The sequence below is a fragment of the Lactuca saligna genome, chromosome 6 (genome assembly GCF_052625555.1).
Source record: "Lactuca saligna cultivar CGN05327 chromosome 6, ASM5262555v1, whole genome shotgun sequence".
Taxonomy (NCBI): Eukaryota; Viridiplantae; Streptophyta; class Magnoliopsida; order Asterales; family Asteraceae; genus Lactuca; species Lactuca saligna.
The window spans coordinates 41,410,545-41,482,633 of NC_136422.1; the positions used below are offsets into that span (position 1 = coordinate 41,410,545).

At 35.4% G+C, this 72,089-nt stretch overlaps 6 protein-coding genes across 15 annotated transcripts; 1 reads left to right on the forward strand and 5 right to left on the reverse strand.

Annotated features, from left to right (window-relative positions):
• Positions 1–13,018: 13,018 nt before the first annotated feature.
• Positions 13,019–16,120, forward strand: LOC145002479 (uncharacterized). The gene is made up of 6 exons (XM_078961741.1): positions 13,019–13,039; positions 13,136–13,333; positions 13,415–13,538; positions 13,775–14,461; positions 14,679–14,732; positions 14,853–16,120. Exons 1-6 carry the CDS (start codon positions 13,019–13,021, stop codon positions 16,118–16,120), a joined length of 2,352 nt encoding a protein of 783 aa, XP_078817867.1.
• Positions 16,121–17,392: 1,272 nt separating this feature from the next.
• On the reverse strand, positions 17,393–21,370 carry LOC145000511 (apyrase 2-like). The gene is made up of 9 exons (XM_078959750.1): positions 20,615–21,370; positions 20,007–20,135; positions 19,864–19,920; positions 19,678–19,770; positions 19,372–19,577; positions 19,203–19,294; positions 18,806–19,023; positions 17,820–18,009; positions 17,393–17,754 (listed from the first exon to the last, which is right to left on the reverse strand). The coding sequence occupies exons 1-9, from the start codon at positions 20,942–20,944 to the stop codon at positions 17,639–17,641; spliced, it is 1,431 nt and encodes a 476-aa protein (XP_078815876.1). The 5' UTR covers positions 20,945–21,370; the 3' UTR covers positions 17,393–17,638.
• Positions 21,371–25,623: 4,253 nt separating this feature from the next.
• Positions 25,624–26,954, reverse strand: LOC144999595 (aquaporin SIP1-1-like). The gene is made up of 3 exons (XM_078958724.1): positions 26,535–26,954; positions 26,153–26,425; positions 25,624–25,902 (listed from the first exon to the last, which is right to left on the reverse strand). Exons 1-3 carry the CDS (start codon positions 26,823–26,825, stop codon positions 25,756–25,758), a joined length of 711 nt encoding a protein of 236 aa, XP_078814850.1. The 5' UTR covers positions 26,826–26,954; the 3' UTR covers positions 25,624–25,755.
• Positions 26,955–28,578: 1,624 nt separating this feature from the next.
• Positions 28,579–32,508, reverse strand: OTLD1 (OTU-like cysteine protease family protein). 10 transcript variants are annotated; one of them, XM_078959273.1, is made up of 10 exons: positions 32,162–32,507; positions 32,011–32,047; positions 31,089–31,932; positions 30,794–30,955; positions 30,600–30,677; positions 30,438–30,516; positions 30,213–30,358; positions 30,060–30,125; positions 29,806–29,986; positions 28,579–28,968 (listed from the first exon to the last, which is right to left on the reverse strand). In XM_078959273.1, the coding sequence occupies exons 3-10, from the start codon at positions 31,728–31,730 to the stop codon at positions 28,775–28,777; spliced, it is 1,548 nt and encodes a 515-aa protein (XP_078815399.1). In that variant the 5' UTR covers positions 31,731–31,932; positions 32,011–32,047; positions 32,162–32,507; the 3' UTR covers positions 28,579–28,774. The 10 variants fall into 10 exon arrangements, with proteins under 10 accessions (XP_078815399.1, XP_078815397.1, XP_078815398.1 ...); XM_078959271.1 differs by having other exon boundaries at positions 31,089–32,047; XM_078959272.1 differs by having other exon boundaries at positions 32,011–32,507.
• Positions 32,509–64,795: 32,287 nt separating this feature from the next.
• Positions 64,796–65,804, reverse strand: LOC145001353 (casparian strip membrane protein 1-like). The gene is made up of 3 exons (XM_078960726.1): positions 65,479–65,804; positions 65,272–65,395; positions 64,796–65,149 (listed from the first exon to the last, which is right to left on the reverse strand). Exons 1-3 carry the CDS (start codon positions 65,793–65,795, stop codon positions 64,934–64,936), a joined length of 657 nt encoding a protein of 218 aa, XP_078816852.1. The 5' UTR covers positions 65,796–65,804; the 3' UTR covers positions 64,796–64,933.
• Positions 65,805–66,396: 592 nt separating this feature from the next.
• LOC145000993 (capsanthin/capsorubin synthase, chromoplastic-like) lies at positions 66,397–68,087 on the reverse strand. The gene has a single exon (XM_078960306.1). It carries the CDS (start codon positions 67,948–67,950, stop codon positions 66,463–66,465), a length of 1,488 nt encoding a protein of 495 aa, XP_078816432.1. The 5' UTR covers positions 67,951–68,087; the 3' UTR covers positions 66,397–66,462.
• Positions 68,088–72,089: the final 4,002 nt, after the last annotated feature.

The window sequence follows — 72,089 nt, forward strand, 5'->3', positions numbered from 1 at the left end:
CGTTAAACCGAGAGTGTGCATAAAAAGAACGTCCAAATCTTTATTCGTATGAGGAAGTTATGATTTTTCTAAGTTTCGACTTAGCAACATGCAGCCCAAAACTCGAAATTTAGATTGAGTGATTTTTAGCCGAAACAATTTAAACGAGAATCGAAGATCGCGTCGATATTAATGCAACGGTAAAAAGACAGACGAAAACGGATGTCAGATGAAGAAGTTATGAATTTTTAACGGACTTTTCCTGTCCCAGCCTGTTAAAAATATAACTTTAAAAATAAAGTCAAAATTAGCCGACAAAGTCTAAATGAAAGTTGGAGAGCATAGTCTCACCTACGCGTGGATATAAAGAACGTCAAAAACGGAGCTCATATGCGAAATATACGAATTTTAGAAGTTTGGAATTTCGGAATACGCCCAGCGTACTCGTGTTCATGGTCTGAGTTGGACCACGTAGCCTACTCCATCGCATGCGACACGTATCATAAGAACTCGAAACGTATCATACGAACTCGACATGTATGATGCCACGCATCAGGGTACGCCCATCGTACTAAGCTGTATGCCCAGTGTAATGGCTAATAGAGTAGTACGACCAACGTACATGAAGATTACACCCAACGTAATTCAGGTTTCAGCCCCTATAAAGAGAAAGCAAGACCTCCGGGTTTTTGTTTACAAAATCTATTCTCTCTCACTCACTACTTCTTCTCTAGCTACTTTTAACCCCCCCCCCCCCCTGAGGTCCCGGTATCATCCCCTAGCACCCGAAGCAATCCTAGAGCCCCGAAGTCTCAAAGAAAAAGAGTTTGTTGAGTCGAAACTCCGCCCGGGTGGAGCCTTTTTTCGAGAAAACGTCCCGGTTTTATCGGAAACAATTGTTTTAAGAGACGAGGTGCTGCCCAATTATCGTCTTAATAGGTGAGTGTGTAGTCACTTTCTTCTTACACATAGATATGAAGTATTTTCTATAAAATACGTGTTATGTGTAATTATATTGCTTGTTTATTTGAGATGGTGTTGAATAGATGTTTTATACAAGCTTTAAATTGTATATATATATATATATATATATATATATATATATATATATATATATATATATATATCTACAAATATGATGGGTAGAACATGTGTAGATGAAATAGATGATGTGTGATAAAATGATGAGAGACCTCGATGTTTACGATGTTTAAGATGATCCAGTCGTCTAGCGGAGTATAGATGATGACCACAGACTTTTCTAGATAGTCCAGTGGAATGCTAGCAGTCTCGTAACTTGTAGGTGTTTTTGAAGATGTACTCCACCCCCTGGTTGCCTTACGGACACATATGGCTGAGGAATCCCCTTCGCAGTAGTGTCCATTCCGATGAATTTCCTTAGGATAGGTCCCTTAGAATAGATGCTTTAGGGACGTAAAGTGAGGATAACAGGAACGGGTAATCGGGTTAGTGATTTGATGAAAATAAATAATGAACTTATTATTGTGGGTTGAAAACCCTATATGCTCACCAGGCTTCCCAGCCTGACCCATTCAGTTTTCTTGTATCACAGGTAGTGGCTAAAGCATAATTGGATGACTTGACGAGAGATTATGGATTTGAGACCAGATAGTGTTTTGTGGCCTAATATGTTTATTTCTTTTTGGTTTATGCTTATAGTCTGTATAGATGATTGACATCCTGAGTTTTTGTAATGTAATGAAAATACATTTCTTTAAGAAATGCTTTGATAAAATTTATATCATATTTTGTTTTGGGAACAAATTTCACAATACTTTTCTTAAGAAGTTACTCTGATTTTTATTAAAAATCATAAATGAAATTGGTCTTTTTTGGCCGTAAAAATGAGGATGTCACAATATAAATCTTCATTCTACCAATTAGCATATAACAGACACTATAGGCGTTCTACAATCCACACAAGCACAACAAAAAGGGAGGAATCGAGATCATTACTAACGTTTCAAATAGTCATATAGTAACAAAGAAAGAAACAATTGACGCATGTTGTTTCGTTAGACAAAGTTGTAGCTAGCATCCACAAAAGAGGAAAAAGACCAACCCACATAAATCATTCCATACGAAATAGATCTACACCAACATTCTGTATTATAAATCTATGACGTGTACATAGACATAGAGTATAAGACTCCTCCTAGATTAACGGTTATAACGCTAGGCTTCGATTATAGAATTTTGATCCTAATAAAAGAAAAACACCCCATCATAAAACTCCCTCTTTCGCCCCTTTCGTAAATCCTCACACAAACACATACACAAGATCTAACCACCAAACACTATGTTAACAATAGCTTAGGAAATGATCCTAGCTCATATGGCTTTTAGAAACAAACATAACTCACATAGAGCGTCCCGTGGGAACCTAACAATACATCTAGGAATCCTAATCCTAAACTCTCCGATATAAGACTTTAGAATACGTATAATTCTTTGGTTTTGAGGAATGATTTTGATATAAGTCTTTTAGTATTTTAGATTCGTAATACTTGACATATTTTCAAATCTTATTTTCTATCATGACGAAATTCGGGCAGCCCGACGGTTGTTTTTATAACATTCTCCAATTTTCAAATAACGTGAAACTCAATGCTTTCTATAATACTCGATAAGTTGCATAATTGATATGATGTATAATTTATTAGGTAATAATCCCTAAAATCCAAGAATCAATTATATTATCATGTATGACAAATTTCGTATCACAACTAAAATGATTTATATTTTTATAATAATTATAAAAATAAAATATATCGTTTACTTAGAAATCGTTTCCACATGATGATCAAGAGTATAATAATAATAATAATAATAATAATAATAATAATTGATTTTTGGTGTATTTTCAATTAATTATTATATATTTGTCAAATCTTTGTTTATAGTCATTTAATACGATGTACATTTCCTTTGTACACAAATATATTGAATAAAATATTCAAGTCCATCATTATCATTATCTTCTTCACCATTGCCCTATTTATCTTCATTCTCTTTTTCATTACTTCTTTTTTCACCTCTAAGTGGTGTCAAATTGATACCTTCAAGTCCAATTTCATTACTTGGAAATTCCAAATTTCCTATGCTTTCAGTTTTATCTTCAACAATTACATTAGTGATCTTTCCTTTCAAAATCATGAAACTTTCCTTTTCTGGAAACTGTGTTATTGCATCATTGAGTTTTGAATTCAAATTTTCTGGAAACTTTGTTATTGCATCATTGAGTTTTGAATTCAACATTCCTTTTCTGGAAACTTTCCTTTTCGAAACTATTAAGCATTTTAGATCATTTTGATTCATATGCCTAAGGAATAAAAAGCAATATAATTAGAAATTATATAATAAATTAGTGTAATCATATATGATTAACATATTCAAAACAATTACCTCAACAAAATCATCTTCATCTTTATCATAATCACTATCTTCCAGATATCTATCTTTTTCAACATGTTCATTAACAAATTCTTCACTTAATTCTCCAAGACCAAAACTACCTATTTCTTGTTCAAATGTTTCTTGATATCTGATCTTCTCTGAACTCCAATAACATATTGTTGGATGTTTTCGTGTTACTGTTAGAGCTTCTGAGTGGATTTTGTCAGCATAGAACAACTGCAAATAAGTTATAGTTAATTCATATTCATAAATGAATTTATACAAAATATAGTATTATTTATTTATATTCATATATGAATAAGTAATGCCAACCATTACAAGTGAACAAGTAATATTATCTTTTACTTATTTATATATGAATATGTGTTATTTAGTTATGAATAATTAATATTATTAAAAAGTGAATATAAAAATTATAATATATTCAGTTATGAATAACTTACCACCAAGAAAGTTGAAGGTCCAACAAAGTAGTTGTTATCAGAGTATGTTATGTGACATCCCCAAAATCTCGGCCAGAAAAGACCGATTTTTCATTTATGCTTTTAAATATTTTCAGAGTAAATCCTTTTGATTTGAAAGAGTTGCGGAATTTGTTCCCAAAAACAAAACATGATAAAACAATGTTTACCAAAGCATTTCATAAAAGAAATGTATTTTCATTATAATCAAAACTCGGGGTGTCATGTTCCGATACAGACCAATAAGCATAAACGAATACATTACAAGTCATATAACAAATATAAACATATGTAGACTTGTAAACAAAACAACTTGATGGTTCATCCATCTTACGCCCTTGCGCCACTTCCTGTAATACAAATAAAACTGAGTGGGTCAGGCTTGGGAGCCTGGTGAGCATATAGGGTTTTCAACCCACAATAAATAATTAAATTAATTATTATCAACCAACAATAACCCAGTTACCCATTCCCGTTATTCTCACTTTACGTCCCTAAAATAACTAACACAAGGGACCTAATCTAAGAATATTTTCATCGGGGTGACAACACATGCTGCGGGGTTTCCTCAGCAATATAAGTAAAATAAGGCAACCATGAGGGGGATGGAATACAGCGAATGAACACCCAAGTTCATTAACACCTACAGGTTATGAGCCTGCTAGTGTTCCACTGGACTGTCTAGAAAAGTCTGTGGTCGTCATCTAAATTCCGCTAGATGATTGGATCAAAACAACAACGAGGCCTCTCATCTGTTTATTACACACCAACTATCTACCCATGTTCTACCCAACATATTAGTAGATAAAAACATACATTTTTATACATATTTTCAAAACCTGTATAGCATGCTTGATCAATACATTTTCCATATAACAGATGAGGCACACACACATAACACGTATTTCATATAGAAATAATCATATCTGTAAGATAGAAGAAAGTGAATATACATTCACACACATAACAACAAAATATATACATAACACGTATCTCGTATAAAATACTTCATAGTTATACGTTAGGAGAAAGTAACAACGCCTTCGCACGTATAAACGACGATAAACTTAATACACTCAAACCATAGTTGTATTATTATTGCGTTTATGAAAGGTAGTATACACTCACTTGATCAGAAGATGATCGGACAGCACTACGACTTGCAGAAGTAGTAATCCACAGCAGATCTGGAAAATCTCCACAAAAATCGAACTTCTCGCGGGTAGAGCTTCGGCTCGGAAACCGCACTTCTCGGGATCTTCGGGATCTCGGGACTCGCTTCGGGACTCGGGAATATTACCGGGGCTTCGGGATGGCTTCGGGGGTAAAACCGCAGAGCTTCGGCACAAAAACGAGAGGAAATTAGCAAATTGGCCGGCTGCCCTCGCATCCTATTTATAGGAGGCTGGGAGCCTCATTTACGCGGGGCGTACAGCAGTACGCAGCGCGTACTGCTTCCGAAATGCGTCACTGCATGCGTCATCCGAAGTGTCGACACTTTGGCTGTACGCGGCGCGTACCTCGGATCAGATCTGTGACTCCCCCTTCGGATAATGCCGGATTTTTGATTTAAAAATAAATACAAATTATTTATCAAACTTCGGAAATTCATATCTTCTTCATACGAACTCCGTTTTCGACGTTCTTTATCTCCACGAAAAGGTGAGACTACGCTCTACAACTTTCGTTTAGACTCCGTCGGCTAGTTTTGATTTATTTTTATTATTTATTTTTAATAGGCCGGGACAGAAACATTCGTTATAAATTCATAACTTCTTCGTTTGACGTCCGTTCTCGCCTAACTTTTTATCGCTTTGATACTAACAACGAGATCTTCGATTCTCGTTTAGATCACTAAGGCTAAATATCGTTTTAACGTAAATCTCACTTTTTACGTTATCCAGCGTTGTCGGTTCTGTCGTGAAACTTCGACAGGTCATAACTTCCTCGTTATAACTCGGATTTCGGCATTCTTTATATCTCCGGAAACCTTGTTTCAACTACTACAACATTATCTAAAGATATCAAGTTTAATTTACACTTAAATTTTGACGCTTATTTTTATTCTTAATTAATCAAACCACATAATTAAGCAATTAAGCACAAAACACATAATACTCAAATAATACAATCTTATTATTTCAAAACGGGTTACAAAGGTTAACCTAGACCATTACATTGCTAAAAATGGCAAGCCCAGAAACACAAGCGTTACATGTTATGTATGAGTTCTTTGTTCTAACAAGACAATCCACAACATAGTTTCACCAATCTATTTTGTTGATATCTTTTATTCTTGTAATATAACTAAAAGGTAATAGGTTGCATCTCCTCGTTGATGTTGACTCACAAAATGTGTTGACAAAAAGAAATATGAAGTTCAATTTGAAATTAAAAAACAACTTCTATGGTACGAACAATAACTTTTTTTATTGCATTCAGTATGATGATTGCTCCTTCTTGAAACTATTGCTTCCATTTATCATAACATGAATCATCATTAGGCCATTGATCTAGTTGTGTAAGTATGGTTCCACTAATTGGGATCCCCAACATGTCATGAACAGATTGTGTTGTTACTTTCAGTTCCTTTCCTTCAACATCTATGACCATTCTTTCATAATCAAATTTTTGAAGAATATAAAATCCCAGCTTTAGTAGTATATTGGTCATTTTCATTCTTAACAGACTTCCAAAACCCATAGATCTTACACATTCTTTTTGTTGTTTGCTTAACCCAAGGATTATAGATAGTAATGACTCTGGTGAACATCTATTTTTCATTGAACAAATTCCTTTACCACAAGTTGTTTCTTTTCTTTCTTAATTGGAGACTACTTTTTCTTTGGCTGTTTTGATGGACAACTACATTCAAAATCTGAATTTGAATCATGTAGTTGTCGCTTTTCAGGAGTTTTTGTTTTGCAGTACTTTTTTGCTTTGATGCTTTGTTTTCTTTGATGTTTTTGTTTCTTTTTTTCTGATAAATGAAAACATACAATACTTGAATAAGGTGCAAGTATTCATATATAAATATGATATACATATATATATATATATATATATATATATATATATATATATATATATATATAGTTATTCATATATAAATATAGGTATTCAATAGTTTTTATTAATATAATTATATCCAGATTGAAATATTCATATGTGAATAGAACAAAAATATAGTAGAGATATACAAGTTATTCATATATGAATATAACAGATATGATAGAAATTTTATACCTTTGACATTTGTCCGCTTCAAAGGTGTTTCTCTCATTGTGGTTGGCTCTTTATCATAAATGTAAATCTTTTTACCTTTATTCATTAGTGAGTAGAAGATAAATGAATTTGATATACATTTTACAAAGAACCTATTTTATATTCATAAATGAATAATTGTATATTAAACTTATATTTATGGTATATTCACACTAAATTATGTTACATTAATATGTGAATAGAACATATATAACTCAGTTTTGTTCTATTCATATGTGAATTTAACATATATAAGTTAGTTTTGTTTGTGTTCACTAGTAAACAAAACATATCAAAATTTATTCATATACGAATGGAAATGTTTATTCATACATTTATCTTGTTTTGCCTTGGGAAGTTTATCTTTTGAAATTGTTGATGGATCTTTAGTATCTTCATTTTCTGTTATTCATATATGATATATATATATATATATATATATATATATATATATATACGCACATACAAACACACACACACACATACATATATATATAAGCTATATATAGTTATTCATATATGAATATAGGCATTCAATAGTTTTTGTTAGTATAAAACATATCCAGATTGAAGTATTAGTATGTGAATATAACAAAAAGATAGCAGGGATATACAACTTATTCATAAATAAATATAACAACTATGATAGTAATTTTGTACCTTTGACATTTTTCTGCTTCGAATGTGTCTCTCGTTGTGGTTTGCTCTTTATCAAGAACATCAATCTTCTTACCTTTATTCATTAATGAGTAGCACTACTAGAAAAATACCATTTAATGACACGCATTGCGTGTCGGAAAAGGGTCAGATGACACACAAATGTGTGTCAATGAAGGCCATGTCATAACGGAAGACAACACGCATTTGTGTGTCATAACCTTATGACGGGCATTTACGACATGCATTTATGACACACAATGTGTATCATTAAAGCCCCTACCATAAAGAAAGACGACAACCATTTTTGTGTGTCATAATTTTAAATGTTTTAAGAAATATATTTACTTATTTTCAAATTAAAAAACACATTTTAGGTTTTGTAATACAATATAAAATATCATACACAAGAAATATAATTCATTGCAAAAAGTATAATACGTCAAATACAAATAATCATTCAAATGGTAAATAAATATAATAAATTGCTATTATTTATTATAGAAAAACAAAACAAAACATTAAAAGGAACACGTGAGTAAGTTCTCGTTGATAGTATTCATGGTCTCTTTATGCCTTACAATTTCACCACTTGAAGATGCATCAACTCAACCAATGTTGACTCTTTTCTACAAGTTTCATGCACTTAGGGACATAAAATGACTTTTGTAGTAAAATAGTAAATTATGTTTTTTTTTCAAGTCAAATCAATTAAAGTATGAGAAAACATAGTAGAGTAAGGGAAAAAAGAAGAACGGGAAATAGGTTCCCTAATGGTGTGGTAGATGAGCTTGATCATGTCAGGTTCAAGTTTTGGGGCTCCATAGAAAGCGGACATTCCCATAAAACCCAAACCTTGAGTTGATACCTATAAACTCTATGAACCCAGTTTGACTCTTCGAACTGCCGCCAATTTTGAGCTTTGTTCTTATTCTATTGATCAATGAAAACAAAGGTTGACTGATTTCTTCATACAGGAATCCATGTTGGCAGTAGGGTTATCCAAAGCCGATGATGGTGTAGCGACGAGGGTTGTTGGTTTGGCGAATAAATCCATCAGAAGAAGAATCGATAAGTTGATAGAGATTGAGGACGAGGGAAGAGGACAACACCAAGAGGAAAACATGGGAGATGGAAGCGAAAACTAACCCTAAATCACCCAAGGCGGGTTTTCTAATTTTTGGGATTTCTTTTCCCCCAACTGGTTACTAAGGATGAGACGCACGTTTTCCTAAAATAAATATAAAACAACAAGTAATTTTAAGGAACGAAAAAATACATGTCCTAAATCCTTCAAATTTTATAAGGGATGACATTTTTTTTACGATACCCACATTTGTGTATCTTAAATCAGTGCGTGTCATTAAAAGCCTATTTTCTAATAGGGTAGAAGATAAATGAATTTGATATATATTTACAAAGAAACTATTTTATATTCTAAATGAATAATTGTATATTAAACTTATATTTACGGTAAATTCACACTAAATTATGTCATATTCATATGTGAATAAAACATATATAACTCATTTCTGTTCTATTCATATGTGAATAATGTATATTACACAAAATTGTTTTCTATTCATATGTGAATATAACATATATAACTTAGTTTTGTTTGTGTTCAAAAGTGAACAAAACAAATCAAAATAAATTCATCTTTAGTATCTTCATTTTCTGTTGTATTTTTAAGTAAATTTGCATCCTTATGTTGTCAATCACATATGAATAAAGTTAACCATATCTAAACTGAATACCAATTTTATTTACCTATTTCCTTCGTTTTTATTATTTGTTTATATATATATGTTTGACTATTGGTGTTGTTTCTGTAAAGATAAGTAGTTAATATTAGTAGAAAGTCTGTAAAACCTCAGTAAATTAGGACAACATAAGCGAAATGTGAAGCAACGTTTCTATTTTAACAGAAAAGTCGTGAATAAGTATGAAAAATAAAGAGAAAATATAAAATCATTTCTAAATCAACTAATAATGGACGATTATTACAAAAACCCTAAGTAAATAAACTAATAATGAACTAGGGAAAACTGAATATTCTTTATATATATATATATATATATATATATATATATATATATATATATATATATATATATATATATATATATATATATATATATATATATATATATATATATATATATATATATATGATGGTAGAAATCATCTCTAACTTATGAATCATAGCTCCTTTATGGATGTGTAAGCATTGACATCCTCTAGGAATTATGGATTCTTTCATTCTTAAGGCTAATCAACTTCTTGGGTTCAATTGCTTCAATTAGATCTTTGATTTTGATTAAGAATATGTGTTGTGGGCTTCCCCAGCCTCCATATCATCTATGAGGAATCTTGGCATATCATGCTTCATGATTGCTATAACCAATTTGGGATGAATGATAAGCTTCATGTTGAATCCTAATGATAAACACACAAATGTTCATTGTGTTGAATTGCCTTGGTTAACCAATTCTCACCAATATTTAAGTATCTCATGATCTTGCTTAATGACAAGCTTTTTAGTTATTCAAGTCTTTTTAATATTCAAACAATCACAACACCCCTTTTTAGTTTAATTGTAGTTAGTTTATTTACACTAGTTCTATTACACTGCATTGGTGATTGAATACAACCATTTCCCCGAAGATCGATACTCCTTTTTACCATTATATTACGTTTTATTTGCAAACAAATGATGTAATTTGGTTGGTGGACTTGACATCACGCCAGTGGTTTATATATGTAGCATGAAATTAGGATATTACATTAGTCATCAGTGAGTAATGAAAACGATTAATATATCAATGTATCAATTAGCAGAACTAGCTCAACATAATTTTTTTTGTTTTTGAAACCTTTGAATAAGTAATTTAACTTTAATAATTTATTTAAAAGCAAAGAGTAAAATTAAAACATATGGATGAATTACATTCAAAATAACTTACAATACGTAAGACATAACGATGGAATCTTTAACTTTAATTCACACGGAAGAGATCGAACAATCGTTATATAATCTGAAAAGAATAAATAAAAACAATTTATCATAAACTAGTTGGACTAGATAAACCGGATTCGAGTTCATAATCACACTTTGAGTTGATAATCACATGATATATAAACCAAAAACTCCATATTTCAAAAAAATACAGTTAGTTCTGTTTCAATAAGTTTTGTTTAGTTTTTTCCAACATCTCAAGATCGTATATTCATAGGGACAACCTAAAAAATATCATTTTTTATATTTATAAATAATCAAAAACCCCTTTTAGAAAAACAAAAATCACTTTAAAAATACCCAACTAACCCTTTAAAATAATAAATAATAATAATAAATCAACTAACGAGTAACGAGAGCTAGTGAAAAAAGATTGAAAGAAGGGATTGATGAAATAAAGGAAGGCAAGTAGAAAATGAAGAAGGTTTCCATTATGGGTGCTCCTATATACGCGAATAAAATCGTGTAGTTTGATTTTGAAATCGTGTAGTTTGATTTTGAAACGTCTCATCATCTTCTGTCACTTTTGAATGAAGATTTTCAATTTTCTTTATATTTTTTTATTTTACTCCCTTCAACTTAGATGTAAGTTCAAAAATATACCTTTTTTTTTCTAATTTTTTTATTACATTCAAATTTTCTAATTTTTGTATTACACTCTAATAATTAATTTTTTTTTTTATCTTCTGTCACTTTTTGAATGAGGATTTTCATCTTCTGTCACTATTGATAAATATTTTTAAATATTAATAAAAAATTTTAATTTGTTAAATAAAAAATATAAATATGAAACATTAACAAAAATAGAAGGGATAAAAGTGAAAATTTGGTTTCAAATTCTTACGATTGATATGTGTACCGATAAAATGTATTGATATGTGTGCCGATAAAATGTATTAATATGTGTGCCGATAAAATGTATTAATATATGTGCCGATAAAATAATCATTTTATCGATAAAATATAATATTACAATTTTATACCTTCGGTTTACATTGTAGTTTTAGAAAAAACCCTAGATTTTATCAATTTAAATCTTAAACCCTTAAAACTTTATTAATTTTGAAAACTAACAAGTAGAAACATATTAATTATTCATAAAAGTTGTTTAATTAAAATGATCTCATGAATACATTTAAAAAAAAAAGTAATAATGAATATTATTAAATATTAATAGAAAAAAAATAATTTGTTAAATAAGAAATATAAATATGAAACATTAACAAAAATAGAAGGGATAAAAATGAAAATTTGGTTTCAGATTCTTACGATTGATATGTGTGCCGATAAAATGTATTGATATGTGCCGATAAAATGTATTAATATATGTACCGATAAAATAATCATTTTATCGATAAAATATAATATTACAATTTTATACCTTTGGTTTACATTGTAGTTTTAGAAAAGACCCTATATTTTATCAATTTAAATCTTAAACCCTTAAAACTTTATTAATTTTGAAAACTAACAAGTAGAAACATATTAATTATTCATAAAAGTTGTTTAATTAAAATGATCTCATGAATACATTTACAAAAAAAGTAATAATGAATATTATTAAATATTAATAGAAAAATATTAATTTGTTAAATAAGAAATATAAATATGAAACATTAACAAAAATAGAAGGGATAAAAATGAAAATTTGGTTTCAGATTCTTACGATTGATATGTGTGCCGATAAAATGTATTGATATGTGTGCCGATAAAATGTATTAATATGTGTGCCGATAAAATAATCATTTTATCGATAAAATATAATATTACAATTTTATACTTTCGGTTTATATTGTAGTTTTAGAAAAGACCCTAGATTTTATCAATTTAAATCTTAAACCCTTAAAACTTTATTAATCTTGAAAACTAACAAGTAGAAACATATTAATTATTCATAAAAGTTATTTAATTAAAATGATCTCATGAATACATTTACAAAAAAAAGTAATAATGAATATTATTAAATATTAATAGAAAAAAAATTAATTTGTTAAATAAGAAATATAAACTATGAAACATTAACAAAAATAGAAGGGATAAAAATGAAAATTTGGTTACAATTTCTTTCTATATATAGAGGATTGGTATTTCTTATATGGTACATTGAAAGCGACTTACTGAAAGTAATTTTCCTTAAAAGCAAACATATTATATTTGTTAAAAATATAGATTTTATTAAATCACAAGTTGGAAAGAATGGATGGGTGACATATATTATGAGGTATTTGTACTTAACCTTTCTTATTATTATTATTATTATTATTATTATTATTATTATTATTATTATTATATATGTTTTTCTCTTTGTTATGTTTAGAGAGATGATATTCATCCAATGGAGACAAATGAAGTAGATGAAAATAATAGCTTCAATGAAAGTAATTATTTTTTCGACGACACATCACCATTCGAAACGGATATTCATCCAATGGACACAAATGAAACAGATGAAAATGAAAGTTTGAACGAAAGTCGTTATTTCTTCGATGACACATCACCCTTCAAAACAAATAAGGTATAAATTCATTAGTATGTTGTTACTGTAATGTAAGCATCAAGTGGATTTGTCTGCTATTGATAATAATACAATTGTCAGGTATTCAATTCTCGTCAAGAATTGATGGATTGGGTGCAAAATATGGTAAATACTTTAGGTTATGTCATCGTCATAAAAAATTCTAAACGTAACTTTAATGTTGTATTTCAATGTGACCGTGGAGGTACATACAAAAGTACACAAATCTCCAAAAAAAAAAAAAAAAAAAAAAAAAAAAAAAAAAAAAACAGGGGCAAAAAAAAATTAATTGTCCATTTAGCCTACAGGGTAAATATTCGTCAGTAGATAATAATTCTTGGAAGATAAAAATGATATGTGAATTTCATAACCATGAGTCGTCATTATATTTAGAAGGTCATCCTTATCCACGACGACTAACTGAATATGAATGTTGAATAGTGGAAGATTTGTTGAAAAAAAATGTCAAACCAAAAGATATATTATCTGCACTAAAAAACCTAAATCCAAAAAATGTATCTACTCTCAAAACTATCTACAATGCAGACGAAAAACTTCAACGTAGGGAGAGAGAAGGTAAAACTCAAATGCAAGGTGTTATGGAATTTATAGATCAAAATGGATATGTTTATTATAGTCGTGCAAATGTTTTGACAAATAAGTTAGAAGATTTATTCTTTGCTCATCCAAGATCATTAGAAATATGGCGTGCATTTCCAATGGATGCAACATATAAGACAAACAAGTACGGGATGCTTCTATTGGAGATTGTTGGTGTAACTCCAACAAATATGACATTTTTCATTGCATTTGTGTACATGCATGAAGAAAAACAGTCCAACTATGTTTGGGCTTTAGACTGTCTAAAATCGGTAATGGAAGGATGTATGTTGCCACGTGTTATTGTGACTGATAGAGAAATGGCTCTCATGAATGCATACACTATTATATTTCCAGATGCTAAAGGATTACTTTGCAGATGGCATATAAATAACAATATCATGAAGAAATGCAAATCATGTTGGGATGTTCTTTATACGTCATGGACGAGGTTGATTAACTCTGAAACAAAGGAAGCACACAACAAGAATTTGGCACAAGTTGAAAAAACTACGAACAATTATCCAGGTATTTTTAAATATACATTATAATATGTTATAAATCATTACATCAACTGAAATTTTTTATGCATTTTCTTATCTAAACAAAACATGGTTGACACCACACAAAAAAAAGTTTGTGTCTGCATGGACCGATAAGTTTCTTAACTTTGGCAATCACACAACTAACAGAGCTGAAAGTCAACATGCCAAGTTAAAAAGATATGTCGAAACATCACGATCAGATATCGCCAAATCATTGAAGCGTATTGCTGATGTTGTTGAGTCACAATACACAGGTATAAAAGCGAGTCTTGCGCATAACAAAATTTTCATTGTACATCGGTACTACGAAATACCACATCTAAAACCATTGTGTCGTTTCGTTTCAATTTATGCACTTGATATCATTTTCAAAGAATATGAGTGGTCCAAAGAATTTGGATTTGTTTATGAAAATTGTGGATGTCAAGTACGTACAAGTTATGGGCTGCCATGTGCGCATGAACAAGCTATATTTGTTAAAAAAGGTCATTGTGTACCGCTTCATTCAGTAGATAAGTTTTGGAAGAAACTTGATTTATTAGAATGCAAATCGTTAGAAGATGATAATTTGGGTTGTGCAGTTGAGATAAATATGTTTAATGCTCATTACGAAAAGCAATCAAGACCTGTTAAGGTAAGTTTAGCAAGGAAGTTACTAAACTTAATCACGCCGTCAACAACTTCAGTTTCTGAACCTGCTACTCACAAAAATACTCGTGGGCGCCCCTCCTTAAAGAAGAAACTTTTCAAGAAAACCCATATCGATTTAAACCACGACCCACCAACTCAACATCCACCACCTCAAGATCAACCGACTCAAGCGCCACCAACTCAATATCCGTCTCGACGTAGCATTTCTACTTATACGCCTGATTATATGCGGTCTAATTTGTTTGATCTAAACCAGGAGCCGGATAGGCACAGTACGTACTCGTTCCGAGAACCTCCAATGTTCAACTCAACTTTTAATCAGAAACAATCGATGCATAGCTCGTACTTCAACCAAGAACAAGTAATGTATAATTCAGATCCACTTATGAATGAAATTCCGTATGAATTTCATTCATATGTCACAAACATACAAAACGTGAGGGGAGATGGAAATTGTGGATTTCGTGCAATAGCTGCGTGTCTCGGTTATAGTGAAGATAATTGGCATCAAATCCGCTTAGATTTACAGAATGAGTTGTTAGCAGACCCAGTTGAGTACGCACAGATTTTTTATTACAATTTAAACACCATACATCACTCATTGAATTTCAATGGATCACATTTCGCACCAACAGATCGTTGGTTGATTATGTCGGTCACTAGCTTTCTCATTGCTAACAAGTATAATGTAATAGTTATTTTTCTAAGCAAAGATAGTCCATCAACATGTTTTCCACTATGGCTTGGTCCCCAAGACATCTCAACTCATAGAGTTGTTGTTATTGCTCTTGGTAGAGGTGATCATTATGTGAAGGTTGATTTACATGGAGCATATCCAATGCCTACTATTTTACCACTTTGGCGTCACAACAGATCATCACGGTCTGCTAGATGGGAAACTGTTTATGCTGCTCGCTTGAATTCCTACATTTCTCCATTTGCAACACACAATAATTGTAATAATTCTACAGTTATAATATCTGATAATTAATAAAATCAAATTTATGTTATGTTATTTATAGTTATAACATTTCTCCATTTGCACTGACGCATTCCCATCAAATTCTATATTTTACATTTTTGACAATTAATATCTTCAAATGGTTAAATTTAGTAACGGACATATATCAGTCAATCAATCATTCATGTATTTAGAAATTGATTCGTGTATTTAGAAATACCCTATTTTTATTCAACACCCCACAACTTATAATAATAATCTATATTAATCATAGGGGATGATCATACTTTATCATCATTTTTTTATTTTAATACATACATACATATATATATATATATATATATATATATATATATATATATATATATATATATATATAACATTTTTTATTTGGTGTTGAACCCTTTAAAATTCTCAATCATTAAAAAGAGAATGTTGAAAATAATAATAATAATTACCATGTGTTTTATTATATATATATATATATATATATATATATATATATATATATATATATATATATATATATATATATATATATATATATATATAATAAGTTTAGTTAATAAAACAAATTAATAAACAAAACAGTAAAATAAAAACTATAAAGTGGAAAGTAGATTTTGTTACTTTAATAGAAAATAAGAGGTATTAAATGAAAAGTGATAAAATATATTAAAAACGAAATTGGACATCAATGATCTCCTGACAAATGAAGTGACGTTCGTGTATATAGAGTTTTTTTCGTGCATTTAGAATAACCCTTCTATTATAAAGAAGACGACCCTCTCTTTCATTTGTAATTTGCACAATGTGGGATCAAGAAACACTTTTCTTTGCAATTTTTTTGTCCGGGGGATGGAGGAAGTTAAGTATTCCACTTACCATGTTTGTCATAAAGATTTTGATGAATCTGACAAGTGGGGCGATCAATGGGAATGAAGAATAAGTGATTACATTGAGAGAGAAGATGGAGATTGAGAAGCCAAAGTCGAGACAGAAGAAGGAGAATAATGTCAAGAATAGAGCTCTTGGTATTTGATGGAGAGATAGGTGTTTGTAATGATGGTATTAAGCTGAGTAGAACAAAGAATGGGATTTGATTTGAAGGCACCTGAGAAAATTTCTTCTCAGGTGAGCTTGAAGCATATGGGAAGATTGTCGATGATTTGAAGGCCAATGAGAAAAGAGAATGTAAGCACATGTTCACACAATGAATCCCTAAATCATCCATTAGACATAATATTTTTTATTTTTATTTTTTTTTCAAAACCTGTTATCTTAAAACTCATGAAATAGGCATATTACAAATGAATAATACATATGTATTCCACCAAATACAACAATTTTATGTCTGTTTGAAATCTGATTGAGCGCTTACTTAAACTTAAGCAAAAAAAAAAAAACACATATTCATAATTTGATTTCCGAAGTCAAATAATAAAATGACTAGTGATAACTAAAAGAATATTTTGTAGGAAGGAGCCTCGGGTTGATGAATCCACATATACAACCAAAACCAATAATGTAATTTCCAATTTCCAGTTATCAAACAACTGCCGACACTGCTTCAATTGCACTCCCCAAAGGCCAAGCAGCTTCCACCAATGAATTTTGGTACTCGACCTTTTTCACCAGTGTTATCTCTTGCCATGGATCCAAATCTGTCCAACAATTAGATTGAATTTCATTCGTTAATTTACATTTATAAAAAGAGTGACTTACTTACCAAAACCATTCACAAGTAGGGTATACTGATACACAAGATCCATGCATAAATAGGGTAAATTAGATGGTTCCACATGAGGATATGTGGATTTCCCATCCTCGAATGTTGTTTCACATGCCCTCTTAGCCGCCTCCTCAAAGTCGGCTGGTCTTACTTTCGCAACCGGTTTACTTGCGTCCACAAAACCAGCCTACATTTTAACAGATCATTTAGTAAATTACATTTTTGTTCCTTGAATTTAGCTTATTTTTGTAATTTTCGTCCCAAAAATTTTTTGCTTGCAATTTTGGGATCCTATTTCAGGTTCTGTTAACATATTTACTCTCTGTTCCAAAAAAAGTAACAATTTTTGGTCCATGAAATTATAAGCTCATTTTTGCAATTTTGATCCCAAAAAGTTTTTGCTTGCAATTTCAGTCCTTATTTTAGGTTATTGTAACATATTTGGTCTCTGTTCCAAATAAATGACTATTTTGGGTCCCTACGTATAACTAGCTCTTGTAATTTTGGTCTCAAAAAGTTAGTCTACAGTTCTGGTCCTTATTTGAGGCTCTTGTAAGATATTTGATCTCTGTTCCAAACATATTTAATATTTTTGGTCCCTGAGTATAGCTGAGTTTTGCAATTTTTATCCTTACTTCAGATTCGTATGACAAACTTGGTCCTTGTTCCATAAAAAATTACTATTTTTGGTCCTTGAGTATAGCTGATTTTTTAAATCTTGGTCCTTATTTGAGGTTCTTGTAACATATTCGATCCTTGTTCCATATAAAATAACAATTTTGGTCCTTGAGTATAGCTAATTTTTGCAAAATTGGTACTTATTTTAGGTTCTTGTAACATATTTTCACAATTTCGGTCCCAAAAACGTTACAAAAACCTCAAATAAGGACCAAAACTGAAAGAGAACTTTTTGGGACAAAAGTGAAAAAAATTAAACTATATTCAGGGACCAGAAATGTAACTTAATCTATGAAATTTAATACCTCAGCAGCACGATCAAAAAAGAAAGAAGCCACAAAAAGGTTTTTTTGACCATCACCACCACCACCATTCCAAACACCATTAAAAGTGCATTTCATGTGAGTGCAAGTTGAATCATTGCTTTTAAGAGCTTTTAATGCTTCTTCCCTGCATTTGTTCATGTTTGAACCAGATGAAGCTGATGAAACCTTGTATTCAGTTCCCGCATATGAGTAAGCCCCTAAAATAACAAAATGAATAAAAGTTATGCATAAAAAAAAAACCAAGGTAAAGCAACTTGTCTGTTTAATATGATGGAATGGAATCACAAAGGAACAGAATGGATCATTCCATTCCATTCCATTCCCTCTTTGATTACTTCATAACAAACAGTAACAAAGGATATTGACATCAACATACCATTATATCCAGCCAATATGCATGGATTTTCAGAATCTTTATTCACTCCAAGAATCTCAGCTCGAGCAGCTAATAATCCATACTTCAAGTAACTGTAGGATGATATAAGAAAATTAAGTAAAAACTATCTCTCTGTGTGTGTTTGTGTGGAAAAAGGGATGAATTAAACCTGTGAACATAAAGGTAATATTTGGTTCCCATGAGAAACATTTCTTTTACATATTTATCCTCTCCATTTGATATTCTTGGAGCCTTTGCAGCATCTTCCTCTGAAATAGCATATGCCATTTGTACTGATCCACCACCAAGATCAACCACCCCAACAGTGTGTGAATATTTCTGACCTAATCTTTTTAATAGATAATTTATAGTCACCTGTAGGTATGATTATGAATGCATGATCAAACATCATTTGGGATTACATTAGTCATCCATTTGAGAGGATGTAAAAAATATAAAAAAGTAAGTAGCTTACCCATTGATAAGCACCTTCTTGAGTTCCATCAAGAACAGTTACCCAATCATCACTGGACTTTAGGTTGCTCTTAACTTTCAGAAAATCCTTCACCTATATGGACATAAATTCTAATAGAGATTAATATGATATAAGAATCATCTGGAATGAGGAAATTTTAAAAGGGGATAGAAGAGTAATATTTACAGATTGTAAAATTCTTTCAGATGCATCAACTCCCAACTGTCTCAGACCTGCAGTTGCCTACATAGAGATGTATGTATTGGGTATATAAGCATATAGATTTTACAAAATACAAAAGTATTCCTAGAGAAATGCAAACCACTAACCCCAACTTTGACTGGTGTATTTTGGCGCTTATTAGCGGGAACAGCAACTTCTGCTTTCTGTAAAAGAGGCAGAAGGGAATCTGCAGCTGCTTTAGGATCGCTTGCAAATGCACTCAGACCTGGTTTCAGCTACATTATGAAAGTATCAATCGAAATCTTAGTACACTTCTTACAGCAGGAGAATGTCAATAACAACTGAAAGCAAACTTTTATCTCTTTCTCAAGGCTATAGAAAATTGGCTTAAAAGAGAGTAAAGCATGTTTCTTTTCAGATTAACAGTACTTTTATTGTAACTAGTACAAGATAGAGACTAAGACACAGGGATTAACAGTACTTTTAAAATAACTTACTCTAACTGCAGGATGCCAAATACTACATGCACTAAAAAAGAAGCAGGTGGAAACAACTACTTTAGATTCTTTACACATTATCTATATTTGCTCATTGGCACAATAGTATCTATTTCAATTTCTAAACGAAACTACAGTATACTTATTGATACTAACTGCATATATCTGTTGATGAATCTATAGCAATTGCGAACCAAAGTAATAGATTATACAATGAGATTATGCATAGAGGTCAAAGAAATTGACCCTTGAAGTACCTGCTCAAAAAGCTCAAGTTCTTTGCCAATGTGTACAAGATCCAAATTCTTATCAAAACAGAAGACATGAACTCTACTCCCCGAACTGCCGGCATCAAAAATCACGGCGTATCTAGTCGATGACGGATCCGTTTGTAGCACGTAATTTGGCGAAAACTTGCGGTTTGCAGGCAAAACACCATCACTGGGAGTGCGCGCAGCAGGCATCAGAAATAAAACGAATGAGATGAGGAGGAGAGGTATCGAAATGACCAAAATGGCCCCGCGGTAGCGATGAACTTTGTCGGAGAGGGACTCATTGTACTGCGGTTGACGGCTGCGTTTTAGCATTTTGTCAAGTTGATCCGCCAACGGTGGCGTGGAAAAGACCTGACCTTCAAGGAGCTCAGCGGCCGAAGGAGATCGATACCGGATCTGGCCGTTTCCGGCTGCGGCTGCTGAAGGAGGCTTCAAAGACTGATGAGAATTCTCCTGTGAGGACTCCAGTTCTTCTCAATTTGAAATATACAAGCTTTTACGATTTAAATTACCGGATCAATCGATCGAATCTCAGATCGACCAATTCACTCAATGAAGTCGCAATCACAAAAGAAAACGAGAGCAAATCGAATTTACAACTACATGAAATCAAAGATTGATCGGAGAAGAACAATGCCGTCGTGCTTCTCTCTCTAGAAAGCTTTTTTCCGATCCCAGATTTGGTCGAGCAGTATTTTGGGCGTGTTAACTATGGAGTATTTTAAGTTCAGCAAAGGCACCGAAGCCTTTACGTAATTAGGACAAAATGCACACTTTGATTAATTATAAAGTTTTAAAATTAAGTTAATTGTATTATTTTATTTTTATTTTAATTATTAGTATTATATAAAATGTAAATGACAATTATTTCATGTCAAGTTTTTTTTTATATATTTTTAGATCTCATAACTGTTTATACTTTGAAACTATATCAAAATGTATTTATTTTGTATTATTGTATGAATATAAAATCAATATGTATTTATATACATACTTTTGGTAAAGCATTCAAACTTCTATCATATGAAAGTTTGGTAAAAATTCATCTTTTTAGCTTACATGTGATTTTGGTACCAAACTAAGGGTTTGACCATGTTAGGAGACTTGAATCCTGATTTAACTCGTTTGGTAACTATTTTATTTTTTTATGTTTTTAAAAAAATTAACAATAATCATAAGATACTATTTAATTTTAGGGGGATTCACTGGGAGAGTAAACCATATGTTTTACCTTAGTTTTAAGTAGAAGACGGGAACAACATGTATCAGTCATTTACAAAAACTATAATGTTAGAACTTTTTTGAATAGTAATTTTTATAATAAGGGCAACATGATTCATGATATGATATGTAAACACAATTACCTTATTGAAAAATGTTCCATTTGTATTTATAAATGATGGTTATTGTAAATCTATTATAATTGTGACGTGTTAAAATATTTTTTACGCCATCTTCATCTCAAGTTTTTTTAATAAATGAAACGGATGGGAAGAAAAGGAAGGTGTTCTAAGGAAAGTGAAGGAATGGAACATCATATCCTTCATGTACAAAGACTATAACGTTAGAACTTTTTTGGAAGGTAATTTTTATAATAGGGGTATCATGATATGATATGTAAACACAATTTCCATACATGTGTATTTACAAATGATGGTTATGGTAAATCTATTATAATTCTGAAATGTTAAGATAACTTTTTTATGCCCTCTTCTTGAGAGTTTTTTAAGGAATAAAATGGAGGGGAAAGAAATGTGGCATGCTCGGCGAACACCAGGCCCTCGGCATGCCGAGCTCGGTTCGGCAACTCAGCATATATCTACCCACGAGATAGAAACACTTTTGAATTGAAAGTTTCAATATTGGTCCCTGAAAATTCTTTTTTGCTACACCTTTTTACCCCAAACTTAAAATGAAAAATACTATATTTATCCTTTAGCTTTATAAAAATTGACATTTAGATTTATTCTCTTTCATTTAATGTTTTTTTATTAATTTGTAACATCCCATAAATCTCAACAAAATTAAAACAAAATTAAACTTTTTAAAAGCAACTCATTTATTAACAAAAGTGGTTACAAAAACATTGTTTTTCAGAACATGATTAAAATCAGAGTCTCTTAATATTCAATCTGTTGTAAAACCAATGATGTGTACGGCCACGTCTTCGCCTTGCCATGAATAATCTGAAGAACCTTAAACCATAAACAAAATTGTAAGCACAAAGCTTAGCGAGTTTTTCCAAAATACCACCACACACAAACAGACAACATATACAACAGGCATGCTCAGATACTCATGTGCGGTCCAATCAACCTCGAGCTGAAATACCAGGCATGTCTACGATGGGCCCAGTCATCCCCAAGATGGAATACCCTTGTATCATAAGTTGTTTGGTCCAATCAACCATCGGGTTGGAATACCAAACATGTTTGGTCCATTCAACCATCGGGTTGGAATACCCAGGCATGTTGACTGACGCACAAAGCAGTCCAGTCTCACCACAATCTGCACTATCATATCGAGTCCAATCAACCATCGGGTTAGAATACCCTAGGCCCAATCAACCCTCAGGTTGGAATGCCAATAGACAATGGTTCCAATCATCCTCGGGATGGAATACCCTCAAGCCCTCAGTACGAGTCAGGCATACATGCCCTTTTTAGCCCTCAGCTCGTATCTGGAATGCTCATGAGCCCTCAGTATGAGTCTGGCATGCACTCCTTGGCCTTCAACTTATATCTTGTATGCTCCATGGTTTGTTGGCTACAATACAGAGCAGTACAACCTCAACCCAACCCACAAAATGTCGACATATAACAGATAAACATATATACAGTCTACAGGAAGACAGGAGGATCTACAAATCACTAGACATAACATCATCCTATAAACCAGGATACCGATTTAACAGATCACTACTGAACAATAGCAAGCATAACAGGATATCGAATCCAAATGGTCGGCCTTGATGCCTTCGACCCGTAAGTATAGTAAGGAAAACTCACCTCTCATTGTCAAATCATATAGACAATCCATGGCTGCTGGCTGACAAATTCCTGAACTGTCAATAGCAAGGCAACACCCCATCAACAGCTGATCCAACGAATAATCTCTAACTGCATATCCGCTAAAATCCACACGCTATCAAATATCACAATGACAATCCATCAACATCTAGTCTCTGACTCACACTATGAGTCCAAAGTAGGATAAAAGACCTTTTTACCCTTCCACAAGCTTGGCCTAAGGCCAAGGCCCAAACTAGATTACAAAGTGCCTAAAATCCAAAATAAACATCTAAGGCCCAAATACAGCCCAATTTTCCAAATTGGACCTAATTCCGTTTGTGGGCCTTCACCCTAGAAAGTCCAACATGACAGAAGCCCAAACCAAAAAAAATCCAAATGTCCCAACATGACCCAAGACAATACGAGCCCAAAACGAAGAGGCCCAATACTGTCGCCTATGTTGGGCGTACTCCGAAGGTAGGCTCATCGTACACGAGGCTGCGCAGAATCCACCATCGGGGTAGTTGGTTGGATACGCGGGGCATACCCTCGCAAATCTTGTTTTCTTCTATCAAATGAACCATAAAGGCATGAACTTTATACCTTTAGATGATGGAGAAAAGAGCCATACTTCCAGATCTAATATTTGCTTCAAGCTTCCAAGCTTCTTAATGCGCCTTTCCTTCCTCTAAAACACCAAGAACTCACTTTAGGGCTCAAAATCACACTCAAGAGGGGTTAGGGTTTTGTAAGAACGACACTAAGGCTTTGGAGGCATAAAAGGCGGGGATAAATGACCATAAGGATGATTAAATACCCCTCAAACCCTAAAACTTAGGGTTTCTTTCAGACATGAGTACGCTTAGCGTACCACTCCTCCCAAAATTACAATCCTGCCACTAGGGCTTCTTGCGACTACTTCTTTCCAAAACAAGGACCAAAATGACATACTTTAAAACCAAGAGATGAATTTGAAAATACTTGAAAACCGGGGTGTGACATAATTTAAATACATCCCTTCTATTTAAGTTTATTATTATTATATCCCAAAAGTATAAATTAATTATTATAATACTCTTTAGTTTTAAAATAACCTATTTAAATTAATTATTTTTAATATAATTAACTTACAAAAAATTAAAAAAAGAAAGAATGACAAGCGTTGCAACCCACGCCTTCTAAATAACAATCGTATCAAGCAGTGTGGTAAGTATGATGTGGTGCTGATGTGGACCGTGACAAGTGTGTCACCACACCCACCACCCTTATAGAATAAGGGTTTCTTTCCCTTTATTTTCTGCATATGTTATTTTTTTTCTTCTCTCTCCTCCTTAAAAAAATCAAGAACATTTATTTCCTCCCATTTTCTTCTTTGAAAACTCGAGAACATGGCGTGTTGCAAAAAAGAAAACAATATTCCCAAATCGAATATTAATAAAAAATTATAACATTAAGTAAATTATGACCATAGTTGAATTCGCAATTTTCAACTTAATTTTTGCAATTTTTGTCGTTATTTGGAATTTATGTAACATTTTTGTTCCCCCTTTTTAAGAAACTGACTATTTTTTGGACCAAAATTAGCTATACTCAATAAAAGTGGTCATTCAAAACACCAAAAATTACACCTAATACAAAGACCAAAATTGTAATCAAAAACATTTTGAGACTAAAATTACAAATATCAGTTATACCATTAAAGGTGTAACTTCATTTTATTTATGTTAAAAGAAGTAAAAGTAAAAAATATGTGTTATCAAACTAGATTTTGATGTATCATACATGGAAGTCATAAATTTTGCGGACATGGATAATTTGACATTTCCGGTGAAATTGCTATCAAAATTTGATTTTTATTTATTTATTTATTTTTATTTATTTGTTTTGTATTTTAAGCACATATTAAAATCTTTATATATGCATCTAAAGCCAAATGTATCATGGTTGTGTTTCTCCAAAAGGGTAACAAACATAAACACATGACAAAAAAAAAGTGTCAACTGTTATATAAATTACATTAAGTAAAGCATTTATCAATTTCACAAGTACGTTTCTTGTTCCATGATATGGTACTAGGGGTACCCATGGTACAAATGCTACTTCAGTCCGACTTCATGCAACTTTTTGCTTTGAAGGTGGTGGAAAGATGTAACGGAAAATCCACCCTGCCGATATTGCCCCTATGAACGGAGAAACCCAATAAACAATAAAATGTTTTCGTGTATTGTAATGGTTGTTTACATATGCCCATCCAAACGCCTGTAGAAACACAACAAATGAAGAAAACTTATGGCTTCACACGTTTACATTAGTTTATAAGTTAACTTGTTTATTTTTTGAGTTTTCCTAAGTTAAATAGATTAAAAATGTTAGTTTTTTTAAATGTCAAAACTATAGCAAAATAAAGAAACAATGTCCCAAATATTCTTTTTGTGATATTGATCGTTTGAAATAAAAATAACCTTTTAAAAAAAAAAAAAAAAGGAAAGAATGAATTTGTGAAACTTACATTGGCAGGATTTAGTGAAGGACCTGTGTAGCTTCTACCAAAAGCAGCGAGTATCACGATAGAAGCAGAAAGCAACCAGTTTTTCAAAAGCCAGCTCTTAGGGCCACGAAGGATAATGTAGAGAACAAGAATGGAGCTCATGAATGTCAACATCCCTTCAACAATGGCGCCTGTATGAATATCAACTTTCAGATAAGGTCCTCCAAGCATGTGTTTGTACTCCAATGGCATGCATCTTACAATCGCCAACGCACCACCAACTCCACCAACAGCCTACCAACAATCGCCAAAACATTTCAAGATCATGCAGATTTGGAAGAAAAAGTTTCAACAATGGTGAATGATCGATGCTGACTGAATACAAGTTCGGTTGATTGATTACCTGAGCAGGAAAACGAACTGCGGCGGAGATAAGAGTGTCACCACCGTGGCCGACGGCGTAAAAGGCGGCAGTACCAGTAGGATTAAAACTAGCGCCACCTAACGCAGTTCCAATTATACCGAAAATAAACAAGAGGATGAAGACGAGTGAGATTGTGATCAACAGTTTAGCTATTCCTTGAACGCCGATAGCTTTGGCAATAATGGAAGTTCCGGCGCTAAGGCAGGAAGCACAGAATACCCACATGAAAGTCAACACACCATCGCCGACAGCCACCTTGACTAACCCCATATCTCCTCCTCCGTTTAACTACAGAGTCCGTTTCCCGATTCACCGGAAAAGTTGCAGAAAGGAGTGGAGTTGGGTTTGGAATTCCATGAGAGAGATGCACTTATATAGTTATATTATTTCCACACTTTGGAAGTGGACAATACGAGGGGTGTGAAATGATATTTATTGTAAATATTGGTGATGATGATGATGAGTGTGATCGAACAACCCAACCATGGATTAATTTGGAAGTTTGGTAGAGTTAAGTTGAGGTAAAAGTTATAGGAGTTGATCATGATGCCAATGATATGAGAATATTATGAGAGAGAAATATTTTTGCTATGATTCAAATTACTGTTTTTGTTAAAATAGAAAAATTACGATAGAATATGCTAAAAGTAAGTTGTGATGCATTGTTGACATTGGAAACGACTTAATTGGATAGCACATTCCGTTTGATGCATGTTTAGTAGTTGATACTTTATGTACAAGTTTTGATTGGATAAACTGTAGTTGTAGCCTTGTAAGTAGCCACATGCTATTAAACAAAGGAGTATCCCCGATCTAGTGGGTGTTGAAAGTGATTTTCAACTTTCTCGAGTAGGATTTCTCGAATTGTTTAATAACCAAGGGCACTATACCTCATAAAATTTTTCATTTTTTATAATTTGTTCTAAGATTTAACTAAAAGTTAACCAAAAGACCGAAATAGTAATCATGTTCATTTTCCGAAATAGTTTGCCATAGCCAGAGAAATGGGCCAAAAGGCTATGAAATGGGCCTATTTAAACCCCCAAAAAAATGAACATTTTCTATCTTTTATTTTCAGTCTCGTTAAAATAGCCAAAGATAATTACAATAGGCCAATAGAAATAAGTTTATTTATGATTTATTCTCATATAATACATACATTAACAATTACTCAACAAATAATAGGAAAACAGATTTTATTTTTTTTCTCTTCATGGCTCCATGTCTCGTCATGTATTAACATATATAATTAAAAGTTATATAAAAATTAAGTAATAGTAGAAAACATATAGTATATCTATATATACAATAATAAGTTATATAAAAAACCGACACATGTACATATTACCTAGTCTCTGGTGTTCAAGCAAGAGAGTTTATTGTATTTTGTGATATCTACACATATGTCATATTTAACTATTTAAATTCGTGATGATTATAACGAGACTTAGGGTTTTGGGGTTTTGTTTCCATCATGCATTGTTTTGGAGTTGCGATGTTTATAACAATGATTTTACATTATTTTTACTACTTTTCCCCCAACTAGATTTTAATGAAGGTTTAAATGAGTTAATTGAGAATATGACATTTGTATTGCAATGTGTTTATTCTTTTTTTTTTTTTTTGTTCAACTCCGATATTTCTCATTAGGCTTGTCATGTCTAACTTTATTTTTACATGAAGCACTTTCTTAGTTACTGTGGACTAATGGACTATGGAGATCGAGAAACATGTGGTATATTTGGAAGACCTTAAGATTGTGTTTGAAATAGAAACTATTACTTTACCTTGTCTATTGTAATAATTGGTATTGTCGGCAGCACCTATTTGTCGTTTCAGAAGTGATTGGCAATGGATTATCGGGATCATAATGAGATTTAATAGACATTTCACCTTTCAGATTTTTCTTCTGGAAAAAATTAATTACATTTTCTAATAGATGTTCGAGTTATATGGTTCGAGTTGAATCAACACCAAATAACTTGGACAAGTATTATTCATACTCCATAGATCAAGAAACTCGTCAAATAAAGTGTTTATTCGATTGGATTTTATCATAAAACGATCAAACACAAATATACAAAGACAAGAGAAGATATTCATAAACATTCAATCCAACATACAAAGAAAGCCATTATTTATTATTTTACCATTTACCACCACTACTACTCCAAATCCAATGATATCCATATCTTTAATCTTTTTTTTTTTTTTTATCTTTATTCAGTTGCTTTCCCTTTACGCCTGCTGCTAGTTTCAAGAAGATAACAAACCATGGAATCCACGTCATCACCAAATATACTATACGCCTCCATCGCCTGCACATAGCTGAACCCCATTGACAGCACCATCTGCATTCCATTACACAGCACTGTTCCTTCGCCTTTGCTCTCACTCCCTGATGGCCCACCTGCTTTTTTTTTTCAAATGAGAATAAATGACCATTTTACCCCTTATGTTCCAACTTTTTTTACAATATGAAAGGAGTTGAAAGAAAGAACAAAAAAAAAAGGAGAAATATGTAGAAAGGTTGGTGTCTTAATACAGAAACAGCCCAAAAGTTCTTTTAAGGGAAAAATGGATGGATGGGTAAAAATGTCGGTCTAAACTTGTCTAAATGACCATTTTACCCTTACATTCCAAAATTTAACAAATTGCATCATACTCATAAATTTTAAGATGAGAAGAAAAAGAAGGGAAAATAGTGTATTAACTAATAGATAATAATGTCTATATAAACCATCTAAATGAGAGACTAAATGACCATTTTACCCCGTCAATTCCAAAATTACATAGTATTCCTCAATTTTAAGATGAGAGGAAAAGGAAGGGTGAATAAAAAAAATGATTAGTGACTTAATTAATAGATAATAATGTCTGTATAAACCATCTAAATGAGAGACTAAATGACCATTTTACCCCTTCAATTCCAAAATTACATAATATTCCTCAATTTTAAGATGAGAGGAAAAGGAAGGGTGAATAAAAAAAATGATTAGTGTCTTAATTAATAGATATAATAATGTCTGAATAAACCGTCTGAATGAGACTAAATGACCATTTTACCCTTGCATTCCAAAAAACAAATTCCATAACATTAATCAATTTTCACACGAGAGGTAAAAGAAGGTCAAATCAAGTTTCATCTGTCTTAACCAATTAAGTCGTTTTTGTCAAGATTCACATCAAGTGCTTAACCCATTAAGCTCATTAAAAAAAAAAAAAAAAAAAAAAGGAATTAGTTACTTACTAATACTACCTCCAGAAGAGGATGGTTGAGCATCAGAAGTTGAAGATTCTGTTTGACCAAGTTGCTGTTTGAACTTATCATTAGCCATGTATTCAGCCCTCGATGCTGCCATCACCATATGCTCGATTTCCTTCTCAGTCAACTCCATATCTGAACAGAAACGTGCCTCTGCCATAAGAGCCTGTTTATATTTTACAAAAATTAGAACATCATGATCTGAAAAACCATCAAAACATGATCAAAGAGTAGCTTACATTATCAATCTGTTGATCTTGTTGAGCTTTGATTGCTGCTTTCACTTGATCTTTATCAACATTCGTCTGAAACAACAACAAAACCCAAAACATATATATTCAACAGCAACAAAACCGAAAAACATATAGAAAAAGGTGAAATGACTTATTTACCCCTTGCAGGCAGCTAAACCCAAGGCCAGCACCTATTGTGAGCCTACGTGGATCAACAAGAGAGTTGTAATGGTTGCCATGATGGTAACTTAACCGGATCGGAGGTGTATCTGTGTTATAGCTTCCATGGAATATATTTATAGGCTCTGTATTTATATAAAAAAATAAGTCAAGTCAACTGCACAAAAGTAGAGAGTAAAGACCCTATTATATATAGTTATATACCAGTGCTATATGAGTAGATATGAATAGGCCGATTGTACATTTCAGATAATGCTTGAATCTCTACATTGTTCCCATAGACCTGGATACACAAATTATAAAAGTTACTGAAAAGATAATTCAAGAAAAGACGTACATAAAGATAGATTCTTGAAATTTACATACTTTATCTCTTCGCTTTCTCTTGCAATAAGAAGTGAAACCCTCTGTTATAAACTGTGAGAAGTGGTCTCTCTCGCGTTCCTGAATCAAGATTCAAGAAAGAAATTGTTATAGTTGTTACTTCCATATTTTTAACATAAATAACACATTTTTTTCAAGTGGGGTTTGGATTGAATGAGATAAAAAGATTAACATACCATGTAATCGATGCACATTTGCCTAGCCAAATCGTATGCTTCAGAATCACCATAAACTTGATCTGCAACAGCACGAAACAGACAATTCCCATCTTCTGACATTCGTTTCACTTCATAACCTTGTGTGCGTCTAATATCAATCTCAAACTGTCGCTCCCTTTCCTGACAGAGAGATAATGTGTCATAATGTGATCGAAATTGAAGTGTAGATGTGTTGGTTTTTGTTTAAGAATGTAGAAATTGAAAACCATAGGGTGGAAAGTTTGTGATTTAATGGTTTACTGAAGGTGTATACCGTATTAGTCTGATTATTATTCAGTTCTTTGAAGTGAGTAAAACGACTAGAACTCACAGCATCATCATATGAGGATCCGAAGCATTGGTTTTGTTCATCGGCGCTGTTGTAGCCATCGTTTTCAGGATGAGACCTCGGAGATCCGGTGGAAACAACCGGCCAAGCGGTGGCTCTTCTAGATGAACCAATTCGTAGAGCAGCAGAATTACCAGGCGTAAATCTCCGGGAATTAGAACCTGTTGAAGATGGTTTTGGAGGTGGAGTAGGCGGAGCAGGTGGTGGAGGTGGATGTGGATGTGGATTTCCGCCGGTTGTTTGCGAAGGATAATCATCGGACTTTTTTACATCGTTCTCTTCTTCCTCTTCGTTTACTCGCAAGCCACCGATTCTTTTCGAAAGATCTTCTGAAACAGTTTCGTCTTCGCTTTTATCAGTAGTGGGTACATCAAGGCCATCGTTTCGATCAATTTCAACAGTTTCTACAGGAAGATCTTCAGAAAGAACGTGTTCTTGGACGTCGTCCCCTGTAACCTGAGCCTGAGGTGGACTCGATGAAGACGAAGAACTCGACCTATTTGTATTATTAGATGATGAAGAAGGCCCAGCGGCAGAAGAACCTCTCTGAACAAAAACACGAGTCATCCTTTCCCTTTTTTCGAGATGATTTCGATGCCCTAAAAACAAACGAATACAAAGTTCTTATTCTTGATGATTATTATAAAACCCTAGCTTTCGATTTGTCACGTGTCCTGGCCTTAGGCGACGTGACTCCAATTCCGCCGGTGAATGATTTTCTTTTATTGCTCCAACCAATATCGTCTTCGTCCACGAGCTGAAACGATCTCTGCATTCCCCTAACAATTCTCATGAGATTGAAGAACAACCAAACCCTAGCCCTTTCGAAAGTAACGCGAATTTTTACCTCCGATCAGTTCACCTCGGCGAACCCTAACAACAACCTGCAATCGCAATCAAATAAGCCCAAGAAAACAACCCAAAACGTACCATACCAAAATTCGAAATTAAAGATTCAAGAAACCCCTTAGATTCGAACAAAAAGGAAACCAATTGACCTAACAAAAGAGTTGATTCGAAATCGGAGCGTGGGGATGAAGTGGGTGTAGTGATCTGAAGAGTGTGTGTGATAGAGATTGAAGGGATTATTGGGAAAGTTGGTAGGGTTTTTGTGGAGCAGAAATCGATAAGGGATAGCTTGGCGACGAAGGAGAATATACATGGGTCTCTCTAAATACGCACGTACATGTTGAGATGAAAATGGGAGGCTGCGATTTAGCGGCGAAGGTTAAACAGGTGGCGAAATTTTGTGAAGCACGTGGGTGTCAGGCTTTGACGGAGGTGAGTTGCGAGACTCGGACACAAGCCCAGGAAGAGGATCTTGCTCTAAGATCTGTATGTACATATACATGACAAAGACAAGGACATAACACCACCAAACCTTGTGTTTAGAATACTTATACAAATATCATTTTATTTAGTTTTTTTTCATATGAATTTAGGTATTTTGGTAAGTGAAATGGAGAAGTAATGAAAAGCATTATTCCATTCTTGTAAAAAAAAAATTGTTGTTTCTTTGTTGAAATGGAAAAGAATGAAGCATTAACGAAGGAATAGCGTTACTTCAAAATTGTTGTTTGTTTTTTATTCTACGAAACACCGTCACTTGAAATTGTTGTTTGTTTGATGAGAAGGAATGTCGTTACTTCAAAATGACTGATTGTGATTCTACAGAACATCGGTTTTTTTATTCTTTGGTACAGAATGACGATACTCATTTTTACCCCTTGTTTTCGATGCATTAAATTCACAACCAGAATTAATTGAATCCATCCATTTAAAACAGGCGTGATAGTTAGTTTCTGCTTGTGAATCGGTTTCGCAACTGAAGATACATGAAAAATCGATGAAATGTGTCGTCGACAATCATTAGCAATTGAAAGTATCGTTTTTACTTATTTCGTTCCCTCTCGAATTCCAGAAGTCTGTTTATGTTCATTTATATAAGCTTCGTTTGTTAGAAGAAGTTATAATTTTATGTGCATGTTAAGTGCTTGATAAAATGTTTAAAAGGAATATATTTTGAAATTAAAGTCACATTTGATTATATTGTTGTAATTTGGTAGAGTATCCTCAATTTTACATTTGTTTATGCAACTTAAGAGATTGAAAGGTATTCTTTATCACTTCCTAACCTGTCTATCTATATTTTATAAATGAGGTCATTCAAATCAATATTATTCAAGATAAATCATTTATCTTGAACCACATTCATTTGAAACTCTTACCTTTTCAACTTATGCTAACTAACTACATGATTAATTGAAATATTTTGCATATATAAGAAGATTATTTCATGTTTAGTTATTTACATTGAAATAAAAGGTTTGAATGACCTAAAACCATAAAGTTTGGCCTAAAGTCAAACTTAGGCAAAAATTCAACAAAGTCAACTTTGGGTTAACCAGGAGCCATGCATTCTATAAGGGCGCCCTGTGCTCACTAGGAGACAAAATAACCAGGATTCCAATCTAAAACATACTCATATTAGAAACCTTTAAAAAACGCAATGCACTTAAGTGGACACGCTGCCTCTAGGCTTATTCCAAAAGGCAATACGAGTTAATCCATTAATTTGATCCCTCAAACTTCTAGATCTAGTCCCAAACCATGTATTAATGGATAAAGTTTCCAACTTTATCCATTCAAACACTTCAAGCCAACAAGATATAAACATTAAACATCTAAATGACCTAAAATGTCAACACCACTAGCATAGCTTAAAGAACATGCACAAGATACCAACTTTCCAAATCTAAATGGTCCAAATAACAACCATAAGTGCTTAAAAGGAGTTAGAGTCACCTCAACTCTAAGCTCACCACCAAAATTGGACCAAAAGTGTATAAAATGGACTATAAGCAAGATCTAGCAAACTTGAAGGAATGCTTGGAGTGTTTTTCTTATAAAGGTCCAGAAAAGGTGTGAAATTTATGGATCTACTCTTCACTTCTACGCTTCAAAGGAAATCTTAATCTTTAATATTAATGCACAAGACAAAGTAGGATAAACTCTCAATGAGGAAAACATGCTTAAAATGAGAGGAGATGGGTTAGGGTTTCTGAAAACACATTCTAGGAGTGATAGAGGTTGTAAATGGTCCAACCCTAGAGGCTTAAGTGTGTATAAATAGCCAAGAAACCCTAAAATCTCGTTAAGCCCATGGGCCAGAAGCACGTCGTGCATTATATGAGCGCACTGTTACCAATGAGCAAAAATAGGCCCCAAACGATATTCAAGGCCAAAATCGACAAAGGACCATCAATATAAATTCTATTTAAGAATACATATTGGAAATGGATATTATAATTATCCCCCACTTGAATCAGATTTCGTCCACGAAATCCACAACAATAAACAACTCGGGATAATACTTCGTCATCTCTTCCCCCGACTCCCACGTCCATTCTGAACCCTTACGACGTTATCATTGCACCTTCACTAGCCCGATCACCTTGTTGCACAAGGTCTTTGTCTTTTTTTCCAAAATACAAACCAACTTCTCAACATAGTTCAGACGCTCTTCGACTTGGATATCTGTAACATCCTAAAATTTACGACCAAAAATCTCGTTTTTAATTTATAAAACAGATTACTGGAAACATCTTCAAGGTCATATCATATCATAAAAACCCATAAGTCATATAACTCAAAACATAGCATAGTAAAATAAGGTCAGAGTATAAAATCCCAAGAATCCCATAATGCGGAAAATCATGTGTGATGCGAGGCAATCATTCCGGCTCCTTTCCCTTTGAAAAAGATGTACCTGAAACCAAAATTGTAAACCGTAAGCACAAAGCTTAGTGAGTTCCCCCATCATACCACATACAATACAATAATATACTGCCTAGCATATCTGGATGTTGGCCTACCCCTTCGGTCTCTTTCAACCGGTAACCGCCTAACATATATGGGTGTTGGCCTACCCTTTCGGTCTCTTTCAACTGGTAATTGCCTAGCATATCTGGGTGCTTGTAAGTCCCCAAATCTTCTTGTGTATCAACCAGATCTAATTGATCGTGCAGAATCCCAATCAATTGGATGATTTCAGATCAAAATAGAATAGAAGGAGAAGAAGAATAACTTGAATATATGATGTATTCAATGTCGGAATGAAGCTCCTTACACATAGATTCATACACACACACACACACACACTCTTCTCTCTAACTTTCTCTCACACCTTACGAACACACACTTAAGCACTTCGAGAAATCTAATCACATCACCCACCTAACACCTATATATACAAGGGCCACAAACTCAAGGCCGTACTGAAAACCCAATGGACGGAAAACCCAATGCTAGACCGAAAACTCATGGGTTTTCGGTCCAAGCTACAATTAATCCCAATATTAGTTTTTAGCCTAAATGATAAAACAATAAATGCTTAGAAAAGCAAAGTATAAACCAATTTTATACCCAAACAATCTCCCCCTAAAAAGTAGTTGGCACTTCTTGATAATCTTCATTGGGAGCTTGGCTTCAACTATTATCTTCAAATTTTTCACAGCATCAGGATGAATATACGAATCTTCTATGAATGACTTCATCTTGAGCAGTTAGGATTTCTGCAGAATTTGACATTGAACGCGCATTGGGTGAGGAGGGTTCTTGTAGAGATTCATGAAAGATGGTGCTTTCAGCTTGAGAATCTTCAGATAGAACGAATCTTCTGGATCACTTTCGCAGGTTTATAGATAGCAACAGATTGATTGAGGAGGCTTCAATGCAATTTGTCACATAATCTTTAAGCGCAGCTTGACCTTGCTTTTGGGGTTGAAGGATTGAATTTTTAAAGAATAATCTTCATTTCTTGCTCCTTCGAATGAAAATTCTTCGATGCTCACGGATGAAGCCGTGGCTCAGAAAATCTTCAATACAATCTCCACGAGTCTCATCTACGCCTGAAATCACTTTTCAAGACAAAACAAAACTAAAAGAAAAATTAGCACACAAAAAAATATATTTGGATTTTTTATATTTAAAAAAAAATAAAACAGAAATAACACTATTTTTTTATTTTTTATTTTCTATTTTTTTGTTTGATTTTTTTAAATTTTTCTGATTTTTGTTTGATTTTTGAATATTTTTTTTAATTCTTCCCCTTAATTTGTGCATAGAGAAAAACTATGAAAAAATTTAAAAAAAAAACAAAAATATTTTGGGATCAAAGTTGTTAGAGAGTCTTAATCCGTTTGTCACTACCTTCCCCTTCATGAATAGATCTGGTCGATCGCCGATATTGTGTTCCACTTAAGCACGAAAAATTGTGACAAATTTTGGACATTATATAAGTGACAAGACAAGTTGATCCTGTGTTCCTAGATAGAACTTCATAAGGACCATTCATCTGACGATAACCAAGGATATTGTTGTCCACCTAAGTTGAGCAGCGAGATCTACAGACAATCTAGAATTGTTCAGTTTTAGATGTACTACAACATGTTTCCCGCTTCCTGATATACCCCAATAATCAAGAACTTCCGAGATACTCCTTACTTTAGGTGAGCAGACTATTATTCATAGAGAGGATAGATTTAGATTATGATTAATTATAGTTTTTAGAGGGATTAAGAAGTAGAAGGTTGCATATGCTGTGTACCAGGTCGGATTGTTAATCACACAAAGGAGACAACATATGGCTAACAGATAGGAAGAATTTCATAGATATAAGATGCAGAGAAATAGATTTGCATATGTTGTAGTCCAGGTCGGATCTCTTCCAATCACGTAGAGGAGGCAACATATGACTAACAGTAAGAAAGAAAGAAAATAATTTTCTACAGACCTACTTTATCGGAATTCCCTAGTCGCTCCATCAATACCGGAATTAAGGACAAAATTTGTACATCGAGGAAAAGTAAAACCGCAGTTCTAGATACGGGTTCTTTAGTGTGACTGGTGGATTCTCATGTATATCTCCCTGCTTAACCTATCCAAGCGTCGTATTGTTAGGCTAAATGGATCTATCTAGGTCAAGATTTGTCAAGTAGTTTGATTTCTTAAGTTCATCTTTGCCTAGTCAAGTCCATTTAAATCCTTTATACCTACCAGCACATCGAACACAGGGCCTACACAATTCAGCTTTGGTACTTAACATAGACTCAGATTGCCTGTTATCACTTGTTGATATCACTTCCCAAACAATACCTACTAAATAAAAACTATAAGAAAATGAAAAATTATCTTTAAAATGAATCAGTGTAAGGTAAACTCAGGAGTATAGAGAAGAAAAAGCAAACCGTAATTCACCGATTGAATTTGCATCAAGAAGGTCTGAGAACAACACATTTAATCTCAGAACAGATCCGAAAATTCTTCACTTCGTTAAGCACAAACCCCATATGATCCTCTCCTTTCTTCCCTTCCCGCAAAGGACACATACTCTCAAACAAAATTTCGAGTGTTGTACAGTTGAGATATGCCTCCTATCATGTGCCTGGAACATCCACTATCAACAAACCGAAGTATGATGATATGCCTCCATAGATGCTCCGACACATAGCGGGATCAGTTGGTCTTTGGAACCCAGTCTATTTTGAAACTGGGTCGACCTTTGCCCTCTTTGCAAGGAACATTCTCCCACGACATGTCCTATTTATCACAAACAGAAGATGTTGAAATATTAGAATCATTAGAAGATTTAGGAGAATGGACCTTCGGAACCCATTTGTAGTTGGGTTTAACCCATTTCTTTTTCGTTCTGATGGGTGGCTCAATACTTTCTTTTGATCTTGATGTCGGCCATTGAGATGACTTTGATTTTGGCTTCACAGGAGCATCTCTTGGACTTGGATTCTTGCCTGACATTCACTTCTTGACCTTGGAATTTTGATTCTTGGCCTTGGGAGTTGAACTCTTTCCCTTCGTGGCATTCCAGTCGCCATTGTCTGAACGTGACCTCGAAGGATTTCTTTTATAGAATCTCCCACTTTACGCGTTTTGCCAACCTTGTGCGTAGTAGGGAACGTATGCGCGATTTGGACAGTTTCGGGCAATGTGTCCAGGTGTTCCACAGTGAAAACATGTCTTTTTCTTCACTGTTGACTTGTTTCTTCCTGCCCCTGTTGGCGTATCCTTGCCTTGTCTCTGGTTGTTCCCACATGCACACTTACAACAAGTCGTTGGCTTTGCTTGTTTTAGAGGCCTGTATTTCTCAATAGCAGGTTGATCAGAAGCAACTGAGTTCGAAGCAACAAATTCAGAGTTCAAGGAGTTATTAGATTGTTCAATAGTTTTCTCCTTGTTCTCATCTTCTGCTACTTTACCTGCACATGTAACAAAATCATTAGAAACGTTCACTTCATCCTTTTTTGGCACAACCGCAATAGGTTTCCCATATTGGAGATGTGCCTCCTTGTCAATTTCATCATGTGTCATAGGGATGGATGTGTAGTTATGATTGAAAGGTGGAGGAACACAATCATACCATAAACCCTTGTTTTGATTATCTTTGAATTTTAGTTGGTTTTCAAATAAGGACTCGACTATCTTACTTGACGCAGTGTAATTTTTGAAACTAATATCTATTTTTCCACACTTAATTTTCAAAGCATCAACTTCTTCAATTACAACAACAAGTTTTTTCTTAATGTAATCATAATTTTCACACTTGTTGCTGTAATCTTCTTGGAGTTTTTAGAAATCCTTGATTTTGGTTTCTAATTGAGCTTTCAGGGGTTTCTGTCATTTCATGAGTTGATATCCTTCGTATTTTAAGTCCTCATTCTCTCTCTTGATTAGATCTATTGATTCTCGTAAAAATTTAATAGTTTTAACAGAAGATGGAGTACATGAAACTTCATTTACCGGAATTGATGTGGAACTCATTTTCTTTTTTTTTTTATTATTTTTTAAATTGCCCTTTGACTTGAAAACAAAACGAGAAAGTCAACCTTAAAATTCAAATTTAAAAAATCAAACTTAAAAGTCAAACTTGAAAAGTCAAACCGAAAAGTTAAATTTGAAAATTTAAAAGTTAAACGAAAAAATCAAAAATTATAGTCAAAGGTCAAATTTGAAAGTCAAAAACAAAATTTTAAGGTCAAAAGTTAAAAATAAAGTCTAAAATTAAAAACTAAAATTTTTAGGATGAAAATGGAATTTAAAAATAAAAGAAATTGATTTTTGGGATTAAAAGTGTCAATTTTCGAAATTAATAACCGAGAAGGGAGTCTTTAAGAATTAAAAAACGGGAGGAGAACAACATCATGGTTGCTAGAGAAGTTGGTAGGGCGCGGGGTTGATGAACTAGAGGTCGCGGGTTTGAACCCCGGCACCCCCCAAATCCGTTTCCCTTTTTTCTTAGATGCGAAGGCGGCTGCTTGCGAAGATAGCTGCGAAGCGAGGACGAAGCCGTGAAGCCGAGAGCGATGCTGCTGAGCCGTGAACCAGAGGCGAGACCGAAAACGTGCCTGAACCGAACACGTGCGAGGCTTCGACCGAAAGCTCGGACTGAATACTCCGATGCAACCGAAAACTCAGACCGAAATCGGATCCGACAAAAAATACCTTGGAAATCGTTGTTTACGATGAAAAACAACGTTTTTGCCCTTTTTTGCTCCAAAACTCGATCAAAAACTCGTTTTTATCAAAACGCGAAGAGCAAACCCCCCTTATTTTGCCAAGATCTATCAAAAAATGCAAAAATCTCTTCAAAATGAGATCAAATAAGCTATAGATCTGAAAAAATTGATTGATACAACCAAGTTCTTATACCAATTGTAAGTCCCCAAATTTGCTTGTGTATCAATCAAATCCAATTGATGGTGCAGAATCCCAACCAATTTGATGATGTCAGATCAAAATAGAAGAGAAGGTGAAGAAGAATAACTTGAATCTATGATGTATTCAATGTTGGAATGAAGCTCCTTACACATAGATTCATACACACACACACACACACTCTTCTATCTAACTTTCTCTCACACTTTACGAACACACACTTAAGTACTTTGAGAAATCTAATCACCTCACCCACCTAACACCTATATATACAAGGGCCACAAACTCAAGGCCGAATCAAAAACCCAATCGACCGAAAACCCAATGCTAGACCGAAAACTCATAGGTTTTCGGTCCAAGCTACAATTAATACTAATATTAGTTTTCATCCCAAATGATAAAACAATAAATGCTTAGAAAAGCAAAGTATAAACAAATTTTAGACCCAACAGTGCTAGCCTACCCCTTTGCTCTTTTTCAACCGGTATCTGGGGACTATTTCACACCCTACCACTACCACATAATATCCTAGCATATATATATATATATATATATATATATATATATATATATATATATATATATATATATATATATATAATTCTCGTACTGCCTAGCATATATGGGTGCTGGCCAACCCCCTCGGTCTCTTTCAACCGGTAACCGCCTAACATATTTGGGTGTTGGCCTACCCCTTCAGTCACTTTCAAACAGTAACCGGGGACTATCCTACCCCTCTTACTACTATCACATAGTATCATAGCATACTAGCACATAAAACATAACAAATAGTGACATACTAGATAAGTATCACAAAGACAATCATCTCAACTATAATCAGCTACTAGTGGGCCGACATTAGTGCCTTCAACCCACTTCTACTGGAAGGTAACTCAGCTCGATAACTGGGAATAACTGCAAAAACTCCTGCTCTGAAATCAACCCCTCTTAGACTCCTACACACCCCTTAAGGGTCAACTTTGGTCAAAGTCAAAGTCAAAGTCAACACTCTGGTAAAATTCAACCTGCCAGGTTAACTCAACTCGCCGAATTCCATAATCCATAAAACCCTAGAAATCACGATCCAACTCGTCGAGTTACTCCCTATGACAGATTCGGGACTTTCCAATACAACTTGTCGAGTTCCTCGTTGGACTCGTCGAGCTCTTCTGTCTTCAAAACCCAAAAACCTTGGCCAACTCGCTGAGTCATCTCTTAGACTCGTCAAGTTTGCTCAGTAAACAGAAAAGGTCGGGGGACCACGATCCAACTCGCCAAGTTGGATGAATAAATCGTCAAGTTCTCTTAGTCTAAATCCATTAAGCCACTTCCAATTGAGTTCAATGCTTCCAAACCATAGATGTGGTCCCCTAGGGTTGATATATCACATAAAGTTCCTATATTTACTTACATGCATGGACTACTTGGCTCAAAAAGCTAAAAGGATGGTCCATAAGTTGCATGGGACTTTCATCGCCATAAAGTTGACACCTTTATGCCATGAAGTCCCCTAAATTCCCTAGATCTGAAGGATTTTCCCACATTGGATGTTCAATTCCCAAAGACTAACATTCTTGGACCAAAACATGGAGAAATCACTCTAAAACTATATATAAACATTGAATAGACAAGATAGGAGCTTTATACCTCAAATGAACCAGAAATGGAGCTCAACTTTCTGGATCTACTATTCTCCTTCACATCGTTGCTCCTTCTTCAAGAATCCTCTTCTTCAAATTCACAAAGAATACATAAAAATGGCTCAAAACACTCAAAAGTGAATTAGGGTTTTGTGGCTAGGGTTTGGGACAATTTAGGTTGAAGGTGGGGCCTGGTTAAGGTGGTTAAGGTGTTTAAATAGGGTGCAAAACCCTGAAAATTAGGGTTTCATTTTGTTGGGCCTACTCGTCGAGTTGAGGCTCTCAACTCACCGAGTAGACTTCACAACCCGCGTCCAAATTCCATCTCTACTCGATGAGTTTGAGGCCTCCAACTCGTCGAGTTTCTATAAAAAAATGAATAAATTTGAATTAAATACATATAAGGAACCGGGCGTTACAATATCATCCAAAGGAACAACAAAAGTCTTGTCTATTATGAATTTCCTCAACTAATAGACATGAAAATAATGTGAATATGACTATGCACCTCAGGAAAATCCAACTGATAAGTGAAAGACCGATACTTTCATATGATTGAGAGAACCACTTACAATAAAGCTTAAAACTACATCATATTACTCCAAGTTACTCCAAATTACTTCAAAACATGCTACATGCATATTTATAAATAATATTTTACATTGATAATTTGGTTACAAAAGACTGGATACAAACTGACTAAGTTTTTATAGATTACAAAACTACCCAGGATATTATAATTTTATATATACACGATCACTAAATAAAAAAGTAATAGTATAAACTCTTCTAAATCTTCCAACTATGACTATACTGGATCCTTATTACCTGAAATAGTTAAACACTAAGAGGAGTAAGTGGTAATGCTTATTGAGTTCAATAATAGTTACAATATAACGTTATGTCATATATATATACTTCAATATGGCAGAAGCAAAGAGGAACAATGAACAACAAATGCATATGTGAATCATGTGACAAGCTTTCCATATCAATCAATGATTTGATTTAAAGATATACAATCAATGATACATAACAATTTCAATACTTGATATACATCAATAAAGCTTCAGCCCAAATGGCACAGAAGACATATAATTTCTAATTAAACATTATGGTAGATTTCGGTCTTTTAGCCCTATCTAACCTCCTGCCAATGCCATAGGGGTAGAAGTCATTCTCTTACGAGGAATTCTCTACACGGCCAGAGGCTACATACCAATATCATCGTGAATATATGTCCTTTCACTGATCACATGGTCAGAGGTACAACTTTTCTACCATAATAGCATGAAATAATAACACGAGAAAATAACATGGAAAAGCACATATCACATATAACACATAACATACAATTGTTCCTATATATTGTACTCATCGTGAATTAACTGGAGGTTAAAATAGTAATTTGGGCAGCACTTCGTTACTATAATTAACTTTCAATCGATGAAAACCGGGAGCTTTATTGAAAACCGGGCCTTGCGAGGATTGAGCTTCAAACCGAAAAGATAAATTTCTCGGGCTCTTCGGGCACTTTGAAACGTATTTCGGGTGTTGGGTATGATCTCGGGGCTTCAGGGGATGCTAAGTAGCTTAAAAGAGGGTGTAAGGGTGAAAAATGTGAGAATTTCTAACCTTAGCCTGGAGATCTCGCACCTCCTTTATATAGGTGTGAGCCTTGGATCCAAAGGAAGGATAAGGCATGTGGCAGCTTCGCAGGCGAGGTGGGGGGCAGGTGGCACGCATCGGACAGAGGGCGAGACACGTGTCTCGGTTCGGAAGCCTCCACCACGAGGACACACATCGGTCTCGGACTGGGCCGTGCATCGGATGAGTCACCTACTCGGACACGGGTCACTTCGCGGGTGAGGTGACGTGGCCGAACCCTGGCCATGCGAAATTCCTCGGATTTTTTGATTTTCTCGAATTTTGTGCCCTGAACTTCAAAAATCCATAACTGTCGCATATGAGCTTTGTTTTTTCAGTTCTTTACATGCACGCATAGGTGAAATTATGCTCTACAACTTTCGTTTAGACTCTGTCGGCTAATTCTGACTTTATTTTTAATATTATTATTTTTAACAGACTGGTACAGGAAAATCAGTTAAAAATTCATAACTTCTTCATCCGATGTCTGTTTTTGTTTGTCTTTTTACCGATGTACTCCTATTGACGAGACTTTCGATTCTCGTTTAGGTTGTGTTGGCTAAAAATCCCTCGATCTTTATTTCGAGTTTTTAGATATCTATTGCTATTCCGAAACTTAGAAAAATCATAACTTCTTCATACGAAGTCAGATTTGGATGTTCTTTTTATGAAAATTCTCAGTTTAACGAATACTATGACTTTCGTTTAGTTCACTAAAGCTAAAAAGTAGTTTATCGAATAATCACTTTTTACGCTAAATAGTGTTTGTTGGTTTTGTCGCGGATCTTCGATTGGTTATAACTTCTTCGTTATAACTTGGACTTCGATGAGGGTTTTGCCTAAATGTTTCTAAAGAGATTCTTTACAAATTTCAATAATAAAATTATACTTATTTCAAATTTTATCTTTTCGTTATATTTCAATATTTAACTTTTGATCGGAATCTCATAAGACCTCCAAAACATTCTGAATGATTTTAAACATCATTTTACTTCAATTCAAGTAAAAACTATCTGTTAGAATTCAATACTCAAATTTAATATGATATTTCATAATATTATTCATTACAAACCACGATAACTAAATGTGCATGTTACAATAAGTAACCCTACTTATGCGAGCAAGTATCCTAAATGGTCTGATGAACCTATGGCCCAACTTTCCCCTCTTCCGAAAGCAAATGATGCATTTCCAAGGTGATACCCTCAACAATACCATGTCCCCAACCTGTAACTCTAACTCATCATGTTTCCTGTCAGCATAACTCTCATGCCGACTCTGTGCTATTAAACGTCTCTATCTAACCTGCTGTATAAGCGTAATAGTCTTGAGCACCACCTTAGTGCTTCCCATGACTCTATATCCGACCTCACCCTAACAGACTAAAATTCTACACTCCTCCCATACAACAGCTCAAAAAGAGGCATAACGATACTAGCATGGAAACTGTTGTAGTTAGAGAACTCTGCCAGTGGTAAATATGTATCCCAACTCCCACCGAAATATTGTGTTTTAAGCACTATAACACTTCTATGGTGCAAATGCAACCCTAGATGCTTTGGATATTTGTTTTCTAGTTATTCACACATTCTCATTTTCCAAAGCATACAACCTAACTAGCATACATGGAGGATATACAACATAAAACTCATAGTTAGATTAATACGTTTTATGTAGTTTGAAGTTCTTGGCCTTAAAAGCTTTAGCACCTCAAGTGTGATGCCTCTAATTTGTCACAAACACCAAATGCAAGAGGAGACTTGAGAGAATAGGCTAGTTAGTATAAATTCAATTATCACTCTCTTAGAATGAATGGGGCAACCGATTTTGGATCTATGGGGTTCCTTTTATAGTGTTACATAGGCTAGGGTTACATCCATACAAACCCTAATGCACCATGACCTTTCATATTACTTAGGATCCATGGGTTAAACCTCCATGGACTATCCATGGACTATCATATTGGTTTACCCCATCCCAATTTAACCATGCATCATTGGCCCACACTATATGAATCATTCATCACAAAATTAATTCAAAATTAACTCTTGATCAATACTAATTAAATAACATGATTTCTCAATTAATATATTATACTTATAATATATTAATAAATCACAAATAGCCTTATTCTTAAAAGTCCATCCTATCAAATTGCACTGGTGAAGGCAACCCAAAAGGACCATGCTACTATCAGGTCAAGTACATCGCAGTTATAGTTATGGGATTAGACACCAAATCCAACAAAAAATCCAAAACATAAGCCCTCAACATGTCTTCCAAGGTTTAAATCGTTCTCTCGCTGTTTTCCTCATTTTATGGATGATACGCAGTACTAAAATGTAACCATGTGTCTAAATCCTTATGAAATCTCTTCCAAGAAAAAGGTTGTATAGGGGCGCGGTAACATCTTAAAAATCAAGGTAAATTTAAAGTTTTCAAAAACAACCCATTAACCATAAAGTTTGTACAAAAACCATTGTTTCAAAAGTATAATCATAATCAGAGTATCCCAAGATCTAATATCAGAAAAAATAGGAAGATGTGCATGATCACGCCTTCGCTTTCCTGCGATCCTCTGAAGTACCTGAAATAATAAACTGAAATTGTAAGCCACCGTTTAGTGAGTTCCCCCAAGGTACCACCACACAACATAACAAACAACAACATGCATACATGAGCCTTCAGTATGACTGGACCACCTAGCAGGCCTACAAACTATGTGGACCACTCTTCGGGCCTTCGGCCTGGTTGAGCCGCCTTGCAGGACTTCATTCTATCTGGGCTGCCCTGGGTGTTTTGGTCTTCAGCACCAGCTGGTCTGCCTCAACCCATAAATCCATAACATGCTAACATATACAATAACAAACAATAATCAACAAACACAGATAGTCATACAGATCTACAAATCTAATCACGTAACCAGTAATCAACAAAGGGTCGGACTCGGTGCCTTCGACCCATAAGTACAGTAAGGGAAAACTCACATCTCAACCAAAACAAATAGTTGAATAGGTCTGCTCTGAATATCATCTCTACCCACCACCTATTCATCAAATAGTAATCAATCTCAAACATAACTCAAAATACCCAAAATACCCTTAGGTCAAACTTTTTCAAATCTTGGTCACAGCCAAAAGTCAAAAAGCCAACTGGGTCAACTCAGCTGAGTATGTTGGGTATACTCAGCCTGTACGCGGGACGTAAAATGGGCATTAACCAAAAATGGGGGTGTGCACGTGCTTGGCTCCTTTTCCATCTCAATAAAAGCTTAATTCTTATGCCCTTATGTCCAAATTACAGATCCAAACCCTAAATATTGTCTTTGACCATAAACTTTTCAACTTTATGGTCTTGCATGGCCATTAAGTGCTAAATACCAAAAACTCTATCCTCTTAACCCATTAAGACATTCAAACTCATGCATGGAAGGGAAATAATGAACAATACCACATTTTTATGCTTCTAAACACTCCAAAGTTTTTGAAAGAACAACTTAAATGGATTGGAGTAGCTCATACTCAAAATACCAAACTAATGGAACCAAAAGAACACAAACTTCATGGACAAACTAGATCTAAGCATAGCTTCATCAAGTTCAAAGCTTTTTTACCTCCAAATGATGTTATTCTCAATCCATAGAATGACACTCCTCCAAGATGATATTATCTTCTTCCTCTCTTCTTCAAGGTTACCAAAACACACACACAAACACTCAAGAATGCTCAAACAATGAATTAGGGTTTGCTTGGGGATGAAGGTCGGTTGGAGGCTAATGAAAGAAGGTAGGTTTGGTACTTAAGGATGCATAAATAGGATCCAAACCCTAAAAATTAGGATTTAAGGTTTTGAAACGTACACCTAGCATACGCTATGTACGCCCAACATACGTGAGCTACTCTCATAATTTACAAAAATTCCACTGTGGGAAAATAACAGATCTATGAGTAGTGTAGTCACTTAATCATAGAGTCGGTTCTACATCCAATAGTACATGAAAATTCTACTTGGAAGGCACACAGTGTATAAGGAAAATAAAATCCGTCAGCATAACGACTCTATGAGTAGTGTAGTCACTTAATCATAGAGTCGGTTCTACATACAATAATACATGAAAATATATATATATATATATATAAATAGAGAGAGAGAGAGAGATACCTATCGATAGGGGTGGTGAAGAGAGCAACTCATAGTCGCGACGTATGGAATCTGGTGGTACTGATGATGATGTGGATGCACCCTGAAGTCTGGCCAAATGATGCTCAGTGGCACGTAGCAGGGCCTCCAACGTTGTCTGTCTCTCCTAGTAGTCCCTAACCACCTCATGAGTCAGTCTCTCTGCTCGCTCAACCGCAACCCTCATCGTAATCATCTGTCGGGTGATCGCATGTGTCTGCTCACCTATATCACGCGTCCTCCTAACCATTACTGGTAGGGCTCGGTCTGCAGGTCCATTGTGACTAAGGTCGTAATAGTCCCAGTTCATGCCGAATGGGGGACGCACCCCCTCTATCGACTCCATCTCCAGATCTCATGTGCCCATTGGGGGCGTAGGGCCGTTGGGAACCTTCCTATACGGGGGCACCCTAACTACGTATGGTGGATTGATGACTTTGGACTCCGCGTCCGAGTCATCTGCATCATCCCCATCCGACTCCTCCTCCTCGAAATCTACCACTGGTTCTACTGGTCCTTCTTCAGGTTCCTAATCTGGTTCCTCTTCTGGTTCCGACTCTAGCTATCCTCCGTTCCCCTGGTTGGGGAAGAAAGGATCTCCGAGGAGATGAAATCCGGCTATAGAGTCTACACAGAGCTATATGAATGCAGAAAATGGATAACATGTAAGAATAGTCCTATAGTATTTTAATTGTTTATGTTTGAGTTTCTTAAAAGGTTTTGGATACGTGGTTGGTAAGTTTGTAGATTCATTTCCTACCATCATCACTCCCAAACACATTTTGGTTGTATTTTGAATAAATATAGTTTATCAGGCTATATTTACCCCCAATATGACAACATAATTGTCCGATTTTAACCATGATGTTAAATTCCTCCAAAGACTTTTATTGTTTCTTATCGTGACAGTACTCTAAAATTCACACATAGGTATGTATTTTATTTTTGTTCAGAGTATTTTAGTCCAATGTATTTATAGTTGCATATCTTGTATGATTAGATATGCCGGTTCACTATAAACATCGCTCTGATACCAATCTATCACACCCCCGAACCAGAACGACGGAAACGTCCGGGGGTTGGGTGACTTCATCTTGTAATATCATCACAGTGGAAATAATTGAATCTAGACAACATCATCATCACAAATACAATAATACAACCATCATTGTTTACATAAGTATGTGTTGGATTACAAATTACATTCCAAATAAGTAAGTGTATGATGATAACAAAATACAACAAAATCCATGTGTTTTTGATGACCAACCCGCTTAACCATTTCCTGAGAATACAAGTTATTTTGAAAACATCAACATATATAATGCTGATGAGTTCATAAGCATGTTTGTATGAAAAGTTTTGTACCACTTTGTAAACACAAGAAAATATGATATTTTCTGTAAAAATGGTTTGAAATTTTTGTACCAAATCTTGTATTAAAGCATGTGTGTTTCTATTTTGAAAATCTATAAAGAGAGTATTCCAGAAAACCCTATATTTTCTATTGCAAGTAGAAGATAATGTATAATGTTTGTTTCATAGAAAACCCGATATTTTTTGTCTGTAAATGAGTTGTAGTCTTTAAACCATAAGACTGAGTGTTGTAGAATCGAATAGCTTTTATGTGTATCAAAAGTATCGTATATGTATTACGTAAATTTGTATAATGTTTGTTAATTTCTATGTGAGTCCTTATAAACATGCTTGATATGACTGATCTGCCTGTCATGACGTTTTTCATGCGTTGACTTGTTTAAGGTAAGACATTTGTCACCCTAGACTGGCCTAGTCTAGCTGTAGCGAACAGGTTAGGCGCAGGGCTGACAACCCCGTATAGATCTATACACAAACTCTCACTCTCCCTCCAAGAGACTCTGGTTATCACTACAGGACTCAAGGTTGTACACTAGGTAGGTACAAATGAAAGAACGTCTCACAAGAACCTTAACTAAATTTACGCAAATAGTGTATCATATTGTTTACCGTTTTAAAATAATGTGCTCGAGTATGCATTTGATCACAAAACACTGATGATGAAAATACCATTTGTTTTTATCAAAGTGTCAAGTATTGTTTGTTATTGGCCTGATTAACATGAAATGTGACGTAAGGCCAAATAAGAAAATCAATGGGCCTATAAGGCCCAAATAACATGAAATGAGAGTATAGGGCCCAATATGCATATAAATGGATCATTAAGGCCCAATAAACATAAAATGTGTATACAAGGCCTAATAAAAGAATGAATAGGCTGTTAGATAAGGTGTCTAAGTCCATAACTATTTCTGGTATGTACTCGACCCGGTTTGGCATGGTTCATTTGGGTTGCATGGCATCATGCACTTGGGTAGACTAAAATGAGAGAAAGGACACTTATGGTTTATTAATATAATATATGTTATGATATATTAATAATATTATTCTATTAGTATTGATCAAGAATAAATTTAGAATTAATTTTGTGATAAAAAGGAGACTAATTAAATGTGTGGGCTAATTGTGTAAGCATCTATTTCTTTAGTAGTAGGCTTGTAGTCCATGATGTATTGAGTTGGGCTAAAACCCATGAGATGCTCCATGGTGGTTTTGAACCCATGGATCCAAGAAATGAAAAGTCATGTCATTTAGGGTTTACATGGTGTAACCCTACTTGTGACACACTATAAATTGGATGTGTTAGCTACCAAAATCGGCCACTAGTGAAGAACAAGAGGGCAGAGCCAATTTCTATGTGTGTTGCATTTCTTTCAAAGTTATTCCAAGTGTACTTGGAGCTGTGTGAAGCATTTGGGGCATCATATTTGGGGTGCTAGGCGCACAAGGTTCTCAAAGGAATTCCAGCAACAAAAGGTATGTATTTCTTACTAGCTTTTATGTTAAAAGTTCCCCATGTATGCTAGATAGGTTATGAACCTTTGAAAATCAAATTTTCATGTATCATAGTTAAACATAGATCCAAGGTTTCTAGGGTTGCATGTACATCATAAGAGTGTTAGAATGCTCAAAATTCATCATGGGTCTATAAGGCCCAAGTAACATGTAATGAGTGAAAATGACTTACTTAGCCCGTTTGATATTATAATACATTGTTTTAGCTCAATTAATATCAAGATGACATAAAAGGCTCATTTTTTATTGAAATTGGCAATCTTGGCCCATTAAGCCGAAAATTTACATTATAAGTCCATTTTTGATAAAAATGACACTTTAGGCCCATTAAGACCGAAAGTTTACATTTAAGGGCCCATTTTGAATAAATGACATTTTCAGTCCACTTTTGTTAGAAATAACATTTTTAGCCAAATTTTGTTAGACATAACATTTTCGGCCCAAAGAAATTGGAAATGACATTTTCGGCCTAAATTTAATAGAAATAACATTTTAAGTCCATTAAGACTAAAAATTACATTTTAGGCCCATGAAACTGTGAATTTCCAAATATGGCCCATTTTATGAAAACTGACCATTTTAGCCCATCAAAACCGTGAAGGCCCAAATAGAAGCCCATTTGTGAAAACTAACACTTTTGGCCCCTTTAAAACCTTGAATATCATAAAGATCCATTTTTATCCAAAAATGACTCTTTTGGTGCTCTCAAAACCATGAGTTAACATAAAGATCTCACTTTTTGTTTATTTGTCAAATATAGCCCCTTATATAGTTTTATTTAGTTTTCAAACATCGTTAGCATGTTTAATCCTTTCAACTTCATAGTAAGTCACATAAGGTGGTTTAGTTTACAAACATCACCAAGTATAGTAGATATTTCGAGTTTGGTGAAGGTTCGACATGTTTTCATAACATAATCACAACATATAATATGAAAACACACACATACATGTATAAACACTTAGATCTAACACAAAAGCAACTTGTATCCTCCCCCAAAAACATAGTAAAACCAAAAACAATGGGATATGAACTCAGTTTGGGAGATGGATTCGATTTTGGAGAGAAGTTTGAAGGAGTTTTTGGCCTAGCAAGCTCCTTTGAGAAGATCTTCGAACTTATGGAGTTCTAAGAAGCATGAATCAAGAATGGAGTGTTTACGAGGAATGATTTATCATAAATGGAATCAATCACTTTGAGTTTAGTTTAATACTTACCAAGTTATGTTCTTTGATGAAGAGTTCTTGATGCACACATACAAACTCACGAAAATTTGAAAGGATGAAGAAAGGAATTTCTTGTGCTAGAAAGGAAGAATGTTTGAAGAGATTTGAAATGAAGAGAGGTGGTGGATACTCCTATGGCTGAGATATAGTACCTGGTTCTTGGTACGTATTCTGTTATTAAATCTTTAATTATTTTGCATTTTTGGTCTTGGACTCGGTGAGTTGAAGGACCAACTCGCCAAGTAGAAGCGGGATGAGGCGCAGAGTTTAAGTCATGGACTCGCCGAGTCGGGTCCTGGACTCAGCGAGTAGCTGCTGTCTGGACTAAACCCCTAATTCAAGGGTTTACACCCTATTTAAACAACTTTATGCATCCTCCATTCCCCCCTTATGCTCCCAAACACTTCTCATCGAAACCCTAGCCGTTTGTGCTTTGTTGAGGCCATTTTTGGTGTTCTTGTGTGATAGTAAAGCCTGTAAGGAAGAAAGGAGCTTGGAAATTGAGTTGGGGACAGTAGATTCAGGGAGTTTACTTCATCTTCAGCAACTTCAAGGTATAATGCCCCTGTCTTGGCTCATCTATGTGGTTATTTATCTTTATCTTGGGATTTCTTTGGATTGCTAAGTCGTATTTCGATATTGGGAGTGTGGGGTGGGTTTTGACTTCAGATCTGGGCCTTAAGAGGGCTTTCATGGCATAAAGGTGCAAACTTTAGGGCCATGAAAGCCCCATGCACATTGTAGGGACACCTTATGTGGATTTTTGAACTAAAAACACCATGCATGTGCATCAAGTTTGGAACTTTACGTATGAAGTAGACATTAGGAGGCCATATCTATGGTTTTGGTGTGTTAGATATCATTTAAATCAACTATATGGAATTGGTCAAGACTAGACTCGGCGAGTGCATTCTCGGACTTGGTGAGTCCAAGGAAATCTCCTTAGAACTCGGCGAGTTGTTCATCAACTCAGCGAGTTGAGGACACATCTGGTTCATCAGATGAAGGCCAAATCGACGAGTTGTTCATCAACTCGGCGAGTCGGATGAGTTTTCATGGGGCGTTCGGATGAGAGAAGAACTCGTCGAGTTGACGACCCAACTCGACGAGTAGGGTCGTAGATGAGGACGAGTAGAGAGTGGGGGACTCGGCGAGTTGTTGTCCCAACTCGGCGAGTCGGGTTAACTGGAAGTTGACTTTGACATTGAATTTGACTTGACTTAGTTGGGGGTAAAATGGTTATTTTACCCTAAGAGTATAGAAATCAGTTTCTAACCGAGTGTTTGTGGGGTTTGTAGCCGAAGGATTTCCGGAGCAGCAGCGGACAGAGGTTTCCCGCACTGATTATCAGCAGCTACCTGTAGAGGTGAGTTACCTTCCAGTAGGGGTCGATCTAAGTCCACAATGTCGGCCCACCAATGAGGAGTATTTAGAAGATGATTGTCTTTTTGATAATTATCTTGGTCTGATATATGCTTGGTTATGAGTTATATCTGTGTGATATGTTACGTGCATGATAGGGATAGTTTCCCTGATAGTGGTCCTTAGGACCAAGGGGTAGATCAGTATCCGGATATGCCTGAGTGTATGCTTATATCTTGTTATTGTATGTTAGTGGTAAGGGGTGGAATAGTCCCCAGTTACCGGTTAAAAGATACTGATGGTATTGTATGGTATGTGGTATGATGGGGGAACTCACTAAGATTTGTGCTTACGGTTTCAGTTTTTGGTTTCAGGTACCTCTTTGTCTAAGGGGAAGGAGTCGGCGGCGTAGCATGACGTCACGCACACATATGATTTTCCGCACGGTGTTTTTTGGGATTGTACTATGATATGATATTTGTTGTGGGTTTCAAACATGATACTTGATTTTATGAGATGACGTGTTTATGCAATATTTTCTAGTGAATGTTTTATGAGTTAATGAATTAAAAATGAAATTTTTGGACTTGAATTTTGGAATGTTTCAAGTTGGTATCAGAGCCCTGGTTTGAGGGATTCGGACACACCCTCTGGGGTGTCTGGACTCAAACTGAGGGGCTAAAAGATTTTTACAATAAAATGGTTTCTAAAAATCAAAACGGAAGGATTTTAAGAAAGACAAGGTGTGTGATGCATGTGACCGGTCGGGCTCAAGTAATTTTTCCCCAAGATACCTATACTTGTTATGTTATGCTATGTAGCTTTGATTCAGAATTGCATGCTAGAATAGGACTAAGGATCTAGGAGGATGCCTTACATGACTGTTGTATGAGTTGTATGCTAGGACTGTTTAGTCAGCAGGAGGATGACCTGTATAGGTTATGCCTGATTTGGTTACTCGATGCACGAATGCTGCTTGCTTTGTACTATGGGGGTTCTGGCTATTCCAACTAACTAAGGAGCGGATATATAACAGTACCTGCAAGTTAGTTAGGGGAAGTAGTACGGGCTCTTGGTGCAATTGATGGCAGAGGGTAGGTCTGAGAGCACCCTAGGGAAGCCTAGGATAAGGTCAGTGGAAAGGGTATTGGTAAAAGGGACTTGGTGAAGCCGAAGCAATCCTTGAGGAAAGTGCAGGTAGATGTGGAAGGTAGTATGAGCCCGTACTACTGAAAGCAGAGGACCCGTACTCAAATCAAGGAGGGCCTAGATGAAACCGGGAACCTTGGAGAGTGTGTTAGATCCCTCGAGTATATATATGATCCTGACATTTATGCATGTATTTTCAGCATGTTGACCACACAATATGGAACAGGAGGTTCCAGATCAGGATCGGGATCAGGCTCGGGTGCGGGATCCGAGCAGGTTGATGACGGGTTGCGTGAGTTCATCGCGTCTGAGATCATGAGAGGCATCCTTGAGTCGACCCCTATCATTTTCGGGTCGATCAAGGAATGGATTGTTGAGCTGATGGAGGATCGCCTCCGAACATTCAGGAGTGATATGGCGTCTAGCCAGGTGGGTACGCACACACTGTCCATGCGGTGAAAGACCCCATTACCGCTAGGAGATGGATCACAGACATTGAGTCTACGCAGCTGACGAGCTTCTGGCCAGAGGGGTCGAAGGTGAGATATGCAGCAGGATGCTTGCGAGATAGGGCTAGAGATTGGTGGGAGTCTATTGGTGACTCATTGGGAGCCTCGACTGTTGAGGCTATGACATGGTCAAACTTTGTGACCAGATTCAAGGCAGAGTTTGAGCCAGCTGTGGAGCTTCAGCGGATGGCCAGGGAGTTCTTGGATATGAGGCAGACTACGGAGACTGTGGCGAAGATCACCGCCAAGTTCCAGGAAAGGGCATTGTTGGTGCCCCAGTATGTGGGAGATGAGGATATGAGGAGGACCCGCTACCACGACATGCTACGAGATGACATTCGGGAGCATGTTAGTTTTTTAGCTTGCCCTACCTTGGATTCCATGATTTCTAGGGCTAGGGAGAGGGAGATTGATCTAGAGCACGTCCAGAAGAGGAAGGCAGTGGAGGGGCTGACGACTGGGGCTTCGGGAAAGAAGCCCAAGGGATCTGATGGTAGGCCGAAAGGCCAGGCAGGACGGGACCGCTGTGGGAAATGTTGTCGGTAACACGAGGGAGCTTGTCGCAGTGGGCCAGGCTCGGGCTGCTATAAGTGTGGCAAGGTGGGGCATTTTGGCAGGGATTGTACTACCCCCGCCCTTGCGGTGCAGATGACAGACCTGATATGCTTCCATTGCAATCAGAGGGGCCATAAGAGGGCCAATTTCCCGAGATTGACAGCAGTGCCAACAGCGGCGCCAGTCTCAGCGACGGTGCAGGTTACAGATGGCCGTAAGGTCAAGGCAGAGGCTCCAGTGGTGCGGAGTTGAGCATTTCAGCTGACAGTCGAGGAGGCACGCACTGCACCTGATGTGGTGACGGGTATGATTCTTTCCCTATGATTTAATTTTTATGATGTTTATGTTGTTGATATGTGTTTTGTTTAGGATCGTTCCATGTGAACGGCATCCCAGTTCAGGTGTTGTTTGATTCGGGCGCTGCCCGATCGTTTTTTTCTCTTGCGCTCAACAAGAGATTTTTTGAGTCTTCGGGCATGTTGGATTGCCCTCTAGAGGTAGAGATTGCAGACGACCGATCGGTGCGAGAATCGACGATATTCCGAGATTATGTGTTGAGATTATTCAAGGAGCGCTAGCTGGTGGATCTGGTTCCCATACCTTTATGAGGGAACAAGGTTATTATTGGTATGGATTGGCTAAGCCCAAATGGGGCAGTAATTGACTACGCGCAGAAGTTGGTGCGAATCAGGACCCCAAGTGGGGGAGAGCTGGTGATTCAGGGCGAGAGGCCGTAGCGAGGACCAGCTTTATGTTCAGCAGCAAGAGCTAGACGTTACCTGCAACAGGGTTGCGCAGGTTATGTTGCGTATGTTATGGATACCCGGGAAATGGGTAGGGCGGCGGTGGGTGATGTTCCAGTAGTACGAGAGTTCGCGGATGTATTCTCCGAGGAGTTGCCTGGGATACCTCCATAGTGATAGGTGGAGTTCAGGATCGACCTAGCCCCCAGTGCGGCTCCGATAGCCAAGGCACCGTATCGGTTGGCTCCTTCCGAGATGCAGGAGTTGTCTACACAGCTGTAGGAGCTGTTAGACAAGGGTTTCATTAGACCGAACATTTCACAAAATTTGATGAACAGTATTCAATATTGTTTGGGCTCAAGTTTGGATTCGTGAACAAAAGCTAAACTAAAATTGAATTGAATCAAATAAAATTTGATGAACAGTAACAACATTATTTGGTTTTAGTCTTGATCTTAACAAAAATTTGTTGAATCACCAATGAGGTAAAAACAGATTAGATTCAACGAAACAAATTGATCAAAATTAAAAAAAATGTAACGCATGATTCAAATATTATGAGAGATCATAGAGAGATACTCACCAAAATTGTTCAAGATGCGACAAATGTTGCCAAACCGAGAATCGTTCTTCAAAAGTCACGTTGATCTTGAAAACCAAGCTCTGATACCAATTATAGAGACATAGAACATGGTTTGACATGCGGAATTAAAGCTTGCACAATTGAACATGGTGATTTGGGTGTTTAAGAGATATATTGAATGTATATGGTGTTTACAAAAAGGATCTAGATCTAGACTACATAATTAACACACACTTACACACTCACTTCTACATCTCTCAAGAACATCTCTACAAGTGGTATGAACCCACTATTTATAGAGGTGTTTACATGTCTCTCTCTCACTCTAACAAACAAATGGGTCTAAAGGCTAAAGCACCACATGCAAGTGGGTTTTACAAAAGTCAAACATTTACAAAGTCATGAATGAATAACTTTGCAACCCCAACAGGGTCGTTAGCCGAACGGGTAGGATAGGGCAACCTCATCCTCTCATTAAAAGTATAATATGAAATACAAAGTAACTACATGTTTTTCAAAATTTTCCCAATCCTAGTTACTTTAGGAAAAGTGAATTGATGCAATCCCATGAAATTACACTTTGCACCTTGCTAAGAAGTTAGTGGAGCGTGTGTGGTTTACCGACACACTAATTGGTTCTAAGCGAAGGTGGCAAAGGTTGATTCATTGTTTATCATAGTTCGATGGAGCATGTGTGGTTTACCGGCACATCGAATAGGTGATTGTTACAATGAAGACACCATGTGAATTTACATGGTAATTCACACCCACTTTGTGATCCTCGGTATCCCAGTCACAAACGAGAGGGGCATATCGAGATTTAAACATGCCATTGAAAGGTTTCAATGAATCTCATCCAAACCTAGGAATTCTCAATGCATTTAGAACTTAAAGTTATGGAGAATTGGTGAATCATCATTCACTTACCTTCAAATTGTTTTCATGTTAGATTACGGCATCCCTTTTCTAATATGTAAATATTGTTGTTGGATCCTAGCCCTAATTTTTCTTATTGGGTGATAATTAGGGATTCATATTCTAATCCATCTTTGTCCTTTCTATTTCTAGATGTCGAACGCTAACAATGCTGCTGCTAGTTCATTCACATTTATGAGACTTTGTCAAAAGGTCACCTTTGATGGGACGAACTTTAGCGAATGGATAATATACATTCGCACGATTGCTCGCTATGAGGATAAGGAGTATGTCCTCGATGAGAAGCTCGAGAAAATCAACCCTGAAATTGCTACTCCGGCTGAAATGACTGCTTTTGAAACTCACGAGCGTGATGCAATGAAGGTACATTGCATCATGATAGCCATTATGAACTCCGAATTCCAAAAGTCCTATGAGGACATGTACCCGTACGAGATGCACCAATACTTGTTGGAGAGATACCACCAAAACACGAGACAAGAGCGTTATGAGATTTTCACTAACATGATTTCCGCTAAGATGGGTCATGGAGAGTCTCTTACCGTGCACCTGCAAAAGATGCAAAGGTATGTCGACCGTCTTCGCAAGTTGAATGTTGACTTTGGGGAAGACTTGGCAATCGACATGGTGCTTCACTCTTTGCCTCCAAGTTATAATCAATTTAGGATGACCTACCACATGAACAAAGAAGAGGTCACCCTAAGCAAGCTCCAAGGTCTCTTGAGGGTCGCTGAAAGCAACTTCAAGGACAAGTCTGTTGCACCAACTCCCAATCCACCCGTTGCTCCTGTTTTGGCTATTGGACAAGGAAAGGGAAAGAAGAGGAAGGCTTTGTCTAAGAACCATCGCAAGGTTAAGCCCCGAGATGGTGCCTCTTCTAGTGGGACCAAAGTTGATCCTGCTAAACCCTGCCCTAACCCAAAGGAGGCAGAGTGCCACCACTGCCACAAGATAGGACATTGGAAGAGAAGCTGCCCAGAGTACCTGTAAGCCATCAAGGAAGGAATGATCAAGCCGTCTTTCACAAGTATATACACAATTAAATCTAACGATTCATCTCATGATATTTCTTGGGTTCTTGATACCGGTTGTGGTTACCACATTTGTTCTAATGTGCAGGGACTAAGAAGAAATAGAGACGTGGAGTCTGGAAGAATAAATCTAATCATGGGGAACAGAAGATCGTCGCCTGTGACCAAGATTGGAGTGTATTCTTTAGTGCTTAGGAATGGTTTATCTTTAGATTTGAACAATTGTTGCTATTCGCCAGAAATGGCTAGAAACATCATTTCATTTCATGGTTTGTTTAGACAAGGTTTTAGATTTTCTTTTAATAATGAGAATGGTTTTATTTTGGCTTATCTAAATGGTGTCTTTTATTTTGAAGCTATACCATGTAATGGAATTTATGAAACCGTTATGATTGTAGATAACTTAGGAAATGATGTTTTATGCATGGATTCTTCCAATAGTATGGATAAGGCATCCTTGTGGCATTGCCGTTTTGGACATGTTAACAAGAAATGTATAGCCCAACTCCAAAAGGATGGAGTGCTGGAGTCATTCGACCTTAGGGAAGATGACACATGCGAGTCTTGTTTACTTGGAAAAATGACCAAGTCACCCTTCGCTGGTACTTGCGAAAGGGGTGAGGGTCTATTGGACCTCATACATACCGATGTGTGTGGACCGTTTAGATCTACCACGAAGGATGGAAACCGCTTCTACGTGACTTTTACCGATGACTATAATAGATATGGGTATATCTACTTAATCAAGCAAAAGTCAGAAACTTTTGAAAAGTTCAAAGAATTCAAGAATGAAGTGGAGAATCAATTGGGCAGGAAAATCAAGATGCTTCGATTCGATCGAGGAGGAGAGTACCTAAGTCTTGAATTCCACGATTATCTCAAGGAGTGTGGAATAGTTTCACAATTGATGCCACCTAGGACACTGCAGTTGAATGGTGTGGCAGAAAGGCATAATCGAACCGTGTTGGACATGGTTCACTCTATGATGAGTCGTGCTTCGCTATCTATCTCTTTTTGGGGGTATGCCTTAGAGACTGCCGCCCATATCCTTAACCGAGTCCCTACTAAGAAGGTTGCCAAAACACCTCACGAGATGTGGACGGGGAAAGCTCCTTCGTTAGCACATATCAAGGTTTGGGGTTGTGAGGCTTTCGTAAGATGAGATACTCACGACAAGCTCGAACCTCGTAGTGAGCGATGTATTTTCATCGGCTACCCGCAGAAATCCTTTGGATATCTCTTCTATAGACCGAAGGACAATGTTGTCTTTGTTGCGAGGAGAGGAGTTTTTCGAGAGTGAGAAATCATAGGCCAAGGAGATAGTGGGAGGCAAATCGAGCTTGAAGAGATTCAAGAGTCGATAGATGAAGGAACGTCTACCGCTGGCACTCAACCCGAGGAGGAAACTCTGGTTGAACCGATTGGCGTATCATTACCTCTTAGACGTTCTGAAAGAGTTAGAGTTCAACCCCAGTTGTATGGTTTTCATATTACTACCGAAGGGGACATGTATATTAGTGATAGTACACTAATAAACCTTGATGAACCTAATAACTATAAGGAAGCCATGGCAGGCCCGGAGTCTGCAAAATGGAAAGAGGCAATGGATAGCGAGATCCAATCCATGGATGATAACCAAGTTTGGAATTTGGTTGATAATGTGTCCGGACGTAAGATCGTTAGGTGCAAATGGATCTTCAAGAAGAAGACCGACGTGGATGGAAAAGTACACACGTATAAGGCGCGATTGGTTGCGAAGGGCTTTACTCAAACTCTTGGAGTTGACTATGATGAGACCTTCTCACTAGTTGCGAAGATAAAGTCTATTAGAGTGATGCTAGCTATTGCCGCATTTCATGATTATGAGATTTGGAAAATGGATGTCAAGACCGCTTTCCTTAACAGGAAGTTGGCTGAGGATGTTTACATGGCTCAGCCGGAGGGGTTTGTGGATCCGAAGCATCCGAATAGAGTGTGTAAGCTTGAGAAGTCCATTTATGGACTTAATCAAGCGTCTTGCAGATGGAATCTTTGCTTCGATGAGAAAGTCAAAGAGGTTGGATTTGTACGAAGCGAAGATGAATCGTCTGTATATGTTAAAGCCGGTGGGAGTATAGTAAGCTTCCTCGTTCTATATGTCGATAACATATTACTCATAGGAAACGACGTCCCGACTCTGCAGGAAGTTAAGTCCTGGCTAGGGAAGTGCTTCGCTATGAAGGACCTCGGAGAGGCTTCCTATATTTTGGGAATAAGGATAGTAAGAGAAAGCAGTAAGAGACTAATAGGACTTAGTCAGAACACTTACTTAGAGAAGGTACTAAAACGTTTTAGTATGGAAAACTCAAAGAAGGTAGAATTACCGATACAAAGTAATGCCAAGTTGAGTAAGAATCAAAGTCCGAGTACCGAAGCTGAGATATCTGAAATGAGCTGAGTTCCATACGCTTCCGCAGTTGGCTCAATTATGTACGCTATGACTTGTACTCGCCCTGATGTAGCATTTTCTTTGAGCATGGTTAGTAGATATCAAGGGAACCCTGGCAGATCCCATTAGATTGCGGTGAAGAATATCCTTAAGTACCTTCGGAGGACGAAGGAATGGTTTTTAGTCCTCGGAGGGAGTGATGACTTGAAGGTGTGAGGGTATAGTGACGCCAGCTTTCAAACCGATAGGGACAACTACCGTTCGCAGTCGGGCTGGGTCTTTACCCTGAATGGAGGAGCAGTAACTTGGAAGAGTTCCAAGCAGGAAACCGTAGCTGATTCAACGTGCGAATCAGAGTACATTGCAGCGAGCGAAGCGTCGAAGGAGGCAATATTGTTGAAGAACTTCATCGGTGACCTTGGAGTTGTACCTGCCATAAAGGAGCCCATAGAGATTTTCTATGATAATAAAGGAGCGGTTGCCTTGACCAAGGAACCGAGGGATCATGGTAGATCTCGACATATCAATAGAAAATATCACTTCATCAGACATCGTGTAGAAGAAGGACAACTCGTAGTGAAGAGGATATCATCAGAAGCTAACCCAACAGATCCGCTTACGAAGGGAATGAGTAGGGTTAAGCACTTGCAACATGCTAGGAGTATTGTGCTGAAGGATGATATTAGCATAGATTAGATAGTAGTAGAAACGTGTAATGGATAAATGTAATTAACATTTGATGATTAAATAAAGGAGTTTTATTTATGAGTAATGTTACTGTCTTATGTTAATTGTTTAACTATTCTTTCACTTTGCATGTTTTGACTTCCAGAATAATTGAGTTTATTAAGAATAATCGAATTATTCAAATTGTTCACAATCGTTCATATGTCGGAAGTAGATATGAATGAAGATTGTCATGAATTGGAGTGTAGATTGTCTAAATGGTATTAGACATAGCAAAAGATTGCTGCAACGTTCATGAGTGCTTATGAACTTGTTTTGAGCATTGGAACAAACCCGCGCTTGCTGGAATCACCTTATGGAATATGATATAAAAGGTGATCGCAAGACGATAATATCATATAGTCTTAAAACCTAGATATATGGTTTGTTATTTGTTAATTGATTGTACATTGATAAAGCGAAAACGCATCAGTAACTCGGTGTTATAAAACACATTGTTGTGTATAGTTGATTAATGAATAAGTAAATGCGTATAAGTCAAAGTTTATCTGTTACTTTTATCCTAAGAAGGAAAAAGCGATATCTCGGCCGCTCGATGATTTGATTTGACTTATGTGCCGGGCCCGGTCAGAACTAAATTGATGTGTTCGATTAAGTTCTATGTCAAATAAATTTGAGATCGAGAAACCAAAATGCTAGACAATTGGTTCCATATAAATGTCAGCATGATATCTATACAGAGGACTGTACGATCCCTTATCTAAAGGACAAGATTGATTAGATCAGAGTTTAACAGTGTCTTTGAGAGCTACGATTGCAAACCGGATTGTGCTTGTGCATATAGTTACTAGACTTATCCAAGTGGGAGACTGTTGGAATAGTGTTTAAGGCTGCAACTATATTAGGGAAGTACTTGACCTGGTTGTGCATGGTCCTTTTGGGTTGCCTTCACCAAAGCAAATTGACTGGAGAAATAAATAGAGAAAGAGCCTATTACGATTTATTAATATGTTATAAGAATAATATATTAAAGGAGAAATCATATTTGTTTAATTAATATTGGTCAATAATTAATTAGGAATTAATTTTGTGATCAAGTGTAATTAATTAAACTAGAGGGGCTGAATTGTAATTATGTGATAGTTGCAAAATAGGGCAATGGTTATCCTTGTTAAAGGATCGATGAATTCAAGGATAAGGATATCCTTAAAATCGTCCAAGGTCCAAGAGATAAGGGTTTTCAAGGCTTATCTTGTGGTTGCTTGGTGGACAAGTAACTGGATAAGGATAAGGACTGAAACCCTAATCCCAACCCTATATAAAGACCCCTAAGGCCTTAGGATTTCGTCCACTTGATCCCTGGAGCATCTAAGGACGATTTCTACCTCCTCCCTTCTCTCTCTATAGCCTCTCCAATTGCTTGTGGTGTTTGTGAGCCATTAGAGGCACCACACTTGTGGTGCTTGCTTTCAAGACTAAGGGTTTGAAGATTTAAGTTGTTATTGCAATATAACAACAAGAGGTATGTGATCTAACCTTATATATGAATTTTGAAAATAGCATGCTACATTAGGGTTTTATCCATGTGATCATAATGTTGTGTATCTAATAGTGAAAACATAGATCCAAATTAGGGTTGCATGCACACATAGGATTGTTTGTATAAAACCCATCACATAGTTCTGACCTACCCTCATCCTCACTCTGATCGTCGGTCTTCTCCTCTGATGGCGGACCAGGTTTTTTTTGGGAAAGATTCCCCTAAACTCGCCAAACAAGTTTCTTCCTTTTGCTTCTTATTTTGACCGATTTACTATAAACCAATGAAGTTTAAATTGATTTGATTTCAATATATAGAATTGATGTTTGGGTTGATTATTTGACAGAAATGAAAGAAATTTTGGATGTGTTTAGGTTTATTGTCTAATTCTTTCAAGGTGTAATATTCTTGGTGAATTGGGAATTTGTTCGGATTGTCTGATTTTTATAGGAAATTGAAAGTTGTTTTGATGCACACCAAGCACTCGCTAAAATGCTTCAACTGAATAGTATTTCTTTGTTATAGTATTCTATCAAAAAAGAGTGTTTTTTTATGATAATTATGAACATATTATGTTAGAATGCCCCGAATTAATATAATAATTGGTAAAATGAATTCCAATTCTATCATAATGGAATCACGAATTCCAATTATGTTGTAATGGAATATGAATATTTTCTCACTAATTTATTCATTGGATTTGTTTCCACAAAAACTGATGCTTGAAGAACGGACCACGAAATTTGAACGGCGCCTCTTAGTAACATTATTCTTTTAGAATGAATTAGTGCATTTGTTAGATTTTGATGTTTTTTTTTTCAATTTGAAAGTTTTTTAGTTTTATTCTTTAACATTAAATGTAATTCTTAGCAATTGTTACTTGTATTCTATAAGAATTAGTGTAAGTTTTGTTTTAATTCTTCAATTGTTGGTTCGAAATTTATTATTCTACAAGAAATATGTTCAAGAATATTTTTATTATTTTATGGTTCTAGAATATTTTTTTTTGAACATACTCAAACATATTCTGTCAGAATGTTCGAATTAAAAACCTTATAATTCGTAAAATCATATTTTTAAAATTAATAGAATCTTTGAACCCTTAAAATTTACAATTTTCCTTTATTAAATCTATATTAATTGACTAAAATACCATTCTAGTTAAATTAGATTGTATTTTTTGATTATATTTAATTCAATAATATGTATTAATCACTTTCTTAAAATAAGTAAAATGATTGGTCCATATTTATACATACAATAACACAATAATTGATTTGAATATAAACATATATATATATATATATTAGTATTTTTAGTTTTTTAAATAATTAATAATATATAAATGAATTAATGAGCTCTCAGACCACTTTTGAAAGTGTTTTTAATTACTGATGTGAGAGATAATTGAAAAACTGAAGTGACTTAATTAAAAGATGAGTCGGTATTATACTGACTTAATATTATATAATAACATTGTCAATTTTTTAAAGTTTTACATATCGTATATTTTTATAAATAATATACTATTGGGATAATTCAGATAGTTTTTTAATATTTTTTTCCATTTATTTACGATTTTATGCTTTTTGGGTCCTAAATGTTTGATAAAAATCACGACTCAATGTCTTACAAAAATACCAACCGTAGTTATATGATCATAGTTAAACATGTTTATCAAATTATTCATCATGTTGAATTTCAAAGTCTTCTTTAAATGAATAGAAACAATCACCACTAATGTAAATTTACGATGACAATTTACGAAAGAATAAATATTTGTAGAGGTGACAACTTAAATTAAACAGATTCATACACTATACCAAACATCAAATTACAGAACCACCCTTTCAATTCTTGATCACAAGAACACGACATAAAGAAACACAATCATAGTACGTATGTAACTATGTAAGTAGTCCAAAGTCTTCACTTACTTCCTCCTTAAAGCCACCGCAGAAACAATCACCAAAAGTACGAGAATCAGTGCTCCAATGTAAGACGCCACCACAGCTCCGCTGACTCGCTGACAGAAATCATCAAATTGCTGACAAATCGCCACCCAGTTTGCATTCGAGTTACCATTGTGTGCCAAGTAGACTATGGAAGCAGCCGCAGATGCAGCAGCAGTGATCAAAGGCACCGCTATCTGACATTTTTGACAAATTGAAAACGTTCAAAGAAAAAAAAAACGAATGATTATCAACAGTTTAAAACATATAGAGGATTTATCTAGAACTGAATAATAAAAAAAGACAGTTTAATTAATACCGTATCAAAAACGAGGAGCATCAACCTGGCTCCTATGATATGTGGACGAACGATGCAGACTATAGAGAATGGTAACGAGAGAACTAAGTAGGCAGCAGCCATGGCGTTTCCAATCACGAAAAACCTGTGAATCACACAAGATGATTGTTAAGAGAGAAGAATCAAGACATGAAATTACGGAATTACGCATTGGATAAAAAAGGTTACGTGAAAGCGGGAAGGTCAGTGTAGTCGGCTTTGAACTGGAAGAACTGGGTGAAAAACGGAAGCTGTTGGTTGGTGGTGCCCATGGCGGTTGCCGCCGCTAGAGTGGTGGCAATGGCACATATCCTTAGAATGAAGTCAAGAATGCCAAGAGCTCTTTTCCACCTTGACACTGGCGGCTGGTGGGCGGTTTTCTTGGCCGCAAAAGCTTTTTTCCACCTTGACACTGCCGTCACCGGAGGGGTTTTTTTTGATGACTTTGGCTCGGTGATTGGGATTGGGATATCGCCGGTTTCTTTGGTTGAATGACTTGAATCCATAGTGAACGTTTTTTTTGGAAATTGGGTAATGGAGTTGGGGTGTATATATGCATATAAAGATATGATGGATTGGTTAAAGAATTAATGAGTAGTTGTTGCAAACTTGCTCCACTTCAATCTGATGACTAATAAGTTTGGAAATTAAAATAGAAAGTGTTCGGATTTTAAATTTGTTATTTCAAAAGTCAGTAATCAAAATAAGATAATTAGTTGTAAGAAAAATGGATAAAGTTAATGATAGTTGTGTAATTTTGAAGTCAAAACACAATATTTAATACATGTTGTGGAAGAAATTAATCAGTTATCCTATTCAAAGTCTTCAAACTTACAAGAAAAGATGTTTGATAACTTATAATCCTTTGTAATTAGAAAGGATTATATGCAAATAGATTTATGTTACAATTTTTGGCTCATAAGATTCTTTTATTTCTTTTTTCTTTGGTGAATGATTTAAACATCTTCATGTAGTACAACACATATCAAGGTTAGACTTATGGAGTACGAACTTGTACAATACAAATCAAGAAAGACCAAAAGGTATCAATTTGAGGTGTTCTCGAGCCTATTCATGGCTCCAAACAATAAAGATAAAAATACTATATTAAAAACATAAAACCCACTTTTCTAGCAATTTTATTATAATCATTTGATTAACAATGGTCCCAAATCAAATGGCATCAAGTACTACATTGCCCATCATCTTGACCAAAGGAGCCGGACACTTTGTAACAATATCAAATTTCGATGAATTCGATGAGTGTCCAAACAATGACAAACTTAACATAGCAAGTTCCGTAATCGACAATCTTGATGACAAAAACCCATGCCAATATTCCGGATTCAAATCGAAAAAAGCATCAAAAAAGCTTCTTGTCCCTTCCAAATCAAGTTTCAAAAGTGTCTCCATTCCAAATGTATAAAACTCCCTTGTTAATCTCCTCTCAATAGGCCACAACCCATTCCACACTCTATGATAAAGCGGTTGCCCTCTAATCATCCGTGTCGAACCAAGACACTCAACAATGGACTCAGCCAAAATTGGGGCCAGAGCCAACGTCTTAGCCACCATATATCCTGTAGATGGGTGGGCCAGTCCAGCCGTTCCCCCAATCCCCATCACTGATTGGGGAATCTTTGGAAGTGGCCCACCCATTGGAATAAGACATTTTTCACTCTCGATCACTCTTTTGACTCTAATACCCATATGCCTTAACCTTGCCACCATTCTTGCTTTGACCTCTTTGTAAGATAAAACCGGCCGGCTAACCAAGGAAGTTTCTTCTAGAAAGACTAGATTCGAATCGAATGGCATCGCATATAAAAAAGTGGGGAATCTAGAATTGCTTACGCGTAAATTAGGCTCATTTCCTAAGTGGGAATCTCTCCAATCCATGAGTAACATCTTGTCTAGATCAAACGGGTGTTCTTCAACTTCTGCTAAAATCCCATGAGCAATTTGGTAACCATGGTTTCTTGGCTTATCGTATTCCACAAAAGAACTTGCAAAACCACTTGCGTCCACAATCAAACTTGCTTTCAACTCACTACCATCATCACAAACAATGGAGGATTCAAATTCTTGATGATTAACTTTCCACGCTTTCGCTTTATGGAATTTAACCCCATTTGATAAACACCCTGAAAGCAACTTCATCTTCAACGTCTTTCTGTTAATTCTACCATAAGGCCGATCGAGATACTTGGTTTTATGATCGTCGATATGAACAGAAGACATGGGCCATGTTTTATCAAAACAATCTTCAAGTCCTAAGCTTGATAGCTCATCGACCCAAGACCCGTAATTGTTAGGCCACATGGAAAGTGGGTCCGGATCAACACAACAAACCCGGATCCCATATCGAGAAACTCTTTCAGCCAAACAAAGCCCAGCTGGACCAGCTCCGATTACGATGAGGTCGAGTCGTGGTTTTTGAGATGGATCGAGCCAATTGAGGTCGAATTTAATCGGGTCGGATTTGTTTTCTGGGATCAAATCAAGGAAGTTGCCGTACTTGCTGTTTTGGATTCTGTGACGGAGATGTTTGTGGGGTTTAGGGAAGAAGAGAGGGGAGGTTGTTAATGGCGAGAATGAAGAAGAAGGTTTCTGGTAAAGTGAAAGCGGAGGGGATGATAATGGAGTGATGAGAGCTTCCATGGGAGATCGGAGATGACTGTGAATGGGTTAATTCTTGTTGCGGAAAGAGAGAGATGGGTTGGAATGTTTATAAAGAAATTAAACATGGATCTTGTTGAATACTAAAAAATGATGCTCTTTTAACCTTATTCTATGTTGGGTTTATTAAATTCAGGAAAAGATAGGATTGTTCCTTGTCATAAGAATCGAAAATAGTTATATATACAAACAGAAACCAACACTAACAACAAGAGCACTGATGCTTCCGTAGATAAAAAGAGCATTCCTCAAATACATGAAAAACAAAATTCTAAAATAGCATTCATATATAGTATAAAAATGGAAATGTTTTCAATAAAAGAGAAATCTTAAAAATAAAAAAAAAAAAAAAAAAATAAAAAAAAAAAAAAAAAACAACGATTAAGTCTTATTATTATTATTTTATTAAAATTAGAAAAATCCAAGAAAACTGCAATTATCTTCAATTATATATATATATATATATATATATATATATATATATATATATATATATATATATATATATATATTAACAGATCATCTCCGGTTTATAACCTTTAAAAAATGGCCATATTTTTAGCGAAAAAAGAAGGATAAGTGGCTCGAACTCGTGACATCTATCTTTCTAAACACACATTTTACCATATCGAGGTTGTGAGTTCAGACCCTCTATCACTTTTTTATTTGAAAAATATGTTTTTTTTAAAGATTAAAAATTTATCTCACATGACATGCTATATATTAGTTGCCACGTCATGGCACATTAACATCTTTTCCAGCTTGGCACGTCACATAAACGGATGACCTGCTGAACAGGTAAAAAATAACTAAATTAAATTGATATACTATCCGGATTCCCACGCAATGCACATGTTAATATTATATAGTTACGATTTTGAAAATTATATGTTGAAAATGATTTTGTTATTGATATTAATTATGAAATAATATTTCTTGTGCTAAGTTGACATGAAATTGTAAATATTTAAAAAAATAGTGCTATTTTTAACTATTATTATAATTAATTAATTTAAAAATTATTTATTTGATCACTTTTAGTTTCGATCATGATGATGATAATATAAAATATTAACCATTGTTTTTAAGGTAATGTAGTGTAATTTAGAACTTTATGTTGTTCTATATTATTATTAGGCAGAATTTCATATATGTCCCTGCTAAACATCTAAATATCGTATATGCCCGACCTAAACTTTAAATATCGTATTTACCTTTCTCAATGCTTTTAATATCATATATACCAAAATGTGTTTTTTTTTTTATAATTTTTATTAATTTATAATTCTTTTTTATAATCTTAAATCATTATAATTAAAAATACATTCTGAATGGACAATATTGCCCGTGGTGCTTACTACCTCAGATCACGTTGCCTAGTCCATCACAATTGACCATGCTCCTGTTGATACTTCTGAATTCCGATCGTTGCTTCTCCCCTCAGTGCCGCACACACTCGCACGTGGATTCTTTCCAATCGCAACCTCTTAAAACTTACATGCAGCCTCCTATTCCCCCTTCTGATCTGGTTGACGTCTTCTACACACATCCGACGCACACACTCTTCATTCAGGTGCAAATGTTCTTCGTTTATAGCATTGATTGAGGGGTAAATCGATTTTGCTTGTTTAAAATTGTTCATCTGAAAGTGATATTTGGGGTTAATCGATTCTGATTTTTGGGGTGAATTGTTTGGAATTTTTGGGGTAAATCGATTGGATATTTAGGGTACATCGATTTGGAATTTTGGTTCTCATCTTCAAAATGTTTTGGTTTTGGTACTGGCTATTCTTGAGAGTAGATGTATAATTCGGGTTTGCTTGTGAAAGTTCAATTCTAATGTTTGTTTCTGTTGGATCAAAATGAATTAATGCAAGAAACTTACTGCATAGATTACCCTTCAACAGTTTCAATTCATTGTTGTTATGTTTTACTTTTGATGTTATGGAGCTTTGGTTGGTTTTGTTCCTATAAATTCAAGCTTATATTAGTGATGTAATTGAATGTACAATTCTTTGACGTTAACAACACATTAACATGAACAAATCAAAGAATATCACATGAAATTAAAGAAAGGGAAATTAGGAATAGCCACATTTTATTTACCTGATGTGTGAGCGTGTGCGTCACAGGAGGAGAAGCAACGATTGGAAGTATCAACAGGTTGATCGTAACAAGGTGTGATCGACTAGGCAACATGATCTGAAGTAGTAAGCACCAAGGGCAATATTGTCCATTCAAAATGTATTTTTGATTATAATGATTTAAGATTATAAAAAAGAATTATAAATCAATAAAAATTATTAAAAAAAATACAATTGGGTATATATGATATTAAAAAACATTGAGAAGGGTAAATACGATATTTAAAATTTAGGTTGGACATATACGATATTTAGATGTTAAGTAAAGGCATATATGAAATTCTCCCTTATTATTATTGTTAATTATTTTCTGTAACGCCCGTAGATCCGGGCTAGTCAATTTAGAGATAATAGGGGTCGAAAACGAATTTTCGGCAAAAGATTATTTAGAATAATTTATCTTAACCAAGTTGTAGTATATGTTACAAGGTTTCCGTACATATAAAGAGCGCCGAAATCCGAGTTATAACGAAGAAGTTATGACCTGTTGAAGTTTCGCGACGGAACCGGCACGATACCGGGAAGCGTAAATAGTGAATTTATGATAGAGCGAGATTCAGCCTTAGTGATCTAAACAAAAGTCGTAGAATATGTTAAACCGAGAAAAATCCATAAAAAGAGCGCCCAAATCTGACTTCGTATGAAGAAGTTATGATTTTTCGAAGTTTCGGATTAGCAGTGTATAACCCGAAATTCGAATATTAGATCGAGCGGTTTTAGCCGACACGACCTGAACGAGAATTGAAGATCTCGTTAAGAGTAGCGTAACTAGAAAAAGATGGGCGAAAATGAACGTCGGATGAAGAAGTTATGAGAACTTAACGGACCAATCTTGTCCCGACCTGTTAATAATATAAATTTAATAATAAAGTCAAAATTAGCCGACAGAGTCTAAACGAAAGTTGTAGAGTATGTTCCTGCCTTCGCGTGGATATAAAGAATGTTAAAAAAGGAGCTCGTATATGGAAGATACGAATTTTTGAAGTTGGGACTCGAAAATGCGAAACCTGGTGCGAGATTGATGTCGTGGCGCGATCCCAGTCGTACCTTGCTCCCCACGGTCCTCGCTTCGGATCTTGACACCTGTCCTCGCATTACGCCCAACGTCCGAATTCAGTACGCCCCGCGTACCCTCGCCCTTATCTTCTTCCGGAGTGCAAGACAGCTGGTCCGAGGTAGCAGCCTTATCCGATGACTACGCCCCGCGTAGCCGAGGACTACGCCCAGCGTACGTCCGAGGCCTCGCAGCTATAAAAGGGGGCCGAGGGCAGCCTCATTCTTCACTCCAAAATTCACTCTCTCTAGTTTCTTTCTCTCTCTAGGGCTCCTAACCTCCCCTAAACCCTAGATAAACCCCCTAGCTCCCGAAGGAAGCCCTGAGGCTCCTGGAGTCCCGAGAAAAAGTATCTTTCGGTTTCAAAACGTTGCTCCAAATAATGCCCGATCTTCTTTAAAATCCGTTGTAAGTGAGCTACGCTTACACAATTTTTAATATAGCTTTCAAATAATTATAGGAATGTTATTAGGTCCTTAAAATAATTATTTGGGCTATTATTATGAGTTATATTGAGTGTTATTTAACGCTTATATAATAATAATAATAGTCAGACTATTAATTTGTTACGGTTGACGTTAGACTAAACCCTAGTGGTATTGATACTAGGTTTTATCGAAGGAAAATTGTTTTGAGAGTATCGAACCGCTGTCCGAGTACTGAGTCACCACCTTTCAGGTGAGTGCATAGTTACTTTCAGCTTACACATAGATATGAAGTATTTTATATAAATTACGTGCTATGTGTGCATATTATCTGAATACTTGCTATCTATGCTGGATGAACGTTTTTATACATGTTTTCAATGATTTAAACTGTATATGTATTTTATATCTACGAAAATGTTAGGGGTAAAACATGGGTAGATGTAATAGGTGATGTGTGATAAAATGATGAGAGGCCTCGATGTTGATGTTTTTGAT

Coding starts and splice junctions, on each gene's coding strand:
- LOC145000511 (XM_078959750.1), bottom strand. CDS start 20,944: ATGCTAAAACGCAGCCGTCAACCGCAGTACAATGAGTCCCTCTCCGAC. Junction 19,771..19,863: donor CTGAAAGAATTTTACAATCT/GTAAATATTACT, acceptor ATGTCCATATAG/GTGAAGGATTTTCTGAAAGT. Junction 19,295..19,371: donor TATTACCTTTATGTTCACAG/GTTTAATTCATC, acceptor ATCATCCTACAG/TTACTTGAAGTATGGATTAT.
- LOC145000993 (XM_078960306.1), bottom strand. CDS start 67,950: ATGGAAGCTCTCATCACTCCATTATCATCCCCTCCGCTTTCACTTTAC.
- LOC145001353 (XM_078960726.1), bottom strand. CDS start 65,795: ATGGATTCAAGTCATTCAACCAAAGAAACCGGCGATATCCCAATCCCA. Junction 65,396..65,478: donor ACTGACCTTCCCGCTTTCAC/GTAACCTTTTTT, acceptor TGTGATTCACAG/GTTTTTCGTGATTGGAAACG. Junction 65,150..65,271: donor TGCTCCTCGTTTTTGATACG/GTATTAATTAAA, acceptor CAAAAATGTCAG/ATAGCGGTGCCTTTGATCAC.
- LOC145002479 (XM_078961741.1), top strand. CDS start 13,019: ATGGGTGACATATATTATGAG. Junction 13,334..13,414: donor CACCCTTCAAAACAAATAAG/GTATAAATTCAT, acceptor TACAATTGTCAG/GTATTCAATTCTCGTCAAGA. Junction 14,462..14,678: donor AACTACGAACAATTATCCAG/GTATTTTTAAAT, acceptor CATCACGATCAG/ATATCGCCAAATCATTGAAG.
- OTLD1 (XM_078959273.1), bottom strand. CDS start 31,730: ATGACTCGTGTTTTTGTTCAGAGAGGTTCTTCTGCCGCTGGGCCTTCT. Junction 30,678..30,793: donor AAATGTGCATCGATTACATG/GTATGTTAATCT, acceptor ATCTTGATTCAG/GAACGCGAGAGAGACCACTT. Junction 29,987..30,059: donor AAGATCAACAGATTGATAAT/GTAAGCTACTCT, acceptor AAATATAAACAG/GCTCTTATGGCAGAGGCACG.
- LOC144999595 (XM_078958724.1), bottom strand. CDS start 26,825: ATGGGGTTAGTCAAGGTGGCTGTCGGCGATGGTGTGTTGACTTTCATG. Junction 26,426..26,534: donor CAGTTCGTTTTCCTGCTCAG/GTAATCAATCAA, acceptor GATTGTTGGTAG/GCTGTTGGTGGAGTTGGTGG. Junction 25,903..26,152: donor CTTCACTAAATCCTGCCAAT/GTAAGTTTCACA, acceptor GTGTTTCTACAG/GCGTTTGGATGGGCATATGT.